At 39.6% G+C, this 72,089-nt stretch overlaps 1 long non-coding RNA gene across 1 annotated transcript; it reads right to left on the minus strand.

Annotated features, from left to right (window-relative positions):
• Nucleotides 1-31,912: 31,912 nt before the first annotated feature.
• LOC123371044 lies at nucleotides 31,913-38,985 on the minus strand. Its single transcript, XR_006579691.1, has 3 exons — nucleotides 38,859-38,985; nucleotides 35,874-36,035; nucleotides 31,913-32,029 (listed from the first exon to the last, which is right to left on the minus strand). It is a non-coding gene; the product is annotated as an uncharacterized LOC123371044 (long non-coding RNA).
• Nucleotides 38,986-72,089: the final 33,104 nt, after the last annotated feature.

Genomic DNA, 72,089 nt, shown 5'->3' on the forward strand with positions numbered 1-72,089 from the left:
CCATCTTGAACATCCGTTCTTCAAACACTGAGTAAGTTGTTCAAGTAAACAATCATTGTTAGATATTTCTTCTCCAGGCACTTTAAAAATTTTCATTCTTCTCAGTACCTGATCTATTTCTCTCTTTGATATTCCTATGTATTCCTCTTTGTTTTAATTTTTTCTCACACATTTTCATCCAGTCTACTGTTTGACTATTTTGAACATCCTCAGACCAGATTTCCTCCCAGTAGCACTGAACTCTACCACATTATTTATTAGCTTTGCTTTTTCCTCTGCTTTTAACATTGATCTGATTAAAGAATCTCTTAGGATTTCATGAACAATCTTTTGTCTTGATAGTGACAGCTTTGTGCTGAATATCTTTCAAGCCCATGACTCAATGTGAGCAATGCTTGTTTACATTGCTCCTTCACAATTCTCACATCCTTTTCATGCAAGTGATATTTTATCCCCAGGGTCTGTTGATTTCTGTTTTCTCTTCAAATGATTTTTTCTCAGATTCATCCAATACACTGATATCTCAACAAAAAAAGATTAATATTCTGCTTTAAACTTCATATCCATTAAGATTTTGTATATTGGGAGTTTTCCAATGGTTCACATCTGCTGGCTTGATGTTAAACCAATTATATTATTCTACTGGCTAATACTTGTCATCTTATATTTTCCTTTAATGCTTCTTTCAAAGCTTGCACCATACAATTAAATCTTTGCTGGTCTATAGATTTCATACTTTGAGCACCAACCAGTACTACTGTCTCTTACACCCTGCATTCTCTCTATCAACAAGTCATTTTTATTTCCTGTACTTGCTTCAGGTTTTGTTTCACTCATATTTTCTCTCAATATTTCTTCCATTTGTGGCTCATATTTATCCTGTATCATTCCATCCCACTGCTGAAGAAAGATAGGAAGGAACCACTCTGGTTTAACTAGGAGATTTTCAATGACCTGAAACTCAAAGAAGAGTCCTACAAAAAGCGGGAACTAGGTCAAATTAGGGTGAAAGTAAACAAATAACACAAGTATGTAAGGACAAAATTAGAAAGCTCAAGGCACAAAACAATCTTAAACTAGCTAGAGACATAAAGTGTAACAATAAAACATCCTACAAATACATTAGAAGCAAAAGGAAGACCAAGGACTGGGTATGCCCATTACTCTATGAAGCGGGGCTGGGGGAAATAAGTTAAAAATATGTAGAGAAGTTAGATGTCTTCAAGTCACCAGGGCCTTGAAATACATCCTAAAATACTTAAGGAACTGGCTAAGGAGATATCTGAGCCATTAGCGATTATCTTCGAAAAGTCATGGAAGATGGGAGAGATTCCAGAGGACCGGAAAAGGGCAAATTTTGTGCCAATCTATAAAAAAGGGAAATAAAGAAAACCCATGGAATTGCAAACCAGTCAGCTTAATTTCAGCACCCAGAAAGATAATGAAGCAAATAATTAAGCAATAAATTTGCAAACAACTAGAAGATAATAAGGTGATACTTACAGTCAGCATGGATTTGTCAAGAACAAATGGCAAACCAACCTAGTAGCTTTCTTTGACAGGGTAACGAGACTGTGGATAGTGCGGTCGTGGTAGATGTAGTATATCTTGACTGATACTTGATACTGTTTTGCATGACTTTCTCATAAACAAACTAGGGTAATATAACCAAGATGGAGGTACTGTAAAGTGGATGCCTAATTGGTTAGAAAACCATTCCCAGCCTAACGGACTTCATTAATAAAGAAATAAAGCAGGGTAATATAATTTATGCTAATCAGCATAAATTATCAGCATACATTTTTGGAAAATAGATTTAGTCTAACTTCATACCTTTTTTAAAATGAGTTTACAAGTTTATAATATAATAATATATGGAGATATACCTATCTCATGGAACTGGAAGGAACCCTGAAAGGTTATTGAGTCCAGCCCCCTGCCTTCACTAGCAGAACCAAGTACTGATTTTGCCCCAGATCCCTAAGTGTCCCCGTCAAGGATTGAGGGCACAACCCTAGGTTTAGCAGGCCAATGCTCAAACCACTGAGCTATCCCTCCTTCCAATGTTATATGCTTAGAATACTGCAGGTGCTTGATTTGGTACTGCATGACATTTTGATTAAAAAAGATGAAAATTATAAAATTAACATTGCACACATTTAATGGATTAAAAGCTGGCTAACTAATAGGTCTCAAAATGTAATTGCAAATGGGGAATCATCACTGACTGGGTGTGTTTCTAGTGGGGCCTGCAGTAATCAGTTCTTGGCCCTACGTTTGTCAATGACCTGGAATAAAACATAAAATAATTATTGATGACGTTTATAAAATTATGATGAGGACAGGTCACTGGTATGGAGCAATCTGGATCACTTGGTAAACTGAGCACAAGCAAACAATATGCATTTTAATATGGCTGAATGTAAATTTATAAAATTATGAACAAAGAATGTAGGCCATACTTACAGGATGGGGGACTTTATCCTGGGAAGCAATAACTAAAAAAGATTGGGGGTTATGTTGAATAATCAGATGAACATGAGCTCCCAGTGCAACATTTTGGCCATAAGGGTTAATCCCATCCTTGAATGCATAAACAGGGGAATCTCAAAAAAAAAGAGTATAAAGGTTTTTACTTCTTTATTTGGCACTAGTGCTATTACTGCTGGAACACTTTTTTCCAGTTCTGGTGTCCACAACTCAAGAAGTGTGTTGAAAAATTGGAGAGGGTTCAGAGAAGAGCCATGAGAATAATTAAAGAATTAGAAAACATTACTTAGCTGACTCAAGGAGCTCAGTCTATTTAGCTTAATAAAAGGATGACTTGATTCATTCTAAAAGTACCTACATGGGGAACAAATATTTGATAATGGGCTCTTCAATCCAGACGACAAAGGATCATTGATGATCCAATGGCTAGAAGCTGAAGTTAGAGAAATTCAGACTGGAAATAAGATGTAAGTTTATACAGTTTAACCATTGGAACAATATTCTTGGTTATGGTGGATGTTCCATCATTGGCAATTTTCAAATCAAGATTGGATGTTTGGGGTTTTTTTGAAAGATTTGTTCTAGGAATAATTTTGGGGAAGTTCTGTAGCCTGTGTTATGCAGGAAATCAGACTAAATGAGCACAGTGGTCCTTTCAGGCCTTGGAATCGGAATTTGTTTGTAAGGTGGGACAGATGATTTCATATAGGCGTTCTTACTAACAATAAAGAGCTGCTTGGGTCCCATTGTAATTTTCCAACAAAACTCAGAATCGGATAGTCTCGAAAGAACATTCTCAGTCAATTAATACTTATAGGCCTGCATGCTCCTACTACAATCACAGTGTATAATTGACAATGCCTACAATTTTGATGATTTAATATGTAGCCAGTCAAACAGAAAATGTTGTATTTTTGGCTTAGATTTATTAAGCACAAAATATTAACTTGAACTTTGAAATAAGAAAAGCAGCACTAATTTTTATTAACATTTTTTTTGTCCTTAGCTGGATCAAGTGGTCTATCATATTACAAAATTGCAGTAGTATTGTGGTTATTGTTACAACACTCAGATTGCTAAGTAATCAGGACTAATCAAGTAATTAAAGTTCAGCATGTGATTAGATGTTTTGCTGGATCAGGGCCTATGTGGGTTTTGTTTCTTTTAATGGCTAATGAACATAGGACTTACAGGTTTCTGTTGAGATTGGTATTTGCAGGAACCTTGTAGTTAAGATGGTGAAGATCTGTACTATGGTGTTGAAAGTATCATTTGCTATCCCTGATAATGGCATGTGGAGGGGACAGGCAGGTGAATGGAATAAGATCCCTACTTTAGCGAGCTAAAATCCTCTAGTGATTCTTCCCAAACTACATGCCATTCTCACAGGCTTAATTCTGGATCTCTTATGTAATTGACATATATGTTGAACGGTATGTTGCATTTATTCTACCTTGGGAGTAGGTGTTTCCCAAGGGTATAGGCCCAACCATTGATATAAGTAAATCCATGTATTTATATCTGTATACTGATGACAGCCTAGCAGAATTTTCAGAAGTTTTCATGATCCATTGCTAACTTTGAGCACTCAGCAGCTGATCTTCCAGTGATCTGCCACACACCACCCCTCTATCCATCTCTTTTCTGGTCACCCCCTACTATAATGACCGTCCACCATAGCTTTTCCATCTCTACACCTAACAGGTGGTCACCAGTAGCAATCACCAATTCTATAGATTTATAGCACCCACCAGAACTGTTAGCACCAACCTTATCCTCTTTCCTCTATCACTTTAGTAAGAATTTGACCTACTGAATAGTATGGGCAGTACTCTAGTTAATTTAGGTGTTTTCAGCTTAGTTTACAAAATCTGACTCCAAGCTCCAGAAGGTAGTCTTTAAAATACATCATAAAAATGTGCATGTTGAAGTACAAAGTCTGTTTGTCCACACATACCACACAATGAAAAAACTAGTGAAAATTAGCTGTAAAAAAATTAAGTTACCTGTCAGGGCAAATAAAGTTTTGTAAGGCGGTTTAAGAAATTTCCAATTGCAATGTGGGAGTCTATGTAATATCCATAATAGAGCTAATTAAGAGGTCCCAGAAGCTGGTAGTCTATAATACCATGCACTGAGGGTCACTGATCAGCCAATGTGAATTGTTCTGATGATACAATTCTGTTTAATTAAAAACCTGTGCTGGCTTTACAGTTGTAGTACAATGGAAAGCTTAGCATCTCTATCTTGATTATGTAGTTTAGTTTTTAACTTTTAATAAACTTCACTTAGTGACAAATGTCTAGTTCACTGCTGAACTTTTACTATTACTCTAAACACAAGTTGATGGCTAGGCTGGGATCTTGATATTTTAGACTATTGTTTCTGAAAAGAAAGAAAAAAATAAGAAATGAAAGTGGCCTGTTTCAGCAGTCACAGTGGGTTTGACTTTGATAAAACAACAAAGATTATTTATGACAAATGATTACAAGAGATTTTGGAAGCAAATAACAAAAGGAAAGCAGGAAAGGAGCTGTATTCCTATCAGTAGTTAGGCCCAACTGTTCACTCTGCTGAAAGACCTCTAGCACCAATAAAGCCTGGGAGAACAGAGTAATATTAAGAAATCGTTATTCACCTAAGAAAAATGTCTGTTAGCTGAAAGACAGTTTCAAGACCATAGACCACACCCAAGTGAAAACAACACATCCAAGGAATAACAACAATGTGGATAAAGCTGTGTTTCTATGTATGAACTTGGCACTCAATTAAAACAACAGATGGAAGATCAATGATCAATTACTGACATAAAACTGCACAGTGAGCTACTGAGTGCAAGCTTTGGGGAAATTTGTGTTAAGCAAGAACTCTGAACTAATGAAAAAAAATATATACATCTTCTCTGAACCTCTCTGAGCTCTGGATGGCAGATCAAGGATTCTGTCTGAAGGGAACAGTATATATGATAGCATAAGATCACAGAAAAGACAGCAAGCAAAAGCAATGGAAAAATAAACAACCCTCCCCCCCAAAAAAACCAACAAACAAAAACTCCACATTTGCTTTTACTATTTGATTTAAAAGTTTTCCAACACCAAGCTCCTGGTTTAATACCTATAAATACAAACAAACAATGTTCATTATGTGGATATATATATTTAGAGAGCCTGTAGGATCAGGTGTTGAAATAAGATGATTTCTAGGACTCTATAAATTGATACCAGTCAGCTGTGTGTTCTTCGGGAACCCGGGTGCAGTATCCAGCCTGTCTGACTCATGAAAGATACCCCCCACCCCCACCAGCCTCTACTTAAACCAAAACCTATCAGAGAAAAGACTTGCAGAAAGCAGTGAAGGGCACTGGGAGACACACCTAGACCCCTCCTGACAAGAGTGACAAGATTAAGACATCTCCATTAGCATACAGAATGAAGAAGACAGACAACTCCCCTAGCCTCAACTGCATGAAAGATGGAACAGGGTGACATCTCAATTTTCATACAGAATGGAGAACAGAGAACCGCACTGAACTCTGGGACCAGAAAAAGCAGGGAAGCACAGCATCATGGGAATCTCTGCTCCAGATGCTAATGAACCTATGCCTGCACACACCCAGCTCAGCAATTATCAGACCAATTCTAGTAATAAATCCTTGATTGATATCCAAAATACGGAGGCAGCCTAGTTGCATTGTGAGCTCCCTGGAAGAAAACACCAGCCATAGCCAAGAGTGATCAGCTCCTATTGTCTAGCCTAAAGAAAATCCTTGAGTCATCAGCTTACCTATAAACAAATCTATTGTTCTCCTTTGAACCATTGTATTTTCTCTACAAAAATCCCTACTCACCCTCCAGTCCAGCTTCTGACGCTTAGATACAAACTATGCATCAGTTCCACCGGGACTCCATATTCTCCTGGCTGATCATGCTGGGGATTCTGCCTATCTCCTACCCTCAGGATCCTGAGCTACCACCATCACCAGGGAACCCTGACCAGTTCAAGCTTCAGGGAACGGTGAGATCCCTTTCTCTCTCTCTCTCTCTCTCTCTCTTTCTACCTTAGGTATTAACCTTTGATAATGTATGTTATGTTGGTTTAGCCCTCCTTGTGTAGTTATCACCATTATTCAGTAAATAACTTTTATGGTTAAGTTGAGTATCAGAGGGGTAGCTGTGTTAGTCTGGATCTGTAAAAAGCAACAATGAGTCCTGTGGTACCTTAAAGACTAACAGATGTATTGGAATACCCACTTCGTCAGACGCATGCGGCTTTCACCCACAAAAGCTTATGCTCCAATACATCTGTTAGTCTTTAAGGTGCTACAGGACTCACTGATGCTTTTTATGGTTAAGTTGGTCGCTTCTCTCTCTCCTGCTGAACTTTACTCTTTTGTGTTTTTAGTTTCCCCCATTCACTCTACAGCAACACTTCTTTTACCTAAGCTAAAGATCCCTGCAGCGCCCAAAATACTGTGGGGTTTGCTCATCAAGTAGGTTACTGCAAGTGCAATAGTGATGTGAGAGTGGGGATAGGGATGTGCTGAATCTAGGACGCATAAGGGTAACAGCTTGAAAGTGCTGCTTGACCCAGTCCATGGAGCCCATAGGTATATAAGGAGAGGCAGCTTGAAAGTACTGCTTCCTCCATCCCAGTGAGTCCAAAGAATATAAGGGGTCAGCTTGACAGTGCTGATTGACCCCGTCTGCTCAGACTTACTCTGTGTGTGTGTGTGTGTGTGTGTGTGTGTGTGTGTGTGCGCGCACGCGTGTGCATGCTCTCATCTGGTTCTGGGGCTGGTGGAACCCAGCCCTGGGGAGCCTGGGTCCTGCAGGATAGCTCCATTGGGAGGGGACTTGCAGAAGGGAGTAGAGTTCCATATGAAAACACAAGTGACACAAGTAGTACATTGACAGAATTACAGAACACCCCGGCTCCTCCTCCCAGAAGAGTAATCCGAATAAATGAGCATACCCCAAAGTAACAGGCAAATCTTGTAACAAAACGCTACAGATAAATAGACAGAGAGGTAGATTAAACAGAATAGTGGATTATCTGCAATAATTGGAAACCTAGCAGAGTTATCACTCAGGTATTGCTCTCAAACATTGCTCATCAGAAACACTCACGAGATGATTTGTCTAACAGTGACTGTACAGACAACTCTTTTCTGCCAATCATCCACCTTCCTAAATCCATTCAATGGTAAATTAGAGACAGTAAAAAATTATACAGAATTCTATAATAATGAATATAAATTGTGAATATGCTAGACTATATATAGTAATGGTGAGTTGTAATTATGTAATCAAAATGGAAATAAACACAGAGATAAAATTGTCTGCTATATATGAAATATTGTACAAGAAATTTGTACAATATTGAAATATTGAGGATTCATGATTTGGTTTTGAACTCAAAGACTGTACAGCAATTAGAAAAAAGCAAGGAAAGTGAAATGTCTGGAGCAGGTGGTAAATGTAAGTGGTGATATATTAAAAAGAAGGGGGGGTTCTTATTTGGTCAGATTGGACTAAGGAGCTTAATTTAGATTCACCAAGAGTTAACCAGATTACTGATATAAGCAGAGAACCTGCGTATAAAATTAATCTGCTTGTTCAAACTGGAAACTGAAAACAATGTACTACAAGAAGCTACATGCGTCACTGGAAGCCATTACAAAATTCTGTAAAGCTAGATCAGTGCCTTATGCAGGGGGAGATGCTGTGAATGAGCAGCTCAAATAGAAGCATAATCTCTGTTGCTCACAGTGAATGGCTGCATCATTTGTATGGGTATCTAAAACAGATGGTGACGTACTAATTTGTGTGATTAGAGTGACAATTAATCCTTTTGCAGACATAGATCAACACCCTAGTTCCAAAATACAATATTTGTTTTCACTGTTAGGAGGAAATACATTTGTCAGCTTCTAGATTTGACACAGCTTAGCTAGCAGGAAGCATTGGATATTAAATCATGGCGTATTATCTCATAATCAACACATTAGAATTATTATTCCTGTGTAAGCACTGCCAGTTACTCTGTTATGTAGCTAGCTCACCAATGTTACTGTGGTTTGTTTCTTTGTTTTTCTTAACAAATAATAATCAGCCAATGTGACTTGTTCTTATGAAGTAATGTTTCTATCTTGCATTTCACTGGTTACATGAGTTGTCACATAATATCTTTGTGGAGATCTAATTCATTGGGAAAATTCCAGAAAAAATGGAAAAATAACTTAAGGAATTTTAAGGTTAGAGGATTTCAGAAATTTCCCTGTTTAATTATTGAAAAGATTCTTAACTTTTTTTGGGCAATTTATTATTCAAGTGCCTTGCCCACCTATAAACTCCAAATTTATGTCGTTGACCAAGCCAAAGGAACTTCCCCCCCTCCTGTGTGTGTGTCTGCCTGTTTTGGAAGAAGAATGGAGGGTTGAGGCTGGAAAGGGGTTGGACTGTTTGTTTTATGGATCCCATATCAACATCCAAGTCTCTTCTCTTTTCATTTGTCTTGCCTACCCTTGGTTTTGGCACCCAGCTACATTCTCTCGTGGGAGGAGTTTGGCAGGTATAATGTCTGTATGTGTCCCCAACAGCAGGCAAGTGACAACTCTAGGCAGGGAAAGGTGTCTCCTGACTATTCCAGCGTGCAAGGTTTTTGGCCTGCATTTTAAGTGCACAGTATTTTGCAAGGTTTTGGAGACCATCCTAGGGGAGACAGGTGGAATTCAGGTTCTGGTTCAGCATGTAGTGATACCTTCCATTCTCTGGGGCAGGGCCAAATCCCTTCCTTTCCTGGGGAAATGATTAATTCTGTAGTAGGCAAGCCCTGATACCTACTGTTTTAATGTATGGGCAGTTTGGAAAGAGAATTGCAGGGAAACACTGCAGACATGAGCAGCCTGCCTCACTACTCAAATGGGAAGTGATGCTTCCAGGTGGTGAACAGATGATTCCACTGTCTCCCTGCACCACTCCCTTTAAGTAAACTAATACAAGAAGTAGATAAAATGGCTGAACAAAGCCAGGAGAACACATCGGGCTATTTCACTGGAATATATGGGACTGAGGATAAACTGATGGGTAGCCAAATATTATTCAGATAGCAGCCTCCTTCCTCCCCATTCAGAAACAGAACCAACGTTTTTTAGGTGTTCTCCTCTGGGTTGGTCCAAACAAATCCTTTCCAACTCCTTGTAAATCAGTGTTCTTGCTGAACAATACTAATGATATTGGGGCAAATCCTGAAGTTCTCCATCAGATTTTTTTTCCAAATCAGTGGGAATTTGCATATGTAAAGATTAAGTAAAAACTCAGGATTTCACTCATTGGTAGCCCTCACTAGTATTGACAATTTCTCTTACAAGCATCCCATCCTCCCATCAACCTGGGAAATCTTATTCCTAACAAGCATCCACTGTTAGTGTAGCATGGCACCTCCCCCATCTCACTGGACTTAGCACTTCCCCCTATGGCGGTGGCAGGGACTAGGGTAAATCAGGCCCACTCTGGACAGTGTTTGTCTTCTCCCTCTCTGTGTTCGCTTATCAGTATTTTCAAGGTATGTCTCTTGTCTGAAGGAAGGTGGTAAAGGAAATTACCAAAAGGCAGAACAAAAGATGCAGGTGACCCCAGCAAGGGTCCATTAAGAGCCTTATTGGGGAACTTGGAGAGAAAGCCATTTTGAACCTGAGTAAGGTGAGGAAAGCTGCTGTAGGGGCAAGGTAGGAAAGAGGATGGAAGACCCTGCCTCCCTGCAGGAACACAAATTATACTTCAAGGATTGCCAAAGGTTAGGTGAGGGGCATTTCATTTGGACTGTTTTATTGCTTTGCATGATCTGTACTCTTCCTGTGCTTTAAATGTTTAATATATGACTGTAAACGCTGTTAGATTATAAAAAGTGCACATGAGTTGACTGCTTTGTAACTACTGTGTGCACATGAAAAAGACTTAAACTGTAAACCAGAAGCTTCCTACCTGTTGGGTGGAGTTCAGGGAGAGAGGTTTGTATAAGCACCAGAAAGTATGAAGGGCCAATGCTACACCTAGAGGGGGCTAGGTGGCTAGACAGTGGGTTCCAACATTCAGAAGGGGATTCCAGATAGGAAGTCTGTGCCCTGAGTGTGCACCTCAGGGCTCTGAGATTTGAACCATAGCTAGATGCCATTCAGGCTTCAGGAGCTTGAAACATGCTGGGGATACAGAACACAAGGGCTTGGATTCACCGCACAGCAGTCTTAGTGAGTGACCAGGAAGAAGCCCTCTCTAGGATCTGTTACATTAGCTCTAGTGCTCATGTATTTTCATTTTAGTGTCACAACCACACCACCATGAATCATTTGCACTTGTAGAGATTATCCATCCAGAAAAGGGTTGAGGCAAGATAATGGAGTAGTATGGAGAAGTAAAATTCATGTACTGTCACCACTCATGCTTATTCTGCTCTGGAGGAGATCAGGAACCAGTGCAATCACTGTGCAAAAATTTCAAAAGCCCTGAATTCACTTGAAAGATAAACTGCAAAGCAAAAAATATACAGTGACTTAAACAAAGGTTACTGCACTGGATACCTCCACAGATGAGGTTGAGAAGAAATATAATATAGAACTATTTTGTAATGTATCTGTTTCATTCTTTTTTTCCTCTTTATGATATGGTAACTCACTGAAGGTATTGCAGAATGCAATTTTGTAACATCGCAAATACCATAGATTGTATAGGACAATGAAATAGCTAGACTGAAAAGCCCATTATCAAATATTCGTTCCTCAAGCAGGTATTTATAGACTGATCAAGTCACCCCTTCTCTTTGTTAAGGGAGTCAGTCAATCTATTTAGTTTAACAAGGAAGTTCAAGGGGTGACTTGATCACAGTCACTAAGTACCTACATAGGGAACAAGTATTTGATAATGGGCTCTTCAATCAGAACGGTATAACACCATCCAATAGCTGGAAGTTGAAGCTAGAGATACTCAGATTGGAAAAAAGATGTAAATTTTCAACAGTGAGTATAATCAACCACTGGAACTATTTACCAAGCGTTGTGGCACTGTCACTGGCAATTTTTAAAATCAAGATTGGATTTTTTTTCCCTAGAAAATATGCTCTAGGAATTATTTTGAGGAAGTTCTATGGCCTGTGTTATATGGGAGGTCTGACTAGATCAGGGGTCGGCAACCGGTGGCTCGCGGCTCGCCAGGGTAAGCACCCTGGCGGGCCGGCCCGGTTTGTTTATCTGCCGCATCGGCAAGTTCGGCCGATCGCGGCTCCCACTGGCCGCGGTTCGCGGTCCCAGGCCAATGCGGGAGGCAGGAAGCCGCGGCCAGAACATCCCTCGGCTCGCGGAAGAAGGGACAATTGTGTATATCTCTTCTGTGAACCGGGAATTAATAAAAAAAGAATTAATGGGGGTGGTGGGGTGGAGAAGGTATTTTAAAAGAGTTAGCTAAAGCTTATTTCTGTCAAATTGCCTCCCCACGACACTCCTTAAGCCTGATTAAGCTCATAAATCTGTAGCTACCTTTGTATTAACTTTTGCTTTGCAGATTACCCTTTTTGAAAACATTTTAATAAAAGGGTAGTATTAAAACTTCTGCAACCCTTAATGCAAAGTCTTCCTTCTATCCTTAATTAGTCTTGCGTAGCAGTGCACATGAACATGAGGCTGCTATATATCTTTAGAAAAATGGGGTGAGTTAAAGAGTGGGTAGAATTCTTATTACTGTGTATCTTTGCTTTTGTAAATTGGTTATGATACCTTACAACTTCTTAGAACATAATTGTGTGAGGAAATACCACTCTCCAAAATGTTAGAGCACAGCAGAATGCAGTTTCAACTTAAGCCAGTCCAATGCTGCAGTGCAAAAAGGAAAGAGGGAAATTAATATATTCCTACAACAGATATAGTGCTTGGAAAGAGTAATTACTTGTGAGAGATTTCTAGTAGTCTGTGCATGAACCCTTCAAGATAAGCATTCCTCCTTTAGGAGCTTCAAAAGAAAAAGAAAAACAGAGAGACTGTATTCCTCTAAGAAAGCTCTTTGCGAAACCTAGCAATGTTTTGCCCATATTTGGATAATTTTAAATCCATTCTGTTGGCTGAATGAAATCCTACAAAAAACTCTCAACATGTTGAAAAACATTCATAGATCCCTCTGCTAAGCTAAAGTGCCACAAGTGTGCATTTTGTTGTCTTACAACAGGCTCTGTAAATTGCTTTAAGCTTATTCTCTTCGAGCTGCATTTTGTCTCCAATAGAGTTTCATGTTTGCTAGGTTAACGGGGCTGAACCACACTTAGCAGTGTTTTCCCTACAAATTTAGTTAAGTTATTAAATTAAGTCTCCTGTGTGAAAACAGTGCACTATCATGAAGTTTCTGTGCTATTTTTATGTCCTTTTTATAAAATAGAAAGGATATGGGAGGCTTTGTAGAAAGAGATAATACCTTTAATTCAAGAAATTAAAGGAGACAATACCTTTAATATTTAATGAACAATAAAAAGAAAGATTTAAAACAAGAACATAATCTAGCTACACTCTTTGGAGTATAAACCATATTCAACTCTGCTAACAAAAAAAATCTATCCTTAAGAAGAAAACAAGTGAATCTTATTCTGCTAAAATAACACTAAAAGAATGATCTAACAGTTCTCTTTTGACTGGTTCAACTAAAGGTTAATCTTTTTAGAGATATTTATTATTTCTGAGACCTAGTGAAAGTATACATGTCATAAACCATGGTCCTTTAGGCAATTACATTATACAATAGTTGGATATACTTTCCAAAGGTCTTGAAGAAAAAAGCCTCTCTGCAAGGCATCTGAAATGGAAAAGCACAATACAGTTGTCACTATAGACTCACAGCTATGATCCCACAGTGTGAACCATGACTAGCTCATTCAGTTACTGTAGGTATTCAGCACCCATCTTTAGTGTCACATCATTCTAGATTAACAAATACTGACTTCTGGCACCGAAGTGTTAAATGTGAAAGGCACAGTATTTATGGCTCTGGCTACCAGATCTTACAACTGTTCCACACACTGTACATTGCACTGCTGTGTTTCTCTAGGGTACGTTTGCAATGACAGAATGCCACTCTGTGGTGCAGCGTTCTCCATTCCCAATCTGTTTGTAAAAGGGGAAAGATACTTTTCTTTCAGTTACACCAAATTATATCTGCACTCAGATATCATTTTAAGTGATCTCAGACATTGTGTTATGTCCCATGAGATACTAGCAAACACAAAGCCATCAGGTTTTATGTAAAAATATGAATTAAGAGGAAACCTTCTTGAATAAGGAACTAGAATGCTAACTCAATTAAAGTACCACAAAACTGTCTTGGGAGGCTGGTGGAGAGAGAGAGGAATTTTATTTTCTTGAAGGAGATGAAATTTTCACTTGTATTAAGCACAGAACACTTAACCTTTCTCAACATGAAAAATAACACTTTTATGATGACTCAGGCCTCAGCTCTGCAATGAGTTCTTTGCAGGCAAGGCACTTGCTATAAAACAAAACTGAATTTTTGGTCAGTCTACCAAAATATGCCATGACTTGCTTTATAGTCCTAGACATAATTTAAAAGTATGTTGTTTGTAGTTATTGTTAAGGATGCAATGAGAATGTTCCAGTAGCTTTCTATTACTTAGATGCTTAACAGCTTAACCCTTACAAAAAGTGTTTTCCTTATTTGAGTTGAACAACAAGGGGGAAAAACACTCAGCATTCCTAAAGATAACCCTTGGATATGAGCAGTGCAGTACCATATGATATAGCATTTGTCATGGCAGCTACTGATTTTTGTTTTATTCACATATTTACTCTGTTATTAAACAGTTGTAATCTCATGACAAATAAGTCACAGATGTGTGGGAATTTCTATTGCATTCCTTTTTTCCCTCTAGTGGTGCCTGGTGACATCTCAAAGTGAGTAGGCAAAAATATCATGTAAAGGGTCTGACAAAGGCAATTTAGAGCAGTAGATAAAGATTACTACGTATCTGCTTCAGAACATGGAAGACACTGCCCAAAGACACTGCCTCCACTGATATTTTGTCATTATATATATGAAAATATGTAAGATGCAGAGAATAGATATAAGTGCTTGAAAAGACCTATTAAGCCATATTTTAAAGTGGCCTCTGCCAAGTCTCCATTTGCACATGCACAACTTTGCACACAAACACTGGTACATTCACAAAAAGAACAGGAGTACTTGTGGCACCTTAAAGACTAACAAATTTATTTTAGCATGAGCTTTCGTGAGCTACAGCTCACTTCTTCGGATGCATAGAATGGAACACACAGACAGGAGATATTTATACATACAGAGAATTTGAAAAGGTGGAAGTATGCATAAGAACAGGAAAAGTCTAATCAATTGAGATGAGCTATCATCAGCAGGAGGAAAAAAAAACTTTTTGAAGTGATAATTAAGATGGCCCATAGAAGGTGTGAGGAGAACTTAACATAGGGAAATAGATTCAATTAGTGTAATGACCCAACCATTCCCAGTCTCTGTTTAGGCCAGAGTTAATTGTATCTAATTTGCATATTAATTCGAGTTCAGCAGTTTCTCTTTGGAGTCTGTTTTTGAAGTTTTTTGTTGCAAAATTGCCACCTTCAAGTCTGTCACTGAGTGGTTAGAGAGGTTGAAGTGTTCTCCCACTGGTTTTTGAATGTTATGATTCCTGATGTCAGATTTGTGTCCATTTATTCTTTTGCGTAGAGACTGGCCAAACCGGACAATGTACATGGCAATGCCCCTCTGTGTTCACCAGGTATACTCATATTTGTACAAACAAAAACGCTTTACCATTTTTGTTTGTACAAATATGAGTATACCTGGTGAACACACCCCTTCATGTCCAGGTGAAGGACTTTCCGCTCACCTCCTTGCATTTATGTCAGAAGGCTATGCATTCAGACATCAATGAGCGGTTTAGGTGGCTAGGAGAGACAAGGCGAGTATTTAAAAATGACAGTCTTTTTCAAACAAAATAAATAAATTCACCATCAGACTGAACAAAGTCTGAATAAGTTTTATTCAGAATGGCTAGACATTAACTTGGAGGAATCGGTCCCTAGGGAAAACTGCCTTATGGAAACAACTCTGCACATTAACATAGAACCACTGAAGAATGATGGGTGCCTACTCATGTGACACTGAAGTGCTGCTGTTCTTTGGAACTGGTACAGATAGTCGTAAATGTGATAGAACATGAAGATCAGTAATTAACACAGCAGTTTCCTAACTTCCTCTCAAGCAGGCCTTAATTATGCTTCTGGGACTATTATTAAATGACAGACATAAGGTAACCACACTTTTGTATATAGCACTGTGCACATATATGTGAATAACAGTTGTGATAAGAGATATGTGATAGCATGACCTAAAATGAAGACCAGTAGATTCATTCTATTCATTTGGCAAATGTATGAATTAATGAGCATGATTATCCTTTCACTTACACTAGTGTAAATTCATAGTCACTCTACTCAAGTCCATTCAGTTACACCAGCGTAAGTGTTTTGAAGAATCAGGCCCAATCTGTGTTGCTGTTTACAGGATGGGGGGGAGGGGAATACATAGGAACTTTCCGAACCCCCTTCCCCCCCGCCCCGCCCCCCCCACACACATAAGAGCACTATCACTCAGGCACATAGTTACAACTTTCCCAACTGGAACAGCATATGCATATATGCAAGCATGAATGTGGCAACAGAAAATAGAATACCCCTAGATACCCAGTGTTGCTGACTAAAGTCCTTCTCCATCAGCCAAGAAGAAACCCTGATATTTTTAAATCTGGGCTCTAAAATACACAGCCGAATATGATGCACTTTATTTAGAACAAAGATGGCATGCAAAGATTCAGAATTTCTTAAGTCACTTTGATTCCTGCTATGTCTCATTCCCTACAGCGCTTCAGTAACCCATGTTTCTGTCATTGCTCCTTTAAACAGTAGTAGTTGAGGGGTTTTTGATTTTTGTTTTCTTTTGCCTGAAGAGTGGAGCTGCTGTCCACTGACTGCAGCTAGTCTGGGACTTGCAGGAAAAAAAAGTTCACAAACCCTTGGAGCATGCTCAGTAGGGCATCTCCAAGGGTGGGGGACAATTCCACACCCAAGTATCAAAGAAAAAGAAAGAAAAAAGTGCCAAACTCTTCAGTTAGTTCAACTAGACCCAGAAGGAGAGAGCTATACCAAAGAGGAGGTGAGTGTCTCTGCCTTGAGGGTTGATGCTCACGTGCCTGCTTTTACTATTCACAGCAAGAAGATAATCAGAAAGATACTAGCTTATTCAAAGAACTGGGTGCTTGCTGCTCTCCTGATGGTTTGGTGATAAGGGAAGGGAACCTGAGGCACAAAGAGGATGATTACCCAACCCAATGTGAGTGGCAAGACTGAGAATAGAACTGTGGTCTTGGTCTCCTGACTCCCAGTCCAGAGCCTACTCCCACTAGGCCATACCGCTTCCTCATATACAGCTGTAGTCTCAACACAGGACACCTATAGTGGAATTACATTCACTCGTGAAATCTGTGTTGGAATCATAGCTTGCAACAATAAATGTAGCTATTAAAATATAGCTGTTAAAAGATTTTTTGTAGCTGCAGAGATTTGAGAAAATAGTTATAATGGAGACTGGCAACTCTTGAATAATTGAACACATTAATTTATTCCACTATATGTAGAAAATGACAGAAATATTTGTATCACGTGTCCCAAATGACACTTCATGTGACATGCTTTTCATGTCAGAGCACATTTATAACACCTATTGTATGTAATGATCCAGGTAATTTTTTCAGGTGTATTCAGTGACATAGTCCAAGAAAACACTGATAATTGGGCTTTCACCTTTTTCTATGGGCCAATTACTAAACCCATTTACACTGACGTCAGTGCAGTTATGTCAAATTTGGGCCACAGTAAATGAAATCAGATTCTGGCCCTGTGAGGAAGCTGGTTGTTGTGGTCTCCTTTCCCCCAGATTTGCCAATTTGTGTGTTAAAAGGGTGTGAGGAGAACATATGGCATGGAAGAGGGCTTACTGTGTTGCCCAGGTATAGGGCCCATGTCACAGGAGTGGGTCCCTTGAGTTTTTTGGTTAGTTATGATGCCAGGGACTATTGGCTGCTAGGTTATTCTCCAATGTGAGTACAATCCAATATTGTATTTCAATATAACCTGTGGCTTTTAATTCAGTTCTCAGTGTATTTGCGTATCTGGATGGTATGGGAAGAAGATGCATCACCAAGTTACCATAGAAGAGGCAAGTATCACATTAGTAATTAATATTATTCAGATTATAAATAGCCCTTCTAACAATGAGTCCCTTGCACCTGTTATCAAGGTGAATACAAGCATGAGTAGTACCATGGTGGGAAAAAAAAATCACAAAAAAACATTGTTCATCTCCACCACTTTGTCACCCTTAAGTTGATTTAATCAATTAGTAGAAGTGTAGGTATGTAATAATACACACAGCTATTATATTTGGCACAGACTGTTCAAAATTATTAAAGTAGTTAAAACACAAACAGGTGCTTAAAAAGATATACAAATTAGGTAAAAATGTAACTCCGCATTTCTTTGGAGTGCTTGTTAAACTTTTTATTTCTCTGTTAATTAAAGTTTCCAATGTCAGCTGTGTATCCATTTTCAGATAAAGTGCTGTAATTGTCTATGAACATATAATTATTAACAAAATGTAGTATATTTTAGTAGGATACTTTTCCTTGCTTATTAATCTGCCACCAAAAATTATCTACAGGAAGGTTTTTCTACTTTAAATTCTTTGATCATGTAATCTACACAATTTAACCTGATAACAGAGGACACTGCTTCAGGTATTTTGAAATCACATTTTGTTTTAAATGTATTTCTTTTTAAAACAAAATAAGTTTTATACAGGTTCATTCAATTTTCTCACATGCAGTAAGTCTAGATTAGAATATATTATCACATTATATTACGATAAGTGAACCCCTAAACCCTTCAGTCCTGCCAGACATGTAATATGTTCCCAGGAGAACAGTGTCTGGTTTATGTTTTGCAAAATACAGTAAGATATGTATGGTCTCCTGCAATGTCAGTGAATGTGCATCTCATATGTATTGATGCAAACATGCATAAACATATGATCTACATATTCATGGAGATGGAGAGCGTTTGGCAGCTGGGCAGAGGATCATGGTGCTGACAGGATGAGTGGGGAACAGGGATGGTCAGAAGCTGATATGTGTTGTAGATTAGGTTGATGTTATTGTTTGTGTAGATTTGTGCACCTGAGTTTACTTCTCAAAGTGGACATCTCAGCAAGAAGGGGAAGGTGTAGGTTCAAGCTGGGAAGGGACATGAAATTAGAACTTCTGTTGTTTTATTATATGTTTTCTCTATATTGTTTATGCTTAAATAAATATACTCTGCTTTGAAACAACTGTTTGGTTACTGGTAACTGCTGGCATAAACTGTCCATAGCCCTTTGAGAGAAAGCAAAGCACTGATGCTGGATTTTAGTTCTACCCACTGCGGTAATCACTGTAAATTGTAAAGCGTCTGCAGCCAAAAAGCTCAGTCAGTGTAGAGAAAGATTGCTAAATGCCTGAGTCAGCATTCCTTGAGCAGACCACAGAGAGGGAACAGAGGTGCAGATATCCTGAATTTGTAAGACATGAGTAAGACAATATAAATATTAGGGATTTTTTTCTCTTTCTTACTTGTATTCACCTTTCACACAAAATATCTGCTTCCAGAGTAGTGATGGGCCAAGTATTCCATTTACTGGCTGGCACCCCAACACAACAGATATAGCCATGATTCATCAATGCCAAGTTTGCCAACTAATTTCTTTCCCCAGAGCATTCTTCATATAAACCAATAGTCAAACTGAGCTGAGGCAAGTTGTCATATGTCAACTTAACTGCAAGCAACATTTTACAAACATTGTAGCTGAAAATATACAGCCATATTCTGCCCTCATATATTCACACATGCAAATACCAATGAAATCATTGGGAACTGTGCCTGTAGAACTGAGGGCAGAATTGGGCTCCATATTTCTTAAGACAATTTAGTTTATGGAAGATAAATAAGGGATTTTCTATCTACTTGATATTCTCCGTTGCTCTGAGCAGATGTCTGTCAGTTATCATTTTGTGAAAAGTGTTCATCTGGATGGTGCTCACATACCACATTGTTGAGTGATGTAAAAATGTCTACATGCATAAGGAGAGAGAGAGAGAGAGAGAGAGAGAGAGAGAGAGACTCCTTGTTTCCTTGGTTTAGTAGTGCTATATTGCCAATTGTGCAAATTTAAAAAATTGTGAGATGAACAAGAATAATAAAAAAATCCTGTGAATGGCTTAAAAAATGAGATTTTTTAATAATTATTTTTAAAGAAAACCCTGATTTTTGAACTCAGGGGTATTCACCCCTTTATAGAATCATAGAATATCAGGGTTGGAAGGGACCTCAGGAGGTCATCTAGTCCAACCCCCTGCTCAAAGCAGGACCAATACCCAGACAGATTTTTGCCCCAGATCCCTAAATGGCCCCCTCAAGAATTGCACTCACAATCCTGGGTTTAGCAGGCCAATGCTCAAAACACTCAGCTTTAATTGCTAAAATATAACACCTATAGAATACACTTCCAAGTACTCAAGGATGGAATAGAATATGTATCCTGACTTCCTGTCATGCTCTATACTTATCAAAATCCTTTTCATGTCCTCTTTCCTTAATTTAGCTCCTCCTGAATTTTTTTTAAACTTAAATTACCTTCACCTTTCATTCTCCACCCACCTTCCAACATCAAGGACCCAATTGTTTGAATGTGCTAAGGGTTTTCAGATGGATCAGGTTCTGGGTCACGGTCACTTTTATAGTGTCCATATACATTATAGAGCAACAGTACACTCCGAGAAGGAATTATGTTTATTTCATGTTCTGAGAAATCACAAAACAGTACAATACAAAAATAAAAACCAAGGATCTGCTCCTGCAAATATTAATACAGGGGCTAACTTAACCCACTTAGAGTATACCATTGATTTAATTGGGAATACTCAGAAGGTTTAACATTAAATACCTTCTGTGAAGCTCCCAACAGTGACCACAAGTCCATGAGTAGCATCCTCAGGGCAGACTGTTAAAAACCCCAAACCACGAACTGCAAATTGGCTGTGAGTTCTAAACTTAGATTTCACCAACCAACTGCACCAAGTGTAAACTTCTCTGGAACTTTAGCAGCTTTAACATGGAGCCACAGACAGTCCGCTTGGGCAGCGTGTTCTATCTCGCCATTCAGGTGAGCATATCTCTGTGACAGATGGCTCCTTACACCAAGAATCACAGCAATATTCAGGTTACCCCTAATCACAAAGGACCAGTGATTTACCCCAGGAGAATTGTGCTTTAGGTCTCACACCAAAGACAACACTGGTGTTCAATCCTATAGTAAACCATAGGAAGATTAAATAGGAAAAGGAAATTAGACAGTTATTTACAAGGTTGAAGCAAGCCAATACAGATACACAAATGAGTTACAGTCTTAGGTTTCAAAATTAACAGAAACTTCTATAATCAGAAAGTTCTATTTGTCCTTTAGGGGTAACCCAGGCTAAGCAGCTGGGGATCTCTTGTTTATGCCAGAAACACCTTGTCCCACCAGAGTTCAAGTAGCATAGAAACCCCATGTTTCCATGGTTTGTTTTTTTAATCCTGCCCCTGCCATGTGCTCTGAGCTGCAAATTCAGTTGATAGGAGGAGTGCATGACTCATCTTCACAGGGAGGAGAGCAGAACAACAATAAATCTTTAATCCTTTTGTTGACAGTTTCTCATCCAGATGAAAGGAGTTTCCCATTGTAAGACCCAACCATAACCCATCTGGTAGGAATGGGTCTCCTCTTTAGTGAGGGCCTGTAGAAGAGCAGCCCTTCACATGAATTAATGTCCCCTTCCTGTATGGAAATGCATACAATCCCAGAAGCTCACAATGCAACTGTTTAAATATTACATTGCAGTAAGGAACACAAATATTACAAATAGCAGTGGTTCAAGTGTGGTGGTATGATCAAGTATGCAATACCACTAAGGGCAGGTCTGCACTAAGGGTGGGGGTCGAACTAGGGTACGCAAGTTCAGCTACGTGAATAGCGTAGCTGAACTTGAAATACCCTAGTTCGAACTACTTACCCGTCCAGACGCCGCGGGATCGAAGTCCGCGGCTCCAAGGTCAACTCCGCCACCGCCGTTTGCAGTGGTGGAGTACCGGAGTCGACCGGAGCACGCGGGGAGTTCGAACTATCGCATCCAGATTAGACGCGATAGTTCGAACTCCGAGAAGTCGAACTCACCGCGTCGACCCGGCAGGTAAGTGTAGACTAGCCCTGAGATATTTATAGCTTGTACGACATACCGGAAAGACAAAGGAGGAGCCCACCCACAGCCCTTCCATGGAGCTGTATCTCCTGAGTCCTGCCGGAGGAGCTGCTGGCTCCATGTTCTGCTCCCACAGGGCTATCCTGGGAACCGCAGCAGCAAAAGGAGCAGAATGTGGGGCTGCCAGGCAGCCCCATGCCAGCAGCTTCTCCAGCGCAGCTGTACTGCCCCCAGCCCAATCCCCAGGCCTTCCATGCAGCTGCATCTCCTGAGTCCTGCTGCCTGGGGCCTGTACAGCAGAAATTTCTAGCGCAGCGAGAGGAGGACAGATTCTTCCCCCCCCCTCCCCCCAGGTAACATGGGATGGATGTGGATCATGGGGAAGGGATGGGGAGAGGTAGGGGCCCTGGGCTGTGGGATGGGGCAGGAAGAAGTCACATTGTGGGTCACATGGGGAGGTCACTTGCCCCTCACACATCCCTGTGTCCCTCCCATGGGTGCAGCGTACCGGTAAGAAATCATTTCTACTTGCACCACTGCAAATAAGATTAATGCATTCAGCAACTCAGAATTACTCAATACAGTCTAAACACTCAGTTTCTTATGAATCTAATACCTAATTTATCAATATTAAACCATAAGTAAGCCAGACAGATTCCAGATATGTATCTGTTAGTGTCCAACTAAGACACGGGGACCTTGGCATGAGCTGGAATCTGGACTGCCAGTGTCACACCTGTTTTTAGTACCTTTCTATGACTGGGACCTAGAGCTGGTCAAAAATGGGAAAAATTTGGCAGAAAAACATTTTTGTTTTCCTAAAATGTCCAAACATTTCCAACCAGCTATACAGCATGTCAAAAATAAATTATGTAGATTTGTTTTCTTATCAAAACGCCTAACTTTTCAAAAAGTTCCAAGCAGCTTTAGTAAGTATTTTTGAGAGAATGTGATGTATGTTGCCTCCACAATGTGCTGCAACAACTTTTCCTTGCAATAGGGCAGCTGTCTCTACACCCATCAGAATTCTAGGGCAAATCCAGTCTCTTCTTACCAGCATAAGTCAGAAGTAACATCATTAACTTCAATGAAGTTATGTCACTGTAAAAGCACAGTAAGTGAGAGGAGTCATCCACTGGAATTGTAAAGGCACATACACAAAAAATAGGATCATGACGGTCCCAAACAAGCACATACATCCTGTTCATTATAACACTGCCATAGGAATTCTGTACAAGACGGATTAAGAATTTCAAAGACAGGTGCTTAAAGTTAGTCACCTAACCAAAAGCAGCCTGAATTTTACACATACTGAGTACTTGCAGTTCTCATTGATTTAAGTTTTATCTGGGTGCCTAAATATGGATTTATATACCAATTTAAGCTGCACAGTTTAGAAAAAAATGGCCTAAGCTCCTATCTTTAGGTGTGTATAACTTTTTAGGGAAATATTTATCTGGATCTCAGCACAATGGAAATTATTTTTAAAACTCTGGCAAAATTCATATAATATTTTCTTGAGTTCATTGTGGGAGGGGGGAAGCATTGATGTTGGGCTTCGGATTCTATATGAATGATATAGCTATCTGCCTGAGGTGTTTTTGTAGATCCCATTACCACAGGTTCTAAACACTAAGGTACTATATTTGCACTCAGGTAACTATACTTGATTCTCTTTGTTTTAATATTAAAAACCACCTACAACGTACATGGAAATATGATCATACAGAAAGCATATACCTACAGTTCTGCACCTGCAGAGTGCATTTATTTCCTTGTAATCTTTCAGGTATTTTCTTTCCTTACAGAGAAGGTAGCCCACACTGATTACATCCAATGTACTCAACAGGTTCAAAGAGCACAGTGATGTATGCACACAGGGGAGATGTCTCTCAGTAGCTACTGTTATTTCCAACTTCCCTGCAGCTGATCAGCCTGAAGGCATAACCACGTCTTCCTGTCTTATTCCTGCCTGCACTCAGATAACAGGCTTGGATCATAAGGGTTTTAGCAACTAAGGTTCAATTTATTGTATACAGTACATGACATGACAGTATCTAGGATACTGTGCATCTGACTTTTATACAGCCTGCCCATATCAAGTCCTTTGGTGCTTTGCAACTATTGTACGTCCCATATCAGGAGTTTTACCACTTTGTCATCAGGTGTTTTGGCCTTCAAACATTTGTGCACAAAAGATTCAGAGTAGATCTAACTCTTCTGGGAGGGGAGCATAGTTTGCGTCTCTTTCTTAGAGCAATTACCTGATTTTGCATGACCAGGATTAATTATTGTCTTCCTTGTTTTCCTTCCTAACCCCTATTGTCCCTAAAAAAATGCCCAGGCTACTTATGAGCTATTTTATGGTCCCATAAAAATCAAATAAATAAGTTCCAATGAAGTCTTCGATGACATTCCCCATTGGTTGTCCACAGGAAGGCCCAGTAAATGGAGCAATAACAGCATCAGCTACTGGACTCATTTTGCCTATAGTAGCTTCATCTCTCTTTCTATATTCATATTTTCTGTAACCAGTGCTGGTGTGGTAGGGTCCTGCAGCCCAGGCAATCGCTCTTGAGCAGCCAGGAAATTAAGTAATTTTCAAGGGTAGGCGGAAGAAGGAGAAAAAAAGACAGAGTATTCTCCTCTGTGGATAATGATTTGAAATATCCACCACTTTGTGTCTTCCAAATAGAGGAGGGACAAAAAGTTATTGAGAAGTTTCTGTATGAGTCAGGGATAATAGTCATCTTTCAAAAAAAAAACAGGAGTACTTGTGGCACCTTAAAGACTAACAAATTTATTTAAGCATGAGCTTTCGTGAGCTACAGCTCACTTCTTCGGATGCATAGAATGGAACACACAGACAGGGGATATTTATACATACAGAGAACATGAAAAGGTGGAAGTATGCATACCAACAGGCAGAGTCTAATCAATTGAGATGAGCTATCGTTAGCAGGAGGAAAAAAATTTTGAAGTGATAATTAAGATGGCCCATAGAAGGTGTGAGAACTTAACATAGGGAAATAGATTCAATTGGTGTAATGACCCAACCATTCCCAGTCTTTTTTCCTCCTGCTAACGATAGCTCATCTCAATTGATTAGACTCTGCTTGTTGGTATGCATACTTCCACCTTTTCATGTTCTCTGTATGTATAAATATCCCGTCTGTGTGTTCCATTCTGTGCATCCGAAGAAGTGAGCTGTAGCTCACGAAAGCTCATGCTTAAATAAATGTGTTAGTCTTTAAGGTGCCACAAGTACTCCTGTTGTTTTTTTTTGCGGATACAGACTAACACGGCTGCTACTCTGAAACCAGTCATCTTTCAGTTTAGTATTATGACGAGCAATAATAAACTCAACCAGAGACAGAGAAATCTCATCATGATCAACCTCTGTTCCGTGCAACTGTAATATATTGCTTTACAGTAGATATTTCTACCTGCTTGTGCTTTTAAGTTGTATGTTCTTCTGTAAGGACTTTATTTTCCTGATGCTGTTTAAAGTGCTTATTGTATAACACTACCCATACTTATTATATTGCTGGATGTATCTATATTCAAACATTAAGTTAATTTGAGTATAATATTTTGATATGAAGATTACATTTAAAAAACATATAACAGAAACTTAGCATGTCCCAATCGCTTCGGTGTGGTTGAATGTTCCACTTGGAAAGGTGCCACTCTAGGTGACCTGAGAGGTATTTTGTCATTTATAGCACATCGAACTCAGTTATTTGTTCATAGATTTTTATACCTACTTATTCAAGAAATATTATCAAAATAGATGAGTTGGGTGGAAATGTGGGACAGGCTACTGTTTAACAGAAAAATGAAGCTTTGGATCATAAGGTGGCATATCATAGGCTCTTATGAATGGTCTCACAGTCATAGAAAAGTGTCACTTGGGATGATCTGAGAACTCTCTTGCCATTTAAAGCAGTTCAAACCCAGTTCACTGTTCAAGGACCACTTTCAAAATGGAAGGGGATGGGGACAGTGGCAACAGTGACATGAAGAAGTTATTTGTAGAGAAATTAAGCTATAGGTCAAGGACTGGGATGGCCTGGGATCTTCAGAATGGTCTACCAATTGTAAAGACAACATTCATACATCCTAAAATCTGTTCTTGAATCAAGTGAAGAGGCAGTTACATCATGTAGGACTGGGTGCATAAAATATATATATTTAAATATGTGACTAGATATTCTTACCTAATTCATTCTCATATATCTGACTAAAATATGTAAACATTTTAATGTTTTTTTTTCATGATTAACTTTTAAAATCTTCAACAAAGAACTGAGAACAAAGAAATAATGTCAACCTTGTCTTCATGTCTTAAGGAAAGGCAATGTTGTGTTATGGGTTTTTTTTTTTTAAAAGATAATTAGGATGACCCAGGTAATTACATGCATGTCATTCTGATATCAATCCTGGGCAAGATAATGGAGCAGCTAATACAGGACTAAATTAATAAAGAATTAAATAAGGGTAACATAATTAATGCCAATTAATATGGGGTATGGAAAATAGATCCTGTCAAACTAGCCTGATATCTTTTTTTTTGGTGAGATTACAAGTTTGGTAGATAAAGGTAATCATATACTGAGACTTCTGTAAGGCATCTGATTTGTTACTGCACAACATTTTGATTACAAAATTAGAATGATACAGAATTAACATGGCATACATTAAATGGATTAAAAGATGGCTAAATGATAGGTCTCAAAATTTAATTGTAAATGGGGAATCATCATCAAGTGGGTGTGCTTTCAGTGAGGTCCCACAGAGATCAGTTCTTGGCCTTATGTTACTTAATGCCTTTATTTTTTATTTTTTTTTAAATCGATGACCTGGAATAAAACATAATTTCATCACTGATGAAATTTGCAGATGAAAAAAATATTGGGGGAGTGGTAAATAAAGACAATATGTCACTCTGATACAGAATGACTTGGATCACTTAGTAAACTTGGCACAAGTAAATAGTATATATTTTAATATGGCTTACTGTAAATGTACAGATCTTGGGACAAAGAATGGAGGCCATAGTTACAGGATTGGAGACTATTTTTAGAAGCAATGATTCTGAAAATATTTTGGGGGTTATGATCAATAATCAACTGAACATAGGCTCCCAGTACGACATTGTGGCCAAAAGGAATAATGCAATCTTGGATGCATAAACAAGGGAATCTTGAGTAGGAACAGAGAGGTTATTTTACCTCTCTATTTGGCATTGGTGTGATCACTGCTAGATATACTGTGTCCAGTTTGGGTGTCCACAATTCAAGAAGGATGTTGGTAAATTAGAAAGGGTTCACCTTACCAACGGTCATGATGGATTCTCCATTACTGACAATTTCTAAATCAATATTGAATGTTTTTTTCTGAAAGATATGATCTATGAATTGTTTGGGGGAAGTACGATAACCTGTGTTATACAGGAGGTTAGACTAGACGATAATGTCCCTTCTGGCCTTTGGAATATATGAAAAGAGAAGAGCCACAAGAATGATGAAAGGATTAGAAAATATTTCTTATTGTGATAGACTCAAGGAGCTCAATCTTTTTAGCGTAACAAAGAGAAGGTTAAGAGGTGATCACAATTTATAAGTACTTACACGGGAAACAAATAACGGGCTCTTCAATCTAGCAGACAAAGGCATAACGTGATCCAATGGCTGGAAGTTGAAACTAAATAAATTCAGACTGGAAATAAGATGTATTTTTTAACAGTGAGGGTAAATGACCATTGGAACAACTTACTTGGTCATGATGGGTCTGGCGAGTAGTGGCACAGGCTAGCCATCCAGAGTACCCAGTTGATTTGTACTCAGGATCATTAGCACATGCCACTGTTCACTGCTGCCTGTACTACTGTTGGTATGCTACTGTTTTTAGCATACTAGCTCAGTGATAACTTGCATGAGTATGTCTACATGACCTGGGAATCACACCACAAGCTCAAAACGTAGAACTCATGGGGAAGTTCCTGAAGCAGCAGAGAAGAGGGAGATAGTCCCTGAGGATCACCTGTCAGGCTTTGCTGTGTTTTACTCAGTTTGCTTTGAGGCAGAAACCAAGCATGCAGAAATTAATTCTATAAGTGCTTGAAAGTTATGAGTATGTAAAAAACTAGAAACTGCTCTGCAATTTATCTATAGCCTGCTTACCTGGTGGCTATTAATTTTAATTTAAAACATCACACCACGCTATAGGCAAACAGGCTTAATTTTATTCTATAGGTCTTAGCCAATGGGACTCTGGCATATGACTTCACCAGCAAAGGTTATGATACAGCATCAGACTGAAAGCTGGTGACCTAAAGTGAGCTTGGAATTAATGATATCTGTTGTCACAAAAATATTTGTAAAATTAATCTAATCCTGATGTACAAATATCATCTCTCAATTTAGTACTATGAGAGAAACACCAGGGATTTATTCATAGTTCAATGGGGTGATGCTAAGGTGTACCTAATTCAGAATTTTTATGGTACCGCCCTGCCACTTCAGCTAACATGCCAACATAAAGCTTTCTGTTTTTGCAAACTGACCGCACTATTTCCCTAATACCTCTCTTCCTCCATATGTGCAGCCCATATCTGTAAGTCATGCAAAAGGCACTTTCAAAAATCAAATTCCATCACATCACAGTTTTGCTTGCAGAATTACTTTCTGTGAAACATGCTGGAAGTGGAAATGTGTTTCAGATTTATCCGCACTACCAGCTGACAAGGTGACTTTTTTTTTTAATTCATTCTCTCTGAAATTCTATAGTTGGTACCAGATGTTCTTTTTTTTAAAACAAAATTGGATGAAGATCACTGCTTTTAACAATAATGAAGTTGATGCTCATTGGCTGCTGTTAGCATCGCTACAATGGCCATGTCAGAGTGGTGGGAATAACATAGAATTCAGAACCCAAAGTTCAGTGATGCATTATAATCAAATCCATATTATGCAATGACAGGACCCTAATAAAACAGATTTTCAATATGAAATTCAGTTGTTTCCGGTATTTAATCCACTCATCAATGCAATATGAATTCGGAGAGAAAACTGTTTTTGTTTTTTTTAAACCACTGAAGTGGTTTACCAAAATATCTGTTTTAATTTGCTTTCTGAATAGATAATACCACAGGTGATGTTGGTGGCATATGCAAAGCTGCTGTTTTCTTTAAGCATCTGTGTACAATAAATAATAAATGAAACACTCTACAATAACGTAATGCAGATAAGTCATCTGAGTACAGGAATTAAATGTGAAACAGATGCTTTAAGATTTAGCTATTTTGCCAAGATGACACAGTGTAGTACAAGGACACTGTAGGGACAGCTGTTATGCACACTGGGTGCCAGCTGCAAATATGATATACCTTTCTGAAAGCAATTCAAATTTACTATAAATCCTTTGTTAATAAGTTACTCCTAGACATCAAAAGACTCTAGCAATAATTAGACTTTTGAAGTAATGAGTGTACTAGACTCATTGACAAGCTCTAATATGCTGCCTACATTGTGGCTGAGATTTACAGTGAATGGTTGTTCTCAAAAACATTTCAGTTATGGCCTTGGTCACTAGGTAATGTTATCATAGTATTTCAATTTTTGCTACTTATAGTATAAGGAATAACAAGGGTATTGTGGTAATGTTATCAAAGGTGAAATTAGAAATTCTATACAGTAACCTTGTGTAATGACAACAGCATAAAAGATGAAAAAGTGACCAAAAATGGAATATAATTAGATATGGGATTTTCTAATGTAGGCACCAATTCAAGAAGTTACTTGAGCATGTGCCAACTGGAAGCACTTCAGCAGGACTTCTCACATGCTTCAAGTGAAGCACATGCTTAAGTACCTTATTGAATTGGGGCCATACCAAAGGAATACTCACTTACTGAGGCTGGCTGATGGATTTACCCAGGGCCGCCCAAAGGGGGGGGCAAGTGGGGCAATTTGCCCCAGGCCCCGGGCCCAGCAGGGGCCCCCACCAGAGTTTTTCGGGGGCCCTGGAGTGGGGTCCTTCACTCGCTCTGGGGGCCCCGGAAAACTCTCGCGAGGCCCGGGTCCCCAGAGCTTCTTCGCTCCCGGTCTTCGCTGGCCAGGGGTCCTTCCTCTCCGGGATAGAAGGACCCCCCGCCGACGAATTACCGCCAAAGCGGGACCCACCGCCGGAGCGCAGCCGGGTCTTCAGCGGCAAGGGGGCCCTTCCATTCCAGGACCCGCCGCTGAAGTGCCCCGAAGACCCGCGGTGGGGGCTGCACTTCGGCAGCGGGTCCCGCTTCGGCGGTAATTCGGCGGCGGGGAGTCCCCGCCGTGGGTTTTTGGGGCACTTCGGCAGCGGGTCCCGGAACGGAGGGACCCCCCCCCCGCCGCCGACTTACCGCCGAAGCGGGGGCCCCCCGCCGCCACCGAAGACCCCGGGCCTCCGGAATCCTCTTGGCAGCCCTGGATTTACCAAACCCACACTAGCACAGAATCATCCGATACTCTTCACTCTTTAGAAGCCATATTCCTATACCCTATACTCCTCCGAAGAGTTATTGTAACTAAAATATTTGTGATTTTTTTTTTTCTACAGAAGTATTCTTTTATTTGGGGGTGGGGCAGGGGGAAGGTTAGTGTCAATCACTGCAAAAAGGAAAGCACAAGGCAACAGGTTCTAAGCCTTCTTTACATTTAAAAAACAAATTCCAAGTGTCTCTCAGAGGATGAACTGTAAAGTTGCATTCTTTCATCAACAGAATCCTGGCCAAAATATATAGAAAAGGATGAATTTGAAAGCACTCCAGGGGGAACATACGAAGCATACGGATCAATAGAAAATAAGATTTTTTTATTCCCCAATGGGTGCTGCTTCATTTACTTCATTGTTATTATGGATGATTTACTGCTCATGTGGCCAAAAAGGAAAAAGAGCAGAAATGCTGCAACAATGGAGGATATGAATTAAGAATGAACAAGACAGATTGCTGCCACAATCTGCTAGTCATTATGAGGTAAACTAGTTTGGGAGCATTTCTGAAGTATGTAACTCAGAGTTCTTTGGGGCATGAACCATGTAAAGAGCTGCTGAAGCAAAAGGATTTAGGGTTTTGGGGGGTCCAGTACATGCTATGTACTAATTTAGGGCCCCCTTTTTTTTTTTAACCTGAGGATTCCTAATGACTTTAGAAGGAACACATTTTTGAGAACTCATTTTTGACTGATGCTGTCTCCTGTTTCATGTACTGTATTTAAGAGGACTTTAAAGAGTAAAGTGTGCAAGTGTATAGTCCACAATTTTCTAAATGTATGTGCACATATGGGGATGAAGTTACACATAATAATTAATAAAAATCAGTTTTCCTGTCACATAATCATTATATTTTGTGAAGACCAGTGTCAGGGCTATTAACTCTCCAAATCCCCTCAAAATATTTAGTCCAGTAGCATGATTCAGAAACTTTCTTGTTATATTTAGATATTCTTTCCCATTTACTAATTTGGCACCTGATCCCACTTCAATAGGAGCTGGATAAAGCCCTAGGAGATTAAAAATCTGATCTTACACCATTTCAGTCAATGGGAACTTTACTTTTCTGAATGCAGGATCAGGCCCTTTTGAAAGCAGCTATTCAATGTGATACTGTTGCCCTTGTATGGTTCCTGTACCTTTAGAACCCTAGCACTCTAGTCCAGTGAACTATTCAGATCTGGTATAGGCTGCCAGATTGGGACTGAAAAGTGCCTGGATAAATGGGTTTCCTCTGTTTTGTACATTCACCTATTCTACAATTGGTTACCATGTTTATTTTAAACCCAGATTTTATCTGTGCTCAACAGATCTGCCTTTTCTAAAACTGCATTGACTAAGGCATTGTCTGCACTATGGGAGTAAGTCGACCTAAGTTACGCAACTCCAGGTATGTGAATATTGTAGCTGGAGTCGACAGAGCTTAGGTTGACTTACTACAGTGCCTACACCATGCTGTGTTGACAGGAGACACTCTCCTGTTGACTTACCTTATGCTTCTTATTCCAGTCGGGTACTCGAGTCAACGGGAAAGCAGTGCAGTGCTGTCACCACTGAGCTGATGTGTGAGGGAAGCTCCCTCAACCTCCTCATTGAAGCTGTTCCACTGTGTATATATAATTAAAAATCCATTGGAGCCAGGGGTCTCCCACCTCTCAGGGGGTACCCTAACCACCGGTTGTAAAATAATTCTCTCTCTCCAGTCCAATGATTACTTAAATATTTATCCATAGTGCAAAACAGCTTAAAACTGGGATATAGGTGCCTAAGTCTGGGTTGTATGCCCCCAAGTACTTTTGTGGATCTGGGCCTGAGTCTCTTCTTCCTTTAAACTAGGGTTCAATACAATTGAATGTCACAACATATTTAGGCCTGTTTTAGACTATGTTTTGCCAGTGAACCATTGTAAACATAATAGTTTCCTAATGAGTAAGGTGCGCATGATACCCTGTGTACAAAGGAAAGACTGTTAAACTTGCCTATCAATTAGCAGGTGAGGTTTAGACCATTTGAATATTTTAATGAGAAGCTGAACAAAATATCTAACCAAAAGAAGAAAATGGTGGAGAGTGGAGACTAGAAACTTGACAGCATGATCCTGAAATTCCTAAAAGAAAAAGTAGATGAGATTATAACAATTGACTGTCAGAAAGAGATGTGCTACAGTAAACGAGCTGATTTTCAGTGGCACTCACACTGCCCAGGTCCTGGCCACTGGTCCAGGGGGCTCTGCATTTTAATTTAATATGGAGCTCCTTAAACATTTTGAAACCTTATTTACTTTACATACAACAATAGTTTAGTTATATATTATAGACTTATAGAAAGAGACCTTCTAAAAAGGTTAAAATGTATTACTGGCACGTGAAACCATAAATTCGAGTGAATAAATGAAGACTCAGCACACCACTTCTGAAAGGTTGCCGACCCCTGGAGTAAACTGATGGCAAAGTAATTACCAGCAGAAGTAACAACCAGAAGACAGCATGAGAATTATATAAACACATGGAGAACCTATGTTTCTAAGCAGTCAGAAGAAACACTTTTTAATTTTACATTCATTAAATTTTATTATTTTCATGAAAAAAGAAATATTAAAATACGTCTTTGGTGAGAAGAAGAAACGATAAGAGGTAAAAAGTGTTGATAACATGGCCTCACAATAGGTATCAGCAGAGAACCAGTGTGCTCAAACTCAGAAGAAAATCAAGAGAACACACTGCCCAGTGCTAAAATATAATCATTACTCTGGTAAATATTATTAAAGGGCAGAAAGAAAGAATTAGCAGGGCTCTTGTTAAATATTTACAATTTGAACCTTGGAAAGCACTCAGTTGATGATAACTATCAAGCAAGTCCTCAAGAGTGTTCAGAGAGAGACAGATGTCTTTTGGTTTAAAAAAAAAAAAAAAAGTATTGTTAAAGGTGGAAAGACTCAGACAGACAGAACTGAATCTGTCTGGATTCCTGAGGAAATGCAACTGGCAGTATCACATCGCAAGAAAAGTATTATCTGAAAAAACCCTCAAAAGTACAAAATACTTGGTACAAAATCCTAACCGTAAAATTTCTCAAATGAGCATGCTTGCAGAGAGACATTTGTTGAACACCAGAGTGTGCAGCTTGAGATTAGACAACCATAACAATCCAATAATTATCATCTTGTTTTATATACATTATTTTAATCAGTGTTGTCACAGATTGGGGAAGTGCTCCTGGGTAGTAAACTTTTATAAACATCTCTTAACATGTCATTTTTGTATGCATATAGGGGCCCTGTCTTTCAAGGTGCTGAGTATTCTCACTTCCTACTAGGGTCAAAAGGATTGGGAGTGCTCAACATTCAGAGTTAGGCATATACAGCCCAAGCCTGTTCCCATTTAAACCAGTAATGAAAGTGTCATTGACATCAGTGGTGTACTATCAGTTCCACAATAAGGGAATTTGAATAAATCAGCATTTCCGGCTGTTAGTTTGGAAATACCATTGGCTGACTTCTATTCTAGCCTTTTTTTGAGCAGAAAGATTAAAATTTAATATTCAGCCTTCCTTTTCTCTGCGCAAGATTCACAGCCTAATAGCCATTTTGATACTAGTACACAGACATATTTCACACAAAGAGCTAAATCCACGGAGGATGTAAATAATATCATTCAAACAACAGTGATTTACACTAGTTCAGTATCTAGCCCCCAAAATGGTCCCCAGGGGGTGACAGCTCAACAATCAGGTAAACCCAGTATTTACTTATAACAATGTGAAAGCATGCATTAGAAATTTTTGTATTTAGAAATTCTAACCATGCTCAAAATCAACAGAAAAGTAGCTTTTATCCCAACTATATTGTAGTTACATTATTTAAAGTAATGACATCAAAGGTGTCAAGAGAAAGTTCTTACTCAACACTACAGACTTGTAACTAAAACTAATCTTTGAGCAGATAGTGCGGGTAATTTTAATTTAATAGTGTTCACTACTCTACATGTTTGCGTGGTGGCCAAATACTGTTTCAGCATAGGTGCAGGCTTCCTCCAGGCCTGGGGTATACTCAACCCCCCACTCTACCCCAGGTCTTGCCCCCACCTCAACCATTCCCCCAAGTCCCCACCCTCACCCTGTCTATTCCTGCCCCATTCCACCCACTCTCCTAAGGCACTGAGAGGGAGGGGGAGGAGTTGATTGGCGGGGCTGCTAGTAGGGGTAAGTACTGTGGGGGAGGGGAAGCTGGCTACCAGTGGGTGCTAAGCACTCGCTAATTTTTTTCCATGGGTGTTCCAGCTCTGGGGTACCCACGGAGTCTGAGCCTATGTTTCAGCATTGCACCAAGAGATATTATAATACACTGAGTCTTCAAATAAAGAATTCCAGTAAACATGAAAAAAAAACCATGCAATTATTATAAATTATCAACATGGAAATTACCATTATTTATTTTTATCACATTATTACCATTTATTTTTTTTAAATCAGCATTTATCTGATAAATCAAGAAGGCTGTGACCCTATAGTCCTAGCTTCTAAGAGGTTATGGAAGAGTCTCTGTAGTATATTAATACTTCATTGGAAGACTGATAAGTGGATGCAGATCCAAGATATTCCTTTCTAGAGTTTTTTTTAATTTCACAGTATGCACACAGTTCCTGTTACAAATATGGATCAGCAGCAAACACAGCATTAAGGCTATACACAGGTATCTCCAATTGTAGACTTCCAACTGCACATGGCTTTGAGTTTATGTTTTCAAACCAAAATTTGCAGCTCTGCCTGATAAACTTTCTGCATGTCTGTACTATGACTCTAGACCAAATTTACAAGTGATGCATAAGGTGGAACAAGTGAGACCATTTTACATTAACTTAGACTTCCTTACACTCATAATACCTTAGATCAATATACTCTGCCAGTGTTTAAGGGAGGCTAAGTTACATGCTGTGGAATTAGAAAAATATTTAAGAAGGTGAAGTTAAAGAAAAGCATGGTGTGTGGAGGGGAGTGTTATAAATGAATTTATTGGAAACTTTGACCATCCTACCAGACTTATGACCATTAGTTCATGTTCCTGGGGCAGATTCTAAAATGTCAAACCTACAAGTAGATTAAATTAGTTACTGCATAGGTATATATGCAGTCAACTGTTAATTAGAAATGTGTGGCAAATTGCCAGCACTACTATGATGGGTCTCACACTTTCTCTTCTTGGGGGGCGGGGTCAGGGTGCCATTTCTTGCCCCTGAACTGGGATATTAACTGCCCCCCTAGTGTCCTAGAGGAGGGGAGTGGAGAGGGAGGGACCCGAGCCTGCTCTCTACTCTGGGTCCCAGCTCAGGGGCCTGGGATAGCAGTAACCCACTTGAACTAGTGGTTCCTTCCCCTGGGCTACTTCCCTCTCCTGCCCTTCAGCTTGTGAGGGCTTCCTTCCCTCCCTCTGCACAAGCCAGATGTCCCTTTACCTAGGGTCTTGGTCTTCTTAGCCCACCGCAGCACTTCTCCAAACTTTCCTCTGCTTCCCTCCAAACTGCTCTCTGCTCCAACTCTAATCCACTTTGTTTCTACCCCTTCAAACTGTTCTCTGCTCCAGCACCAATCCTCTCTGCTCCAACATCTTCCCCTGTCTGATTGAAGCAAGGGGTTTATATCAGGTGACTGACATCAGGTGCGCTAATTGGCTTCAGGTGCTCTAATTAATCTATAGCAAACTTTCTTCCCTCTACAGGGAATAAGGCTCCCCTCTAACCCTCTCCTGCTGCCCTCTGGCTATGCTGTATCACATATGTTATATTACATATAATCTCTCATATGATGTGCCAAAGGTATACCATAAATACAATTGATCACATCTATCATCATCACATATATGATAGCGTTGATGTGTTAAACACTAACTATACTGGTCTTGGGAAGATAGAAACTGACTCCACAGTACCATATTCACAAACATGAAGGAAGGAAAAGGTACATATTTTCCGTATAATCACTTTCATTTTCAGATGTTCACACCCCCGACTATGCAACTCTTACATTAACATTTTAGAGGCTTTTATAAAGCCATGGGTTGTAGCACTTGAAATCATTGTAACATTTTCCAAACATTTTCTCGCTGTCATCTTATTGTGTTGGCAATTTGCATTAATGATTTTGCATTGTTCCTTTCTGTAGTGCATTTGGATTAGAACTGCACTGATACTGAAATGTTCAGGATTTTAGCTGGGTCGTGCTGAGGAAGAACATGTTTTGTTCTTATTAAGTTGTTACTTTTGGGTTTTTATCCTCTCTCACTGATAGGATTTTTTACATAAATGTCAGCATTTGTATTGGCTTGGGTCTTCTCAATTCATCATAAAACTTAAGGGATGGATGTTGTCCTTGGATTGAGTTTACAAATATTTGAAGATCATTCATAGTAAAAAGCCAACCTGAGATTCTTAATCATTACATGTAATTTTATACATTCATATTGAACTTCCATTTTTGAGATTTTGTCTGGGCTTTGCTCTTCTTTCTAACTTAGTATGTATATAACCTATTGATGTATGTATCTATCCACTCCTTAGCTCAGGGAGACAGTGGCTTAGTTTCTGTCATGACAGTATCTGACTAAGGTTGCACATCTCCCCCTTCTGCTTCCCTTTCTCCTGGGCCCAGGATAAGAAGAAACTGGGGGAAACAGAAACTTAGGGTTATTCTCTGATTAAATATGGGTATGAGGTACAGAAATGATGGACAGGAGGGAGTTGAGTGGTGGCAAACAGAGTGAGGACAATGAAACAGAGGTTATTGAGTAGCCTACTATCAGACGAGGGGTACAAAGGGAAGAATAGTCTTAGGGTCAAGACATAGGACAGGAATTCTAGTTTCAATTCCCAACTCCTTCCTAGGCTTCATTTGTGACACTGGTTAAATCACTTTAATCTCTCTGTGGCTCAGTTCCCCATCTGCAAAATGAGGATTATGTTTCCCTACTTCACACAGGTATGGTGAGGATATTATGCTAGGCACTCAAATGGTGCAATGTTGGATGTTAAATAAATACATAAAGAAAAAGATTTTCCTCAACTCACTTTGAAATTTTTAAAGATACAACAAAAATGGCTTTGCTTACATTAAAGAATGACCTAAAATCATTTTAAGATTGTCTAAGGATAATCATGAGATTATCCGGGAAACAAGCAAATGTTATAAGAGTCCCATTTCCATTACACTTATGTCCAGGAATAAAGTGATTTTTTTTGGCACTTGCTGTCCTAGTCACTGTCTTCTGACCATTAGAGTGAATTATCACACAGTTCCAATACTTTAGGTAAACTTATCTTTATGGCACATTATCAGTGACAAAAAATTGTAACAAGCTGAAAATGACATGAAACCATTCTATTCTGTGCCAAATATGTAATGAGATCGGAAAATGGCAACAAAAATTAATCCATTTTATGACAATCCTAAAATTTTAATCTCATGGAGGGCCCTCCTTTGAGCCATATATAACTATTATTAGAATGCTGTTGAAAGAAGCAGATGGCATTTTTTTTCCAGAATATGAACTGCATGTGGATGAAGTGTAGTGTTATTAATGGTCATAGTAAAATCATTTACAAATAGTTAGAAATCAAGTATTGGAAAATCACATAACCTATTTTGAAGAGAGCTGAATTTAGGAAATAAAAAAAAATCATATTATTGGATATTACGTGGAAACAAATTAAATTAATGCAATATTAAAGTGGCACAGTCAAATCACAGAAAATGCAGAAAGCTAAGGTAAGGGATTTTCAAAGATGCAAAGGGCACCCAATTCTGTCTTTGTGCTTTTGAACATCTCCCCCTAATGTTTTAACACCAAAATTAATATGCCCACAATAGACGTTCTGCACTGGAATATTGTATGGCATCTATTTTTGTATATAAACACTGTACATTAAACTAAAAATTTAATAAAAAAAGTGGCAGAAATTAATATATATGATCAATGTTGGAACACTAACTTTTTGTACTTTTTGACTTTTTTGTGATTGTGTTATTTTAATATAGATGTGGCTCTGAGATGGTACTCACTGAGCTGATGGACGATACTTATTGCTAAAGACAAAGTTCAACCCATTGTTGTTAGGCATACTAAGTAGCAAGAAATCAAGGAATAGAAATCTGTTCACTATGGGCCTGATTTACTCTTACCCTACTGTTTTACCCTACTGTTATTCCATTGACTTCAGCAGAGTTACTCTTGATTTACTTTGGTGTAAATGCAAACAGAATCAGTCTCTGATTTTATTTTGTTTCACAACAAGATTAGAGAACATATACAGAGAATCTAAGATTATCATTTCCAAATGATCTCAATCTTTTCTGTGTTAATTTTCAATGGCATTGAATTCACTTTGTGGTAGATTTTTTTGGTATTACCTGGCCTGATTTCACAATTAATGAAGTCAAGTACTTACCCAGAGCATCTAGGTCTCAGTCTGTCTCCTCCGGCTGATGCTGTCCAGATGAAGCTACTGATGGATGTCTCTTCTTTTCTCTTCTTAACTTTAACAGTTGAAACTCTAAGGCTCTAGGAGACAGCTGGAAATTAATTAACTGGATAAAATTGGAACTTTGCTCCTCCTTTCCCTCTAATTAACTATTTTTCCTAACTCTTACTGATTTAACTAAGACAATCTGCCAGCTAAAACTACTCTTCTTTGGTTTCATTTGTCTCTTCTTAACTTTTCTTTTAATCTACAATTTACTTGCAGCTATGCTCTCAGTGTTTTATATTCTTGTTATCAATCTATCCTGGGCTGCACAAAAGCCTGATCCTTGACAAGAGAAGGAACAAAGAACCTGTACTTGCCTCGGGTCACATGCTAAACATTTGATGGGCTGGAGAGCTCTGTCTTGAGCATCAGCTCATCAGCCTCTCAGGATTCCATAAACTGACAGCTGGGGATCCCAGGTGTCTTTTGTGAGGAAAGAGCAACATGTAGCTCTGCAGAACTGACCAGTTCCAATCCTTGGATATTAGGCGTGAGACTTTTTCCCAAATACCTGCCCATCTGTGTCCCAATTTAATCATGAAATGCCTATTACCACATTTAGCTTTTACTACAATCCAGCAAAGCCATTAAACATGTGCATAACATGAAGCATATGAGTCCCAGAAGCACAAAGATATTTATGTGCCTAAACCCTAGATTTAGGTGCCTAAGCAGCCTGACTTCAGGAGATGGGTTCCTATTCATGGATTGATAAACAGAGCTAGGCACCACCCTTCAGCCTGAACATGGGCGCCTACCTCTGAATAAGATGGATGGGGCTTAACACACACCCTTTTGTTGGCATCTCCCATGGGCTAGCTTAGCCAGCTCTGCACCTACTATGCTGGCTTTTGGATCTCATTTTAGGTGCCCATCTCTGAGTTCCTCTGTGTTTTTAAAGAATTGTAATATCAGCTCAATCTCTGTGTTCCCCTTCAGGGGTAATTCCACTGCTCTCCTCCCCCCACATGCCTCTCCCTGCAGACAAGCTGGGTAAAACTGGATCTCCTAGGCTCCAGCCTTCCCATGGTTCTAAGGTGTTCCTTTTGGAATGGACACTCATCAAGATTATCTTTTACAGGAGGTTGGCCTGTATTATATAGGAGATCAGACTAGATGATGATAGTGGTCCATTCTGGAGGTGGAATCTATTAATCTTAATTACCCTTCCTTGTTAGACATCTGCTTGATGAAAGAATTTCTCCTGACACCTTTCAGCTCAATATGAAGGATACACAGCAGTGAAGGCACAGAATAGTTTTATAATCAAAATCATGTGCAAGAAAACAAAATGGCATTTGGCAGTTTGATTTAGCTACAGAGAGAGAGAGTTCATATCAGATGGAGCTAAAAACGTTTACACAGAAAGGTTTCCCAGACTGGAACCACTATCATTCCTGGTATGTTTGTCTATTCCTGCTACTTCACTGCTCTCTTTCAGTTCAAAAAACATGTTGATTTGAAAATGAATAAGTGGGGAGAGCATGTATGTAAGGTACAGGAAAGAAAGTTCTAGAAACTTGACCAAAATATAATTTGAGCAGTTCACAAAACTTCCCACTACAATCCTTACTTTGTATGCTGCCTCAGAAAATAGATTTAGATTCAGTTTTGTAGATGAAGCTTCCCATTGGTTTCAGTGGCCTCACATAAACTCAGCCTTACTAACAAGATTATATGTTCGCCAATGATATTAAATGATAGAGCTGTGAAAATAACACATAATGAATGATTCATTCAACATATTTAGCCTCTTTTTCTACTCACGGAATATCCCTGAGCAAATAGTGAAATCCTTGAATTTATTGGATTTTCAAGTTTATTACACAAATATATTTTGAATATTTAACTATATGAATTTAATGTGTTCCTTAGTTTATAATGGTCAAATAAATAAAATGGTATTGTTTCTATTTCTTGACTAAATGCCTTTGCAAGAACTTTCAGCATGACTACTGATGTGAGAATTTAAAATTTGGTACCCATGAATTTTGTACATTGAGATTTTAAATTTTCTTTGCATGAATGTTTGCAACAGTAAAACTAAATCACCCAGATATTCATAGAAAGTGAAAAAAAAAAGGTGCATGAAGGTTTTAGGCAATATTTTCTCAATAACATCTAACAGTGTGGATGCTGTCATTATAACCAAGGTCCTGTGTACTCTGCTACAAGTTCTGAAATTCCTAGACAAGAGGTTTACAGACTTTAAGGTCAGAAGGGATAATTAGATAATCTAGTCAAAGTTCCACCTACATTTTGCAGGGAGGAAATTGGAAGACTGGAAACTCTGTGGCAGCTTCATTTAAATTAAAAATCTAAGTTTTTTTTCTTGAGTTTTAATTATTATATTGAATAATATTCAGTATAGTAGTTCCTGTGTTGTTTATTTTACATCAGATTATGAACACCGTACTCACAGCAATGAGAAGTTACTGACATAACTAGTGCCATGTTTCTTTCATATTAATTTCAATTTCTTTGGCAATGTCTTTGTATTTTTGCTTCTTGCGTGCTGCATATTTTTGTACTTTGTTACTCTGCACTGCAATGCTAAAGTTGTCAAGAAGAAGCTGGAGGGTAAACACCCGAGGAAGAATGACAATGAGATAAGTATTGTACAATAAGCACATCAGCTGGGTGTTGCTGCTAAACTGATTAACAGTGAAATAGCTGACACAGTTTGACATTTAAATTGTCATTTCTGTTTCAGTTATCACCACAATGCAACGAATGGGGCTGATCAGATTTCACATAATCATTGTTTGAGGCTGAATGCAAGTTCAGGAAGACACCTGTGTATCCATTAACAGTGTTGTAGCCCTGTTGGTCCCAGGACATTAGAGAGATAAGGTGGGGGAGTGTGACAGAATACACCCCTATATTCACATCCTACACACTATTGTACTAATCTTTGTACAAGGTATGCCTTATAAAGTATTATCTGAAAACTCAATTTGCTGCTCAGTATTGCCCTCATAAAATATTTGTGGCAACACTGAAAAAGAAGAAATAAGATTCCCCTATATGATTTTATTAACACATGTTCCAAGCCCCACAGCACTACCCAGATAGAAACAAAGGAATGTGTGCGTGCCTTAATTTGCATTTAAGCAATAAACAGAGTCATCAGGCAAGAAGGGAAACAAAGAAAACTAAAATAGGTGAAAAAAGCCAGCCGGGAACATACCAGTACTTCCACATAAACTCTTTGTCTTTTGGCTCTCAGCTAGAAATGTTTTTCAAGAGCGGGACTGGAACTATAAAAACAGGCACAAGCACCCCAAGCCACCACTCTCTTGCCTTGTCTCTCTCTGGCATTGCACCAAAGGAGATGAAGGAAAACAGGTGTTGGACCATGTGAGTTGGGGGTCCTATCCTGAAGCATTTGGTATGTGGTGAAACAGGTGGTGAAGGAATTTTGCTTGAATCTAATATAATTTGTTAAATTAGGCACTACTAAGCGGTTTATCTTTGTTTCTTGTAACAATTTCTAAGTTTTAGCCCTCATTATTTGTACTCATGTTAATTCTTTATCTTTGTGGTTAATAAACTTACTGTTTTATCTAAACCAGTATGTTTAAGTTGAAGTATCTTGGTAACTCTATTTAAGGTAATAAACTGGCATATTATGTAATATAATTGATGTAATATATTTGTAGTATCCAAGAGAGGGCTGGGCAGTACAAGACATACATTTCTGAAAGAAAATCTGGGACTGGGTTTATGTTGGGATCACTCTTCAGTATAACCAAAGCTGGTGAGATCCAGGATGTAACTGAGAGGCTGAGGCTACACACAGACATTCAGGGTATGGCTTTCATGCCGGCAGTCTGTTTATGAGCAGCTCTGGTGAGAGTTATTTCAGCAAGGCATTGTAAGGAACCCAAGCTTGCAGGGCAAGGGTGGCACAGCTCCACGCTTTTCTGAATTGTACGCTGATATGTCACAGTGAGTTAATATCATTTTCACCAACAGAAGTTGGTCCCATAAAATACAAGCTTTTGAGCTACACAGATCTCTACTTCATGTCTGGAAAAGATATTCAGTATCAGCTAAATACAGAGCAGAACAGAATTTTTTAACTACTTATGATAAACAGTCTGTTCCACCTTATATTTAGCTGTGACATTGTGAGTAGCTTTCCCAGACCTAACATAAGTTTGCACTCAGTTTTCTTCATCACACAGTTCTGCTAGTGTTGGATTCTGTGGCTTAACAAAGTCTTTCTTCTCATTTAATTGCTGTTGAATCAGGTCTTGGTAGGCTTAATGATAGAACTTCCCATCTAATTGTATTTTTCCTTAGCTAATACACCCAGGAGGAATGTTGCAATTGATCTGACTTTGTGATGGGCAGTGTACTGCTAGAATCATCATTGAAAGAATAAATTTTTTTCTTTCTGGTCTTGAGATGCTTTTTTTAGCTACTTCCATTTTCTGCTGCTGTGTGCCCACATACTCCCACTAATCCATTGTTCTCCTTCTCCCACCTTTCAGTTTCCATCTACATCCAGCCCAAGTTGCCAAAAATATTCTTATCAGAGAAATAAAATGAAAATACAATAATAAAAAGCCCTCTTCTCAGGTCTGGTCTACACTATGCAGTTAGGTTTACATAAGCTCAGACTTAATAATGAACATGTCTACCAGGTCCCTTCCACCGATGTAATTCAACTACTACATTGACTTAATTATTCCACCTCCGCAAGAGGCGTAGCACTTAATTCAATGTTGTTAGGTTGACAAAGAGGCAGTGTAGACACTGTGTTGCTTACATCAACCTAACTGGCCTCCAGGAGGTGTCCCACAGTGCTCTGCTGTGACTGCTTTGCTAAACATTCTCAATTCTGCTGCACAGCAGCCAGATACACAGGAAAAATCCCCACCCTGGTTAAAGGACTGGGAACTTTTGATTTCCATTTCCTGGTTTTTGGCATGGAGAGATCTCCTGCACAGTTGATCATGGCTGCTTCATGCTCCAAATGCACTCCAGCCTGGAGTACACAGGAGATGGTGGATCTTCTTGATCTGTGGGAAGAAGAGGCTATGCAGGCACAGATCCGATCCATAGACATCATTGAGCAGATTGTGCAGGGCATGGCACAAAAGGGCTACAGTAGGGACACACAGCAGTGCCATGTGAAAATGAAGGAACTGCAGCAGGCTTTCCAGAGGGCAAGGGAGGCAAACAATCACTCTGGTGCAGCACCACAGACATGTCTTTTCCACAAGGAGCTGTGTGCGATTCTCAGAAGCGACCACACCATGACCATGAATACCTCTGAGGAGCTGGAGTCCCGGGCCAGCACAGGCAACACTGAGCAGGAGGTCTTGGACAAGGAAATGGAGGAGGAGAATGAGAGACAGGTGAGTGGGGGGATCCATTCTCCCAGAGATCCAGGAACTGTTTGTAACCCCCAAGCAGTCCAGCCAGTTGCAGAACAGCATCACGGTTGAGAGTGATGCTGGGGAAGGAATCTTTAGTGAGTATGCAATTTCAAGTAATATCTTGGGGTCACATGTTCTTATATTCTATTTTTTATTAAAATTAACAAGGTGGAGGTAGAGTGGCTATCCTTCCCAGTGGCTGCACCAGCTAGGCAGAGGGTGCTCCATGAAAAAGACAGCGTACACAGTGATGGCTTGCTAATCCTCTATAGAGATCTCCAAGAAATTTTCCTGTATTAGGAAAGTACTACTCTAGTATTAATTAGGCTGGCATCATTTCAGTACACAGCATAGCAGCATACAGAGCCGTTCTGTACCTGGACACTTGCAGCATCTGTTCCCTTCCCGCTTCTGTTTCCTTCAGGAGAGTGATATCAGCTAGGGTCACACCTAGAGGAGATGGTGGTAGTTTTCATTTCAACTGCTTGGACCACAAACAATAGTGTCTGTACTCCCCCCACCTTGTGATTTTCTGCCCCTTCACCCACAGTTTCCAAAACATGGCTGTCGTTTGGGTGCAGGGGTCAGCATTGACCTTTAGTAACTGCAAGCTTCAGGCAATGGCTAGAAGTGATGAGAAGTGGGTGGGATGGGATGTAAATTTTGTGGTCCCCACTCATCACTGCAAGCACATTCTTCTCCCCTTCCCTCCCTCCATGCAGCCTCTGCCAAGGCTTGCAGTTTGGGAGGGTGAGTGTTATGTTACAAAGGGAAGGTGGCATGTCTCCCTGCTCCCCTTTGGTCCCACCATGGATTGCCCATCCAATGCTGCTGACGGTCCAGCTCCCATGCCCCAGGGCTATACTCACCATGGCTGGGACAGCAAATTGGTTCAATGAATATCTTGTGTAAATGAAAATGTTTTGCCTTAAACTTCCATGAGGGCAGTGATTGTTATATAGCAACTCTTCACTAGACACTGGGTCTGTACTGACAATGGTTGCTTTGTGCTTTCCATGGCTTACAGCTGAAAGTGCAGCCTTCAGCTCTTCCTCCACACCAGTGGAAAGGTTCTCCCAGATAAGATGAAGATGAAAGAGAATATGTGATGACAAGTTTAACAAGATTATGAGGACTTCAATAACTCAGACATAGGCTAAGGGTTTGCTACAGGAGTGGATGGGTGAGATTGTGTGGCCTGCGTTGTGCAGGAGGTCAGACTAGATGATCATAATGGTCCCTATTGACCTTCAAGTCTATGAGTCTATGAATGCCTCTCAGACAGCGGGCACCGAGCAGAGCGTGGTAGATTGCTCTCTCTGAAAAACTGGACATGGTGAGCAGGAGAGCAGCCCATGAGAGTGAGCATGGCAGCAGCAAGAGATACTGGGGATTCTGAAGGAACAAACTATCATGAGGTGTCTGGTTGACCTCCTGGAGAAGCACCTTGAGGCTAGACTTCCTCTGCAGCCCCTGCACAAATGCATTCCAACACCACTGTATTCCCCCTCGATCTCTCCCAAACTTTTCAGGAGATTGGGGGAGGGGCGAAGGGTGGGGAGGGCATTGCAATATCCCTTCCACTCAACCCCAGGGGAGGGTCCTAAGAATAATGATGATGTGTGACAGGCAAAGCTACTGTGCTTTTAAAGACAAGATAAATGTATTTTCCCCTACCAATTTTATTTCACAACGTGCCCAAGATAAAATTCTATTTGTACTCTAAGTTTCAGTGTATTTGGTCAATAAAAGTCCATGTCTTGAGAATTAATTTTAAATGGGGGGAATGGGTGAGACAGGGAAACTGAGGCAATGAAGCAGATGTGCTGGAGACAAAAACCCAGCAGTTACAGCAGGGTTCACACTATGGGAAGGCACAATACAAAGCAGCAGTGCACATTTCTTTGGGTTAGCACTGAAACAGGTTTCCAAACCTCCATGACACACTGCTCCATGCTGTACTCTTCTTATTGTCATGGTTTCTGGCTATTCAAAATTAGCCTATCCCCCTCCACACCCCATCTCTGTGGAAACTTCTCTCCCTTTGCCTCACAGATATTATGAGGCACACACAGCAGACAGCTATAACCAAGGGGATATTGCTTTCACTGAGGTCTAACCTAATAAGCAAACTGCTCTAGCAACCCTTTAAACAGCCAAAGGCACATTCAACCATTCTGCACTTGCTGAGTCTATTGTTGAACCGATCCTTGTTGCTGTCCAGGTGTCCGGTGTATGGCTTTATGAGCCATTGGAGTAAGGGGTAGGCTGGGTCTCCCACGATTACTATTGGCATTTCAACTTCACCAATGGTTATTTTGCATTCTGGAAAGAAAGTCCCTGCTTGCAGCTTTCTGAACAGACCTGTGTTCTTAAAGATGCATGTGTCATGCACCTTCCCATGTTGATGTCAGTAAAACAGCCCCGGTGAGCCATCAGCACTTGCAACACCATCAAAAAGTATCTCTTTCTGTTTAGATAATCTTTGCCAAGGAGGTCTGGTGCCAAGATAGAGATGTGCATGCCATCTATCACCACTCCTAGTTAGGGAACCCCATTGTGGCACAACCATGGAGAATCTCCTGCACATTGCCCAGAGTCATATTCCTTCTTAGCAAAAGGTGATTAATGGCCCTGCATACTTTGATTACAACAGCCCACATGGTGGATGTACTAACTCCAAATTAATTCCCCACTGACCAGTAGCAGTCTGTTATTCCAAGCTTCCGCACAGAGATCGCCACATGCTTCTCCACTGTCAGAACAGGTCTCATTTTAGAGTCGCTGTGCTACAGGGCTGGGGAGAGCTCTGCACACCCAGTTCCTGAAAAGTGGCCTTATGCATATGAAAGTTCTGCAGCCACTGCTTGTCATCCCATATCTGCATAACAATGCAATCCCACCAGTCATTGCTTGTTTCTTGGGACCAGAAATGGTGCTCCACCATGTTCAGCTGCTGCACGACTGCCAGCAGCAACTGGGAATTGTTTTGTTCTATGGCTTCCAGCAGGGCTGCTTGAAGGACTTGTAATATTCTGCGCAGCGGCTCCTCTCATGGCTCTGGAAATACTGCAGAATAAGGCGTGTAGTATTTGTAATGCAGACAACAATAGTTCACAGCCGAGCAGGGTCCATGCTTCTTGAGATATTGCATATGCACAGCTATGCCAGTCTTTTGAAAAGGCACAACATATTATGGATTCCAGTTGAAATCAGGGGTGGGAGGGAGAAAACTACATCATGGGATGTTGAAGCCTTTTCCCAGTCCCCCCTGTGAGAATGTCTCATGAGGCATTGCAGGCCCTTCCAAAAAAACCCTGTGGCAAGTTGCACTGTGGGTTAGCATCAATACAAGCATTGCTAGTGAGGATGCGTTCCATTGACACAAGGAGTGTGGCGTGGGCATGCACTACTAACTTAATTACTGTGGCAGCTGGATGTTGACTTAACTGAAGTTGACATATGTTTGTAATGTAGACATGTCCTCAGTGACTCTTTTACCATTTTGTATTAACTGCTCCCAAGTGAGAACAAACCAGATCTCATAGTGATAGGGTCACTAATGATGTTTTCCCTGAAGCAATAAAACACTGAAAAATCACCAGCTGAGTTACCTGTAAAGATAATGGATGAAAGGTACACATTAATCATTCAAGTCTTGTTCAACCAGCTTTCAAATCAGTCATGTACAGGCTTTTGTAGCTCTTGAAATAGAGAAGTTACTAAATACTAATACATGATTTCTCCTGCCATTAATGTTTCAATCCAGGCTGGAATACTCATTGTAATTTAATTTTCTGGGAAAATCACAACTGTTTCTCCAAAGACAATTTTGGTTGATTAAACTTCAGGAATTAGAATGGAACATCTGCTTGAAACAAATTCTCTATTGGTGATAAACTTTTAAGGATTATCAATGAAAATATTTATTTTATGCTATGTGTGTGGGGGGGGGGAGTGAGTAATGAAAGAGTTCTTCTCTGTGATTGTCAATACAATGCATATATATCTTTTTCCTACACCGAGTTTGTTCTAGATTAAGGGGGTTTCACTAGTTTAACAAAAGTGTAGATAAATTAATGGTGAAAAATAATACAACATTACATATAATTTGTTGTTCAATATTTTTGTTAGAAAAAGTATAGTATAGCGTCAAAGACAAATAAGAAAAGTTTTGCATCAATATTTCAAACAAAGGGTATAGGGAATTTTTTTCAAAAGTATCTATTGTGACAGACACTTAGGAGTGTAAGTCCCACTGCCTTTCAGTGAGACCTAGGTTTCTAAAGGCCAGACTTTTAAAGGTACTTAGGTGCATAATGATGGCGATAGGCACCTAGTGGGATTTCAAAGCCCCTAAACTCCCCAAATCTTGCTCTAAGGATCTAAATCACTTTTGAAAGTGAGATTTAGGCTTCTCAATCACTCTGTTTTAAACATTTAACCTATAGAGTCACCTTTACCCATCAGATGAAATCCTGACTCCACTGAAGTCAATGAGAGTTCTGTCATTGACTTAAATTGGTGCAGAATTTCATTGATACTTGTATGAAAAACCAGTGCTGGAATGTAAATAAAGTCAGACCGGTAAATAAATAAAATTAAAATCGAATGTGCATCTGCACCCAGTTACAGAATTTACTAGAAATGCCTCACTATTTCTGACTAGAGTGCCAGCATTAGAAAACCAATTTTATCATAAAACACAAGGTTTGTCTTTTTGGAATATTGTAATTTGTGTTTTATATTAGGTTTCAGACTCTACCAGTTGTTACTCAGAGCTACGTACTAGTAAAAACATCAGTGTGAGAGTAGAATTTGTCTGCTAGTGTCTACTCAGAAATTTACAGCTCAGTTACAGATTGATTCCTGTCAAAAATAGTTTGCATTTGAAAGTTAGAATATTTTTTCTCATTTGCTGCTTATGTAACCTTCTTGATACCTGTCTATTTACTCCTCATAAGTACTGATCATCCACAGTGTGATAACCTCTACTATATGTATTACTGAGACAGTAACAAGTCATGGGAGGCAGAGGGAAGTTTTGAAAGCTGTCAAGTGGTAATTGTTGCCACAGAAACTATTCTTTGGAATCCACAGGTTCAGTGAGCCTCATTTCTTGTCATGGTCCAGGAGAGGTAAAATTTCATTCCTAAAAATGGAGAAAAAGTAGAAAACCCTAAACAAATAATATAACAGGCAAATAACTGGAATGCAGCTTTTTGCCTCTATTTTGGGAGTATGGGACAGACTAATTTTTGTGCTGAGAAAGTCTCAATGAGTGGGTGTTACAGCTCTTTCACAGCCTGGGTGAAATTACAGCTTTTCTAGCAGCTCCTCCAGGCCTCCCAACCAGTGAAGTGTCATTTAGTTAGTCTTTTTTCAATGGCTTAGTTTGAAAGGTGAATTATTTTTGTTAGCTTCAACAGCACAGGAAAACAATTGTGTTATTATTAAATCATCCTCTCCACCCTTCTCCTTAGAACTCTTCAAACAACAGACATTCTATATAGTCATTTTAAATTACTTATTGTTTTGTAATAATCTATTTAGCAATAGCCTAAAAGAGCTCAAAGGAAAGGCCAGACAAAAGCACACTTACTGAGCTAAAGTAAGGAAGACATGATAAACTAAAGCCATGCTGAAAACACAATCGAAATTAAAAGGGTACTTGATTTTAGTGGCATAAGAAGGAAGGAGCAGCTGAAGATTGTATCATGTGCTCCTTCATAGACATGTGAATACCTAATTTTGTAAAAGCTTTAAGGTGCTACTTATAAAAACAGCCCTGCAATAGAGCCGGAAAATTTACTAAAGGGAAGAGGATGGCTGAGAAGAAAATAAACATCAACAGGAAGCTAAGGAATAGGGTAGACTGCTTCAGTTCACACTATGTGTCATAACTGATTTTCTTAAAAGTGAAATTCACCTCATTTTAGAAGGACTGTGTAGGCCTTGCAGAGACCCACTAGCATCCAGTCTCTAAAACGCTCATTAAGCATTCCAGTTAAACATGGATTAACAAAACAAGCTTCTAAAATGATCTAAATAAAATTCATTTTCCTTTTCCATTCCCCTGTTTTATTCTTGTTTCTTGTAATGTCATTATTGTACTAGCTGTGCCGTCACCGTAGCCAGAGGAGTAAAAGCTTTTCTAATGGGGAAAGAATGCAATGGGGAAAATAAAGCATTTACTTGACAAAAACAACTTTTCAGACTTTATTTTTTATACATGATAAATAAGCAAATGCAAAGTTTTCCATTGCAGGTCATCTTTAAAAAAAAAAAAAAAAGGTTAAAAACTGAAAATGGTATCACTACAAGCAGCTCAGTGAAATCTTGTTGTAACAGCTAAAGCTACTGGATCAACTAAGTAGAAGGCTGTTTGTTTTGGTTTTTTAATAAACATTAAAAAGTGTTAAGCATCTGAGGCTACAGCAGAAAAAAGTGGAATTACAGTTCTGTGTTTTGTGACTTGTTTTGCCAATAAAGCAAGATAACAGGGAAACAGTCACGCAAAGCAAGGCACATGTCATGGCTTCATTTGTCTGACTAAAGCTCTGCTGAAGAACAGATTTATAAGGCAAGTGAATTGCATTTTCATTTTAGAAGGACTATCCCTGCTTTTGTGTTAAACGTGCTTATACATTTTTAAAAGAGCTAGATTCTATGCTGCATTTCCTGAGATGCTCAGCATACAAGTTATTGTCCAGGAGGAGTGGGGGCAAGAGCAGATTTATGTCGCATTTCTGCTACCTAAAATTTGGGCAGTTGTGGGGTCCAAATTGGCCCCTGGAATGAGCATACCCCACAGCTGTCTCAATTCACAGCAGCCTTATGCAAGCCATATGTAGGCTACACTGTTAATTTTTTTTTAAAAAGCTGAAATGAACAGAGAAAGTGTCAGTCAGAGGAATTTAATAATACACTACCATCCACGCTGATTTTGTAAAGTTTGATTTTGGTTAACTTTAGGATGCAAATAAAATACATTTCTTTCTTAACTTGAGGAACTCTTGCAGAGTCAATTACATGATTCTTTGCTCAATTCTCAGAAATATAATTGACTGTTTTTAAAAGAGGAATGTGGGGAATTTGGAGTCACTAAAGCCTCCTCTATTGCTAAATACATTGAGTCCACCAATGAATTGTTGTCAAAATTTATTTATTTTTTTCCATGGAACAGTCCCCCAAATGCAGTAAGCAGAGAACTGGATTTACTAGGCCTCCACCCTGATGAATTTGAGTTTATTTTCTCTGTCTTATTCTCCATTTATATTATAGAATTCAGAACAGCAAGAAATACTAATACAGTATAAATGGCTAAAAAAGTCATTCCGACCTTTCCTAAAAAAATGAGACAAATTGGACATCTTGCTGTCAGGAAAATATAACAAAATATTGGAACATAAATTAATTAAATTTACTAACCTAAAAGTTTTGTCCATGTCTTTCTCCCACCCCTTCCCATTTTTAGGTCACTCTTTTTTATCTGATTCCATCTCTATACCATTTTTCATTTCTATCACTCTTTCTTGCTATGATAGGTCTTCACCCATTTTTTCTCTACCCTCAGGAGCCCAACCTACCCTTTCAAAGATCCCACCTCTCTTCAAGCCATTCAAGCCTAAATTAATAATTTTGCAAGACAATAAAAAAATATGGTCTGAATAAAGACACTAGATTTATGTCTTATTACATTAACCAGTAATGGACTAACCACCCTGTGACGGGTTGGACCCCATTCTGGGGTATCACCTGATGTCCTGGGATTTCACTGAGGGCTTGGCTACACTTACAAGTTGCAGCGCTGGGAGTTACAGCGCTGGTCATGCAGCTGTGGAAGGGCCAGCGCTGGAGTGTGGCCACACTGACAGCTACCAGCGCTGCAGTGTGGCCACACTTGCAGCACTTTCCAGCGCTGTATTGAGAGGTGCATTGTGGGCAGCTATCCCACAGAGCACCTCGTCCCGTTTTGGCGCCGTTTTGGCGCTGAGTATTGTGGGAAGGGGAAGGAAGTGTGCGGGTCATTCCGCTTCCTGTTTGCCAGCGCCCCGTGGTGCATCGCTTCACATCCCAGCATTCACTCTTTCCAGCAGCGTTTGGCGCCATTGTGAGTGTCTTTCTGTTACTCTCTGTGTGAATCGCGATTTCTGTGGCAAATGGAGCCCGATCTGCTGAGGACTCTGCTGATGAGTGTCACCAGCACAACACGTTTGGCAGTCCAGCTATTCCTTCAGCTCCAAAGTGACAGTGAGGATTCCGACGATGATATCAATATGGATTTGCCTGCCGCGTGTGACACTAAAGTGCTTGCGGCATTTACGGAAATGCTCAGCACCGTTGAACGCCGCTTTTGGGCTCGGGAAACAAGCACTGAGTGGTGGGATCACATCGTCATGGAAGTCTGGGATGACGAGCAGTGGCTGCAGAACTTTCGTATGAGAAAAGCCACTTTCATGGGACTGTGTGCTGAGCTCGCCCCCACTCTGCGGCGCAAGGACACAAGATTGAGAGCTGCCCTGACGGTGGAAAAGCGAGTGGCTATTGCAATCTGGAAGCTGGCAACTCCAGACAGCTACCGGTCGGTCGGGAACCAGTTTGGTGTGGGAAAGTCGACCGTGGGAATCGTTTTGATGCAAGTTTGCAAGGCAATTAATCGCATCCTGCTAAGAAAGACCGTGACTCTGGGGAGCGTGCAGGACATTGTGGATGGCTTTGCACACATGGGTTTCCCTAACTGTGGAGGGGCAATAGATGGGACGCATATTCCTATTCTGGCCCCCCCCCACCTGGCATCAGAGTACGTTAATCGGAAGGGGTATTTCTCTATGGTTCTCCAGGCGCTTGTGGATCACCGCGGGCGTTTCATTGACATTTACACAGGCTGGCCTGGAAAGGTGCATGATGCACGCATCTTTCGGAACAGTGGCCTGTTCAGGAAGATGCAGGCAGGGACTTTTTTCCCAGACAGGAAGATCACAGTAGGGGATGTCGAAATGCCCACTGTGATCCTTGGAGACCCCGCGTACCCGTTACTGCCTTGGCTCATGAAACCCTATACAGGGAAGCTTGACAGGAGCAAGGACCGGTTCAACTACAGGCTGAGCCGGTGCAGAATGACTGTGGAGTGTGCTTTTGGGCGTTTAAAAGCCCGCTGGCGTTGCTTGTATGGGAAGCTAGACTTGGGGGAAAGCAGCATCCCCGCGGTTATATGCGCTTGCTGTACCCTCCATAATATTTGTGAAGGGAAGGGTGAAACATTCAGTGAGGCATGGACCACCGAGGTTCAAGTCCTGGAGGCTGAATATGCACAGCCAGAGAGCAGGGCTAATAGAGAGGCCCAGCACAGGGCTACAAGGATTAGGGATGCCTTGAGGGAAGAATTTGAGGCTGAAAGCCAACAATAATGTTTGCTGCCTTGCATGGGAGTGAATTGCACTGCTTACACTGTTATTCTATTATCCATAATAATAATATGATTTGTAGTGCCTCTTTCTTTACTGGGCTAAGGTATCTTTCACTATCTGCTATAATAAAGACTGTTTTCAAAGCCAAGAATTGTTTTATTGAAAAGAAAAAAACTTCCTTGACAGACAGACAGACACACAACATTTCATGAACACAAGAGGGCAGGGGTGTGGGTTGGTGAACTGTACAGTCACAAGTTTGCATATGCCCTGTCTGGATTGCTGTTTAATGAATCCTGCACTTCAGGGTTCATATACTGCATGGTGATGGGGGTTGAATGCAGAGGGTAAGGGTGGTGGTAGGTATCAGGGCTGGTTGGGGAACATACAGGTGTTGGAGGCAGCTGGTGGTGGTAAGAACCTGGATGCTGGGGAAAGGTGGTTTGAGCTGACATTGGGGCACAAGGCACAAAGGACGGGGCGGGTGGGGGAGTAGCACGGTAGTGCTCTGCTTGCATGGCAACGAGTGACTCTATAGACTCCGCTTGGCGCTCCAGGATGCTTAGCAGCCGCTCCGTGGTTTTCCTCTTGGCCACTGCATTTCTCTTGCGTGTCCTGCTTTCTTTCTCTCGCCAATCCTTCAAGTCCTTACTCTCTCGAGCAGACTGATTAAGAACAGTTTTCAGCATGTCTTCTTTGCTCTTTCGGGGATTTTTTCTCAAATTTTGAAGCCTCTGTGATGTTGAACATCTGGGCAGTCCAGTAGTCAAGGTCACTGTAGAAACAGAAATGACAACATTTAACACGGGCAGCATTGTATCCACTATCTCCAGACATGAATTGTTACACTGAGGGAGTGAGTTCTTATTTAAGCATTCTTTTACCCACACGCATAACACTACAGAAGCCACGACATGGTGAGTGAGCAGTGCTTATATGGGGAGAAGTGGGGCTTGGGTGATAGAGGGGAGCTGGTTGCTTCGGGTAATCTGGAGTGCTAGAGGGTTTGAGTGAAATGAAGATGCAGATGCAGGGGTGATCTTATCTCCCTATCTCTTCACTAAAGAGTCTCCCAACATTTTTCACAGGACTTAATCCTGGAAGATGTTTCCCTACTGCGAGTCACTAGGGAACAGCGGGGGGCTCTTTTAGAGCAATGTGGATTCCGCCCGGGACCCTATGCGGCTTGCCTGTGTTCAGAAATGGTCCCCCCACCACTGGCAGAAGAGTGGCGCGGACGCGTCACCGTCACTGGGACAAGGGACACAGTGGCTCTGCCTATAAACCTGCGCAGGCATATTGCCCACGCTCTGGATGAAGCTTTTGCTGAGATAACTGAGGCAGATTACCGCGACGTGATAGACCACATCAACGGGCTATTCCACATCTAGAGGCTGGCATGCATGCATCCATAACCCCCCCTCCTCTCCAGAAACATTTCACCCAGAAAATAAAAGCCGCTTACCGGTAACACGCTCCTCTGCTTGTCCTTCTGCAACTGCTGGCTGCTGCGATTGGGTGCTTTCCTCCTGGCTTGAGAAGAGCTCCTGGCTGCATGCCTCCAGGGAATCTGCGGTTTCTTCCCCCATGCCAGGAGCTTCACTCGCGGTTTCCTCCCCCCCCCACGCCTCCGCCTCCGCCGCCTCCTCCGCCTCCTCCTCCTGTCCCCCAGCCTGCTCAGAAGTGTCCATCGTTATCCTGGGATTGGCAGTGGGGTCACCCCCAAGTATCTCATCCATCTCCCTGTAAAAACGGCAGGTCGTGGGAGCAGCTCCGGATCGTCGATTCCCCTCTCGGGCTTTGTAATAGGCACTCCGCAGCTCTTTAATTTTCACCCTGCATTGTACTGCGTCCCGATCATGGCCCCGATCCAGCATGGCCCTTGATATCTGCTCAAAGATATCGTAATTCCTACGGCCGGAGCGCAGCTGTGCCTGAACAGATGCCTCACCCCAAACACTGATGAGGTCCTGCAATTCACCAGTGCTCCATGCTGGGGCTCGTTTGCCGCGTGGAGGCATGGTCACCTGTAACTGATTAAAACTGATTGCACTCCACACCTGGCTGCAGCAAACAGGAAGGAGATTTTTAAATTTCCCGGGGCATTTACAGGGCGGGTCACCTGAGGCAAGAGCAGTAGAGTGCAAACTGATGTGCAGAGTGGCTGAACAGGAATTCTGGGATACCTCCTTATTCCCTGGAGGACAGGTAAAGCGCTGGTGAGTGTCCACACCTGCTGGGCAGCGCTGGATCACCAGCGCTGCACTCCTTATACCCCTGCCGGGATGGGTTTTCAGCCAGCGCTGCAACCAGGGAGTTGCAGCGCTGGTTGTGCTCTGCAAGTGTGGACGGGGTGTTGTTGCAGCGCTGGAAAGCCTCCACCAGCGCTGCAACTTGTAAGTGTAGCCAAGCCCTGAGATTCAACTGCTCCACCAGCTGGGTTCCTGCTCTCTGTTTTGCTGAATTAGGCTCTCTGTCCTCTTGCAGCACAAACACACAGGTAGGGTCACACCCAGATGCAGCCACAGACTGAAGTCAGCTCTGTGTGAGAAGATTCTCCCAGCACTCACATGCACACCCTTTTTGTGAGATAAACGCAAAACAACACTGACTTGCACTGTATAGAAAAATCTGTATACAGCACAAGCTCATCCATCCTCAAATCCATCCTCTTTCCCATTTTTTTGCCCTCCCCCCAGTTAGAAATTACATAAATGATCTTTTTTTATAAACTAGAAATAGTTTTATTAACTACAAAAGGTGCATGGAATTCTTCTGTCCTAAGTGCAGAACTCTTCACTTGTCCTTGTTGAACATCATTAGATTTCTTTTGGCCAAATCCTCCAATTTTTCTAGGTCACTATGGACCATATTCTCCAGCATATCTACCTCTCCCCACAGTTTAGTGTCATCCTCAAACTTGCTGAGGGTGCAATCCATCCCATCATTCAGATCATTAATGAAGATGTTGAACAAAACTGGCCCCAGGACCAACCCCTGGGGCACTCCGCTTGATACCAGCTACGAACTAGACATCGAGCCATTGATCACTACTCGTTGAACCCGATGATCTAGTAAACTTTCTATCCACCTTATAGTACATTCATCCAATCCATGCTTTTTAAATTTGCTGGTAAGTATACCGTGGGAGACCGTAACAAAAGCTTTGCTAAAGTCAAGGTATATTACGTCCACCACTTTTCCCATATCCATAGAGCCAGTTATCCCATCATAGAAGGCAATCAGGTTGGTCAAGCATGACTTGCCCTTGGTGAATCCATGTTGACTTTTCCTGATCACCTTCTTCTTCTTCTCCAAGCGCTTCAAAATGGATTCCTTCATGACTTGCTCCATGATTTTTTCCAGGGACTGAGGTGAGGCTGACCAATCTGTAGTTACCCAGATTATCCTTCTTCCCCTTTTTAAAGATGGGAATAAAGTTTGCCTTTTTTCAGTCACCTGGGACCTCCTCCAATCACCACTAGTTTTCAGAGATAATGGCCAATGGTTCTGCAATCACAGCAGCCAACTCCCTCAGTACCCTCAGATGCATTAGATCCGGACCCATGGACTTGTGCATGTCCAGCTTTTCTAAATAGTCTTTAACTTGTTCTTTCACCACTGAGGACTGCTCACCTCCTTGCCCAGTTCAGCAGTCTGGGATCTGACCTTCTCTGTGAAGACTGAGGCAAAAAAACACATTCAGCTTTTTCCACATCATCTGTCACTAGGTTGCCTCCCTCATTCAGGAAGGGTCCCACACTTTCCCTGACCTTCTTGTTGTTGTTAACATACCTGTAGAAACCCTTCTTGTTACCCTTCACATCCCTTGTTAGCTGCAACTCCAAACATGCCTTGGACTTCCTGATTACACCCCTGCATGTTCAAACAATATTTTTATACTCCCCGCCTAGTCATCTGTCCAAGTTTCCACTTGTTGGAAACTTTCTTTTTGTGTTTAAGCCCACCAAAGATTTCTCTGTTAAGCCTAGCTGGTCGCCCGCCATATTTGCTATTCTTTCTGCTCATTGGGATGGTTTGTTCCTGCACTATGAATAAGGCTTCTTAAAAATACAGTCAGTTCCTGGACTCCTTTCCCCCTCATATTAGCCTCCCAGGGAATCCTGCCTATCAGTTCCCCGAGGGAGTCTAAGTCTGCTTTTCTGAAGTCGAGGGTCCATATTCTGCTGCTCTCCTTTCTTCCTTTTGTCAGGATCCTGAACTTGAGCATCTCATGGTCACTGCTGCCCATGTTGCCATCCACTTCCACTTCCCCTACCAATTCTTCCCTGTTTGTGACACCCCTTATTTACATAGTTATACCAACATACATTACTGGTGTAGATCAACCTTGAGAACCTGACCCACATCTGAAAAAGAGCTCTGTGTAGCTCAGAAGCTTCTCTCTTCGACTCATGGAAGCTGGCCCAATTAAAGATATTACCTCACCCACCTTGTGTTGCATAAAAATGTAAGGAGATTCACTTCAAAAGTTTTTTTCTCTTACTTCATTGGCCTCTTAGAGTTGGTAAGACAACTCCCACCTTTTCATGCTCTCTGTATGTGTATATATATCTCCTCACTATATGTTCCATTCTATGCATCTGAAGAAGTGGGCTGTAGCCAACGAAAGCTTATGCTCAAATACATTTGTTAGTCTCTAAGGTGCCACAAGTACTCCTGTTCGTTTTGCAGATACAGACTAACACAACTGCTACTCTAAAACTTTTTTTTTCTGATTTCCTTTTGATCCCCCCCCCACACACATACACTTTTAGAGGGGAAGCAGCCAACCCCCAATTTCTATCTGACTATCTCAGGATAAAAGAAAAAACCTTAAATTTACACACAAAAATTCATTTCCCCTCTTCACTACTTCAAGACGACTCCACTTAACCTCTCCTAGCCATTGGGGTGTGGGGAGCTATCCCCAGGTTCCCCAGTCCCCTTTACCACCCAGATTCCTGCTCCTTCTCAGTCTATCTCCTGTATCCCTTCAGTCTGCCTTATGCTTCCTGCATCCCCCACCCCTGCAAAAAAGATTAGTCCTAATATATATGAAGAATTTTGTTTCAATGTTATCTTGTAGTAAACTCTGAGATTTAATACAAAAGTGATCATATTTTCAAAATTGTCATAACTTTTGTGGTGACATATTTAACTTAAAAAAATAATCAAGTGTTACATATTGTGGCTCCTTGCTTTGATTTACACTACAGGGGTTGGAAAATCTCAATCAGGAGGATCCATGCAGCTCAAAGAGTGGCTGAGGTCTCTCTCTTCTGTCAATGCCCTTATGTCCTATTCTGAGGAGGAAAAATGGGATGCTGAACTTGAAAGGGTCCTCCAAATATACTACTACTTCTAATAATAAGATAGGTAGATGGTCACCTCAAGAACCACATTTCAGGAGAGTGTCATGATTCTGGCAGGATTCTACACTAGGAATAATCCATTTGGTCAATTAATCCCCTACTAATGCTTTGGCCACATCAGAAGTAAGGCAAAATAGAGAAGCCAGGGAAGGTAAAAGATTTGGGGCATCTATGGAGAACATGAGACTGATGAGTTACTAGGGGAAGGAAAAGATATGAAGGGGGATACAATGGAATGGAGAGGAAAGAGGCAGAAAATGTACCTTGATGACTCGGTGGGGGACAGGGGTTGATAGGACACAGAAAAGAATGATTTGCCTAGAGCTCCAGTACATCTAAGTCTATAACTATTATTTTATGCTCCAATAAATATATTTTAGAAAAACACTAATCACACTAACTTGTATAGTGTATTCACTGACTGATTTCATAAATCATGAAAATATTGGTTGGCAAGGACAAAGTGCATTTTTCAGGATGGTATATTTGCTGGGGCTAGCAAGGCTTGGTAGGTGTTTAGTTGAAAAAGGAATCCTTTAGATCCTGAACAGTATAATGAAGAGCAAACTTTAGCATCTGCATCATTACATAGTTAGCATTGGGGAAGAAAATAAAAATAATGATGGAGAGATTTATTTTTGCTCTACTTCTTAGACATACTTTCATTCTACATCTAAACTAAGCACTTGCAAATCTACATATATCAATTATCTGTAATTATCATCTTACACAGAAGTGTATCGATAGTAAATATGCCATCTCATTAGAAATATAAAGCTTGTGTTACTATGTGAACATCAGAAGGTCTGTTAATATCATTCATTTGTTAGAACCTACAGATGTTCTAATGTCAGTTTGGGTTACTTGCTAAAAGTAAACCTCTATGATAACAGATTGACTACAGCACTTTCAAAATATGAACCACTGAAAGCATTGATCTTTTTGCAGAAAGCGACCAGTATCCAAATTCAGTGTTTTAAAAAAGCAATTTGAACTAAAAAAATTCTGACATTTTTTCTTATTCATTTAGAATTTTGCTCTTTAAATCCCAAGAGAGTTCCTTTTGATATGGTTTTAATGAACAAATAGTAAAATAAAGTAATAAAACCTATACATTCTTTTTCAGCTCTAGTAAACCTGGTTTGGATAAACTACAGACATTTGTGTCTTTTGAAAAGTGGGGAGGGAGAGAATGAGAAACTTTAAGATCTGTAAGAAGTTAAATCACTGACAATTTGGAGTACATTCTTTAATTATGAGATTAATCACTTTTTTTAATATACAAAATTTAGTACTTTGTTTTCTACTGCTATTGGGGTCTCAGATTAGGGAAGCATTTTCAATAGCATGTCATATCCAGCCTCCATTCGAGAATATAACTTTTGCATATTATAATGTACACATGCAAATAACCAAAGTAGCACGTGCAAAGTTTTTAAGGTCACGTAGAATTTGCAAATGTTTCTTTAAATTATACAATTTGCATGAAGAAATGTTGGTGCACAAAAAAAAGCCTTCACAACTGATTCATGTGAACATAAATGAAAGCCAAGGTCCACATGGGGATTGTACTGATCAGAACTATACCAGTATCCAGACTAATTGTATGCACACTTTACACTTGTGCATACACTAGTATGCCTCCTTAAACTGCTCATCCTTAGGAAAAAGACATTCTTTGCTTGTAGTATTACCCATTTGCCTCCTTCTTGTGACTGGACTTTGAGCCCAGATCTGTAATCCTTTCCATGGAGTTGTGCAAGAGTAAGGATTGTGATTTATGGTTACAACATTTTTTTAAATTGGCTCCTATTCTTCCGTTTCCTTGAAATGCAGAGAGAGAAGACAAAATATATATTCTCCAACAGTTGATATTTTAACCACGGCATCCATATCTGATTAAGTGAACACAGGATTGGCTTACAGATATTTTATGGATTCCTCATACTGTTTACACTTCCTTACTTACCAAGATAAAATATTTTATAATTGTTGTAAGACAATATAATACATAAAACCAATATAAGAAATTTTTAGATTATGTTGTTAGTCAAATGGATTAAGTAGGTGGCAATTAAATGTAATTGATACATTTCCCCCATAAATATAGGAGAGAGACCTGTCACTTGCAAATTACTTTTCTTTCATAGATTTGAAAGTACCTTATAAAGGTGGAAAAGGGAAACTGAGGTGCTGAGAGAACAATGCCATGGTTCTGTACTGTCTTGCATCTTGTGTTGTCATTTACACTTATGAAGAGTAAGTGTAAAATGATACTAAATCTAATTGGGTCAGTTATCACCAATGAAAATCACTACACTAAGTGCAAGCCAGAGGAGAATCAGGTCCCAAGTTAACTCACTTACATGCAACTACAGCAAAGTTGTATTTGTGTTATAGACAGAAGAATTTGGGTGACTGCACAGGGAGGAAATGATTCAAGAGAAACAGCACTTATAGCACTATAACTGAACGTTTAATTTCAGTATGATGCATTTTAAATATTAAACTGTTAAAATGGATTTCTGAGGTTTAATAAAATTATTAGAGATAAGAACAGTTGCTGGGTAATTATTATGCTATAAATGAATCATTTTTATTAGTTTATTAAATATGGAATGTCTGTTCATGCATTTAATTGACTTTTTAAGGAGACAGCTATGAGTAAATTCATTAGATATTAATTACAAACACACTAATTGACACTTATATCAACCACTGATATTAATCAGTATAGTTATCTTTATTTCACTTTTTAAATCAAGGCTATTGTAGAAATGGTTTCTATTTCATGTACTTCATATGTAGACATAGGACCAGATGGTGGCATTTGAGAAAGAGTAGAGCTGCATGAGACAAAAGGAGATACAGGAGACATTGAAACCCAGGAGGCTCAGTCCTTCATCAGCTTCCCAACTATCATACAACATGAATAGTAATAATATATGCTGCAAAATCATGTTCAGACATTATTCTGCAGAGAATTCAGATCCATCAAAAGAAACTAGAAGCAGCTTGAGATATACAAGATGAAGCATCTGTTGGCATATGTCACTCTGAAGTTAATAGGCAGGGTTAAGGCCCAACTTCTGGTCTGACTCCTTTGAGATTATTATGTCTCTGGAGACACAGAAAGAAGAGAGAGACTTCCTCTGCTTCTCAGAGGCCCTGTTGAAGATACCAAAGACCAGTTCTTCCCTCAGATACCTGAATGTGACTCCCACTGAAGTTAATTTGTTTTGTGTAGTATGAATTCTGAATTCCCTACAGAACACTTACTGAACATGATTTTGCCTCAAAAGTGATGATGATAATGTATCTTTGCTAATAACATACTTTTCAAAGACACTATAGGATTTTGGAGAATAGATTTTCCAAAGTACTGAGTGGTAAAGTTGGTCTAGAAACATTCATAATTATGCTTTTATTAAAACAATTCTCAATTATTAGTTGATTGTTATTGAATTGGCAGTTACTTTGATGTGATCTATACTGATTCAAGAGCTTTTCTTAATTTTGTCTGAAAATGTTTTTGTTCAGATAGAGGAACAATATCATCATCCTATTAAAACACCAGATTCACTTAATACACTGGAAAGAGCATTAATTAGCATGGCATTTACTTGCACTGTTATAGTTAATTAAGAAATAACTTACAACACTGAACACATTAGGAGCTTTTTCACTGCCTGTCATTGATATCATATGCATATTTAGGATGCCTGGTAAATTAGAAGGGTCTAACTTTCTTTATTTTTAATGTGTCAAATCTATTTCCAGACTGTGAATAGATACTTAAACCAAAGCATTGCAGTAAGATTACTGAACCTCTTGGAAGAGTATAGTCATTTAGCTTTATGCCATATAACAACACCTGAGGTGAGCTGTAATTGCCCAGAACTGAAATGCCTGTCATGTTTTATTCATTAAGGATCTATCAGCACTATCACTATAAACCTTGATTAACAATGATAGAAATGTGGCTATTGATATTTTTTTTTTATTTTATTAAAAATGTTATTAATGTTTGGTTAAATGTTGGTCTATGTTGATACCTGTAGTGCTATATAAACTCTGTTAATGTCAAGTATCAGAGGGGTAGCCATGTTAGTCTGGATCTGTAAAAGCAGCAAAGAATCCTGTGGCACCTTATAGACTAACAGACGTTTTGCAGCATGAGCTTTCGTGGGTGAATACCCACTTTGTCGGTTAATGTCACAACTCCATATTACATATTGGTCTGTATTCTTCCCAGATATGTTAAAATTCAATGAATTGTGACCTGAGGGGAGGGGGAAAATATTAATTTACTACAAGACACACAAACACATTCAAAAGGGATTTATTTTGAATGAGATGCTAATCTAATGCAATTTGAGAAATAAATTTTAAATGATCAGAAATATCGTAATATAATACATTTTAAAAATGTTTAAAATCTTATAGTTGAACAAATAACATTTTAATATATATATTCTTGCCTAAATGTAATACGTATCCCAAAGTAAATGACCCACATAAAAGTCACAGCAAACAAACATCAGACAAAATAAAAGAGAAATTGAAACAGTGGGTTTAAGGAATAATAGATACTGTAGAAAGACTAGGAGGGATGCTTTTTTGCTTAAGACACCATGCTGGAACTGAGAGGGCTAGTTTCAGACCCTGGGAAGTCATTTAATCTATGTGCCCTCAGGCCCCTGTCTGTAAAATGGGGAGAAAAATTCCCTTCCTGAGAGTGTTGATGTGACGATAAATTTAATGTTAATGTTTGTGATGTACTTACATGCTATGGTGATGAGGGACATACAAATACCTAGACAGATATAAAGAACAGAAGGAAAGTGAATACAGAATAATTTGCCATGATATCAGTAAGAAGTACTTTGTTCTAATCAAGGAGAAGTCAGCACATCATCTATTTGGCATGATCTGAGAATTGAAAAGCAGTCACCAGAAAGAAAAAAAACCTACTCAATCCTGACCATTGACTCCAGGTGCCAGAATGGTATGTTGCCTCCTGGGTGCCAGGATAAATTATATTAGAATAAAGATGCTAGATGTCCTAAAGGATGATGGGAAATTACCACTAACCATTATCCACATGCCAACAAATGACACCTGGCTTTAGATTTAGGGCCAAATTCACCAGGACATTCTGAGTACTGTTGCAGCTATATAAAGCAGCCGTAAACCAGTTTAACCAGACAGCCTGTATATAGATTTCAAATCATGAGCATCATATTGGTTAGCACACAGAAAACAAACAAACAAACACACAAAAAAACCCACAAAGCCCTGCTTTGCCTCCAGTGTAGCTATGGTATAATTTATCAAAATCTGAATTGCAGTTGGTTGGTTGGGGGCAGGTATTTCAACCATAGATCTCTTGACTCCTGCAATTTCCCATCGTCTACTGCTGGAAAACTTGTTCCTTCAGAACAACAATGATCTCAAATGAAAATATTGGAATACTTTAAATTCAGCAAGTGCTGACTTGGCAAAATCTGATGACAATATGACCACGTGAAAGGACCCCAAATGAGAATCTCGAGAGCCTACGCGAACACTTGAATGCTACCTGATGTAGCTCCCCCTGTCAACATCTTGTGCCCCTGAGAAACTCTTTGAGATAAGTGACAACACTAGGTCTTGCCTGTGGTTTTGGAGCAACAAGCTATGATGATGATCTGCTGCTGCAATCTTCAAATCAAGGTGACATGAGGACAATGCAATAGGAAAGGGGACATTTCAGAGCCTCTCCAGTGGTTACAGAGCAAAGATAAACTCTACTGTTGACATCCTAGTTAGTTATCATATAAACAATATTCTTCCACAGACAAATGTGAAAGCCACATAGATCCATTCATCTCTAAATATCCTCCACTCCACTAGACCAAAAGGGAGCCCTCACTTAAACTTCACAAAGTGGTGATTTAACAATACGGGTTTCATGGTTAGTTATTTTTCTCTTTCATACTAGATACCTTTCCTCAGCTTCTATGGTATTTGTTAATTTTTTATTGGCAGATTTTATGAAAACTAAGTAATATCAGTGAATCTACTTTGTTTGAGGAATGAAATACTGTCAGCAATCACCACAAATATAGCTAAAAAATCAAAATATGTCAGAAAACATACACAATTCATTTCACCCTCAAGCTAAGTGCAATAACTTCTTTATTGAAAAATGAAAAGGGGGAAAATGTAAATTTAATAAAAAAGCATTAGTCAAAAACTACACACCTATAAATATATTCAAATTAGAATTATTGCTATTATAATGTAAAAAACATATACTGAGAGCTTTGGAAGTTTTTTGGTTACATTGCAGATTTTGTGCATATTATTCTGAAAAAAAGTTAATCTAATAGTATCTTGGAAATATGGGATCTAAGGGTATTGCATTTTAAGATATATTTACTAGTAAGAACTGGATGAACCAGATTCTGAGCTCATTTATACTGCTTTATCTGAGATCAGAAACTGTCCCAGTAACATTAATAAAGTCATAAGGTCACTGTGACCAAGCTTGCTAGACACAGCTCAAAGACAGGGGAGGTCCAAGATTCCCCAAATCCTGGGATGTCTAGCCCCCAGCTCTGCAGTACCCCAGGGTGGCCAGAGCATATGCTTCCTTCTTTCAACCATGTCCTCTACAATAAGGACCAGGAATGAAGGGTGGTGTAGTTGTCACTATGAGAGATCTACTTGACCCAAGGATTCACTCACAAAAGGGGATCATCTATTATCCAGATAAGCTGGCTTTAGTGCTACTTTGGACTACCAGAGCAGCTCAAGATATCCTTAAGGAACACAAGAAGCTTGCACATAATCTGGAGCAAGATGTCATATAAATGTCCATTATATTCTAACATTCTATTATTTTTCTTTAACAACATTTAAATTTGCTCATTATCTGGATCTAAAGTGATGTGCTTTTTATTTTCAGTAAGTACAGTATTTCATTCTGACAATAATATTCTTTGTGATTTTAAACTCAAATCATTGGTAAGATAGGAAGCGTCTCTCTCTAAATATAAACAGAGCAAGAAAGTGTTTTTATTTGTTCTTGAAGTATAATCTCATGTTTTAGAATCCCCAAGATTTGTGAACGTAAAAGGACTAGATTCTCTGAGGTTTATGGACAAACAAGTGAATACATAGAGGTAGTATATTAAATGAATTACATTATTTATTCTTCCAGAAAACAGGGAGGAATACATTTCAAAAACTAATAGAATCATGCCCTGCTCCCCACAGTAGGAGACTTGAGACCTCTCTTTCTTACACTAGTGAAAATCAAGAGTTACACTGATATAAAAAAGGTGTGAGAGGACAGTCAGGGCTATTTTCACATTGATCATTTATCATCCTGTTGGTGGTTCTTGTAACGTACATGTGCAAAGTAGCAATGCTTTACAACTACCATGTGATGTTAAGTGTAAAAAAGACTAGAAGGAGTTGGCATAGAAAGATCTCATACAATTCAGGACACTACTTTGTCACTTCCAGAAACAGATCAGACAAGGTTTGAGAGTTTTCCTGAATGACTAAAATGTGATCAGAAAATGAGACATAATTTAAATGTTGCTATGTTTCACAGCCTACAAATAGAGAGAGTAAATAAAAACATAGATATTCTTCCTGAAAGGTTGCAACACAATACAACTTTATTTATTAGAATTCAGAACCTCCCCCCAAAAAAACCAAACCAGAGAGAAATAAAACGAATGGGCACAAATTATCCTTAAAACAGATCCTTAAAAACAGATGGGCACAAATTATCCCACCATGCTTTAAGATGGCTCTTTTTAGGCAGACTCCAATCTCCTTTGTTGTTGTTATCAAAGCATATCAAACATTTGCTTAAGAACATAAGAACGGCTGTACCGGATCAGACCATAGGTCCATCTAGCTCAGTATCTTTCTACCAACAGTGGCCAATGCCAGGTGCCCCAGAGGAGGTGAACCTAACAGGCAATGATCAAGTGATCTCTCTCCTGCCATCCATCTCTATCCTCTGACAAACAGAGGTTAGGGACACCATTCCTTACCCATCCTGCCTAATAGCCATTTATGGACTTAACCACCATGAATTTATCCAGTTCTCTTTTAAACGCTGTTATAGTCATAAGGACCACCCCAGTTTACCTCCCCTTACAGGCTTGTGATCTTGCTACCCTGGTCCATCACAATCCCCAGCCATCTCTCATCTCTCTACAGCAAATGCTTTGATCCCAAAGCACGTGTCACTTAGCTCTTTAAGCCCAATCTTCAAGCAAGCTATTTGAGTACAGCCCTAAATCCCACAGAGAGGTCAACTGCAAAGCTTCTTTGGAGTGGCTTTAGTGCTACTTTGGCTATCAAGTGTCTTTTAAACCAGTTACATATGGCAATAAATGCATACAAGAGTTCAAGTGGCTCAGTAATGATAGGCACACCGGATGGATAGGCAGATGAATGCAGAGGAAGAAGAGAACTCTGAATTTTTGATATTACAAACTGCATCTTTTTAATTAAGAGGAAAAATCATTCAAGAAACTGAGCATTCAGGATGAAAAAAATGTGTATATGTAAAACGATTAACAATCAACATGAAAAATGGTCACATGCCTTTCTTTGACTTACACTAAACAGAGTTCTCATCAGTTGCTTGATTGCACTTGGTGCTTAGTTCACAACTGAGTAAGTTATTTGTGCTGTCTCATGATGTCAAGTTAAAACATGACAGAAAGCTGATCTCATATTTATTTGCATGTACTCTTTAAAGTATAAAACTACTTTAAAGATTCTTGACACTGGAAAGGCTGCATATTTTTATGCTGTTTACAGCCTGAACTGTAACAGGCAGGTCTAGAGTTAACAGCTATTAGCAATGGAAAAAAGGAAAGAGCTGAATCAAAGAACAGATGTTGGCTGATGAAAGAGCTTGAGGTAATAAAAGGACATATGCAGAAAAAAGACATTGTTCTTCAGGAAGCTCGATTAATCAAATTTACAAACACTATTCAGACAAGCTAGTTGGACTGTTTGCTTCTGGGAGCTATAAAAACTGTTTGACACCCCACATTTGGTTAAAGTCTGAAGTACATTAACTATAGACAGCATAAGAGGGCCAACAATGTCACATTTGATATCATTGTTTAAAAAAAATAGTTCTCAATTCCTGCTCCCGCCACCCCCATACAAAACAATTAGTAAAGGGCTTTGTGTAATTATGAAACTACTGTTTACTCCTATCCAGTGACTTAAAAATATACAATATAGTAGCAGGTCAAAGCCTTAGCTGGTGTAAATTGGCATGGCACCACCTGAGCCACCTGGCACAATGTTTGTACCAGTCTATTATCATAAACTAAAAGATTTCTGTATGGAATTTTCTGCACCTTAACATTAGGTGGAGCTGAATGATCCATGGAATGGTTTATGTGTTAATATACTGTACTTTATCCCGTGGCATGCATGCAAAGCACAGAAATTCCAAATGGACTATCTACGTCTCTTAACAGCTGATGTTTTATTCTAGAGGTTTTAAAACTGTTACACCTGTAAACAATGGTTAATTTCATTTCTAAAGCCTTTTTAATGCTGGTTATTCAATAAAGTATAATGCAGAACTATATTGCTATACTGTGACCTTCATACATGATAACATGAAACACTTTAGAGAAAGAGCATATAATAAACAAGGACCCAGATACTATGTGGCATATTAAACCTAGTTTAAATAGCAAAGGCCCCTGATGATGAAGCAAACTAGGAATCATGGGTGATTTATCAGGGTAGTATTTATTTGTTTTGCCATTGTTTAGGAGTTTCACATAGCAGATGCTTCCTCCTGCAACTTTCCCCATGTTCACACAGTTTCTGCTGCACTTTCACTCCTCTTCTGCTTCCTATACCTCCATAGAATCTCCTCTCCTGCCAGAGATGGGATTTGCATCAAAAGGGTTTAGGAGCTCACCAAGGCAGCTGCTTATGATGATATTCTTCTCACAAATATGCTGGGACCCTGTGACAAAGTTCAGGGAGTGAACAGGAAGCCTGCACCATGATCACTCAAATGTTAAATACTTCCCCTTAAGAAAGCTGATGGAGGTAATTAGACAATCAGACTGGTTAGCTGGATGGGATAAGGAGACAATTAGCCCAACAGATGAAGGTCGATAAGGAAGTACCAAGGGAAGGGAGAGAGAGAGGTGAGTCCAGTTACACAGAGGACCGAAGGGAGGGAAACCTTGTCCCCTCAACTCCTAAGGAGAGGGCCAAAAAGCACTGTTGGTGCTGTAAATAGACTGTTGTACAGAGGGATTGTTGTGTAAATAGTGGAAGGAATAAAAGACTATGGTGAAGGCACCACCAATGAAGTCTGTGCAGTTTCTTGAGGGAAGAAGCCGGGAGAGGAGTCACCCCCTGTGACTGGCCCCTGCCAATCTCTGTCCCTGCACTTCCACTCTTTAGCTGGCCCCACAGAGAAGACATTTGAAAGCTTCTTCATGCTTCCTCTCATCCTGGCTTTCACAGTAAAGGTGGAATTTTTAGAAGTGCTCAGTATCACCTAATCCCACCACTGAGCACTGTTGAAATTTTGATCTCTGTGGTAAATCTCTGAGAAAAGACCTGAACAAAGCGAGCCATGCTGTTGTCCTTGCAAATTACCTCCGCTTGGATAGATCCCCCTTTTCCTGCCTCCTGCACTATATTTTCAGTTCAGCCAGATTTGAGCAGGAAAGAGAAATCCACTAAGCTCCCTATTGTTGGAAAACCACAGAATAAAAAGACATGGAGGAAGAAGTCAGGCAGGCAATATGGCAGTGAGAGAAGTTTGAAGTCTGAAATAGGGAATGTTTGTATTTTTTTATTTATGTGCAAAAGCTGCAGTTTCTATGCCAAGTATTTACATAGAAAGAAACCTATCATTCTAATTTTGTTATTTTTCTCTGTGTGTGTAATAGTAATTCACATAAATATAAAAATGAAATTTTAACTGCATGGTGAATTACAAACAAATTAATGGCTGTTACAATATCACATATAAATCTATTCTTCCATTACATTACAGTTCATCTGTTAGTACCTATTTGAACAGAATAGAATAGAATATATTTGTATCCAAAATGAAGCACCTGAGAAATAACACGGACAGAAAGAAAAAGGAAAAAATAGATAATAAAAGAATAGATTCTGATTCCCTTATTCAAGTTGTGTAGTACTTTACATACGTCAGTGAGACTACAGATGGAGTGCTACTCAGGCGGTGTTTTTTTATTGAGATAGCTATCTTGAGTTAGTTATCTCAATGTAAAAGCTTAGAGCTGAGGAGGCAATGTAGTTTTTAACCTCATTGTAGCTAGTCAAGGTCAACACTATCCTCATTCCCCAGTGTTCAATTCACCCATCTACAATGAATTAAAATCTATCTGTGCCCTTGAGTTAGCTATCTTGATGTGAACACATCTGTATTTTTTGTTGTGAAGTCATAGTCTCGGAATTGGTAGGGCTATAATAATATGGCTCATGTTGTCTCTGGACCTGATTCTCATTCACACTAAGACCACTGTTCACCACTCTAGTAGTGTAAAGGGGTCTTCACGTGGGTGCAGATATAATTCAAGGCCCCTTTTCAGGTGTGAAATTGCTTTTATGTAACTGAGAATCAGGCTCTGTGTGTTGTAGCATGTTTTACTCTCACACTGTACCTGGGCTGAAGCACATACCTTTCTGTATTATTTATTTATACTGAAAAAAAATATCTCCTTTGAAATAGGTTTCTTCCCATTGATTTAAGAACCTCAATAGGATATATATATATTCTTCTCAATCTTTAACTAACCTTTCATTTGAGCATCTCAGAACACTAGTGGCCAGATTCTGCAACCGTTACCCACACTGAATTATACATTATACCTTGAGTAGGCCAGTGGACCTACCTGTATAGATACTACTCAGTGTGAGGGTGGCAGATTCTATCGCTTCATAAACTGTGTAACAAATATCCCACTTTGCCATTTCTCCATACTTTTCCTGATCACTAAAACCTTCAATATTTCTTTTAAGAAAAAAAATAATACAAGGAAATCCAGTAATTGGATTTTTCTTAAATGTAAGAGATTCATAGATGTCCCTCATAAATTGGAAATATTTAAAGCTACGCAGAATGAAAATATCTGAAGGTGAAGGATAATGCATGTGTGAAGAAGTGAATATGAATAAAAATAAGAACAGGTTATGAATATAAAAGTGAGTGGAAATGAATAGTTTTGATTCACCATGATCAACCAAGCACAAAGCCTTATTCAGTATGAATGAGCATGAGTGAAGCATTGTAAATGGAAATAAATATGACTATCAACAAGAGATTATGAATGTGCATGGCAGAATGTGACAGTGTCTATGAACATGTTTGATTATGGGGTATGATGAGAATGGAATTTCATATTTTGTAATGCAACAACAAAACTTCTATGTCTTTAAAATAAAAGATATTTAATACAAAACTTCATTCTGTGCAATAAGCATAAGATAATATATGTTATGTGAGAAATGAAGAATCCAGAAACACACATAAGCATCGTTATATCCTGCTGTCCAGCATACAGCTTTTTTTAAATGCTACACTTGCAGGTTACATGTGTGGGTGTAGATCTTTTAATGTGACTTGTATTTTATGGAATAATGCTGTTTGTGTATTTTAATTAAATATTAACTATATGGATAAAGACAATTTCTATAATTATTTTGTAAGTTTCAAAACGAGGAAAAAGATAAATAGCCATTGTTGGAAAATGTAATTAGCACTGGATCTCTACAAAATTTGAGAAATGTACCACTACCTTTACATCTGGAGAAATGTAAGTTGCAGGCTTCATAGTTTTCCCAGGGTGGAGAGTGACATCACAAATACCAAATGTAAGGTAAGCAAGAACATTTCTGTTCTAAATCTGTATTTTAATTGTCTATATTTGGGATATTTTG

This window comes from Mauremys mutica, chromosome 5 (assembly GCF_020497125.1).
Source record: "Mauremys mutica isolate MM-2020 ecotype Southern chromosome 5, ASM2049712v1, whole genome shotgun sequence".
Classification (NCBI taxonomy): domain Eukaryota; kingdom Metazoa; phylum Chordata; order Testudines; family Geoemydidae; genus Mauremys; species Mauremys mutica.